General features: G+C 47.1%; 1 protein-coding gene and 1 long non-coding RNA gene across 9 annotated transcripts; one reads left to right on the top strand and one right to left on the bottom strand.

Annotated features, from left to right (window-relative positions):
• Positions 1-30733: 30733 nt before the first annotated feature.
• Positions 30734-37853, top strand: LOC123188933 (uncharacterized). Of its 8 annotated transcripts, none has more exons than XR_006495418.1 (8): positions 30736-31102; positions 31427-31519; positions 31695-33443; positions 35050-35263; positions 35415-35607; positions 36209-36309; positions 37174-37288; positions 37375-37853. It is a non-coding gene; the product is annotated as an uncharacterized lncRNA (long non-coding RNA). The 8 variants fall into 8 exon arrangements; XR_006495416.1 differs by having other exon boundaries at positions 30737-31102; positions 36259-36309; XR_006495419.1 differs by adding an exon at positions 34100-34203 and having other exon boundaries at positions 30734-31102; positions 35415-37288.
• LOC123188932 (protein root UVB sensitive 1, chloroplastic) lies at positions 37845-60030 on the bottom strand. The gene is made up of 7 exons (XM_044601218.1): positions 59168-60030; positions 58796-59071; positions 57779-57835; positions 40656-40854; positions 38815-38921; positions 38383-38556; positions 37845-38306 (listed from the first exon to the last, which is right to left on the bottom strand). Exons 1-7 carry the CDS (start codon positions 59885-59887, stop codon positions 38037-38039), a joined length of 1803 nt encoding a protein of 600 aa, XP_044457153.1. The 5' UTR covers positions 59888-60030; the 3' UTR covers positions 37845-38036.
• Positions 60031-72089: the final 12059 nt, after the last annotated feature.

The following is a 72089-nucleotide window of genomic DNA, read 5'->3' as shown; positions in this document are numbered from 1 at the left end:
CCTTCGGGAACGTGATTTTCTCAACAAACGTGATCCAGGAGACTTGGAGTGGGCGTCAAGAAACAATCAAGAAGGCCACGAGGTAGGGGGAGCGCCCTCCACCCTTGTGGGCCCCTCGTTGCTCCACCGACCTACTTCTTCCTCCTATATAAGTCCACGTACCCCGCAAACATCTAGGAGCACCACAAAAACCTAATTCCACCGCCGCAACCTTCTGTACCCGAGAGATCCCATCTTGGGGCCTTTTCCGGAGCTCCGCCGGAGGGGGCATTGATCATGGAGGGCCTCTACATCAAATCCATGGGCTCTCCGATGATGTGTGAGTAGTTTACCTCAGACCTTCGGGTCTATAGTTATTAGCTAGATTGCTTCTTCTCTCTCTTTGGATCTCAATACAAAGTTCTCCTCGACCTTCTTGGAGATCTATTCGATGTAATCTTCTTTTGCCGTGTGTTTGTCGAGATCTGATGAATTGTGGGTTTATGATCAAGTTTATCTATGAACAATATTTGAATCTCATCTGAATTCTTTTATGTATGATTGGTTTATCTTTGCAAGTCTCTTCGAATTATCAGTTTGGTTTGGCCTACTAGATTGATCTTTCTTGCAATGGGAGAAGTGCTTAGCTTTGGGTTCGATCTTGCGGTGTCCTTTCCCAGTGACAGCAGGGGCAGCAAGGCACATATTGTATTGTTGCCATCGAGGACAAAAAGATGGGGTTTATATCATATTGCATGAGTTTATCCCTCTACATCATGTCGTCTTACTTAAAGCATTACTCTGTTCTTATAAACTTAATACTCTAGATGCATGCTGGATAGCGGTCGATGTGTAGAGTAATAGTAGTAGATGCAGAATCATTTCGGTCTACTTGTCACGGATGTGATGCCTATATACATGATCATACCTAGATATTCTCATAACTATGCTCAGTTCTATCAATTGCTCGACAGTAATTCGTTTGCCCACTGTAATACTTATGCTCTTGAGAGAAGCCACTAGTGAAATCTATGGCCCCGGGTCTATCTTCCATCATATTAATCTTCCAACACTTAGCTATTTCTATTGCCGTTTATTTTACTTTGCATCTTTATTTCTCTTTATCATAAAAAACCAAAAATATTATCTTATCATATCTATCAGATCTCACTCTCGTAAGTGACCGTGAAGGGATTGACAACCCCTTTATCGCGTTGGTTGCAAGGTTCTTATTTGTTTGTGTAGGTGCGTGGGACTCGAGCGTGATCTCCTACTGGATTGATACCTTGGTTCTCAAAAACTGAGGGAAATACTTACGCTACTTTACTGCATCACCCTTTCCTCTTCAAGGGAAAATCAACGCAGTGCTCAAGAGGTAGCAAGAAGAATTTCTGGCGCCGTTGTCGGGGAGATTCGCGCCAAGTCAATTGAAGATTTGACTCCCGACAATGAGCCATTTCTGGCGCCGTTGCAGGGGAGTCTATGCACAAGTCAAGACATACCAAGTACCCATCACAAACTCTTATCCCTCGCATTACATTATTTGCCATTTGCCTCTCATTTTCCTCTCCCCCACTTCACCCTTGCCGTTTTATTCGCCTCTTTCCCGTTTGTTTTCTTGTACCATGGCTGATTCAAAAAGGGTTAGGGGTTCTCTCTCAGGTTTTAACCTTGGATAGTCCCTCTGTCCTCTCTTTTGTGCTTTTACCAAAATGAAATTATCAAAGAAATGAGGGCTAGCTTAGATGCCAATTTCCGTAACGTGCTTAATCTTTCTTCCACCATTAATGGCCACGTGCTATCTCAAAATAGAAAGATAAATGCTATAGAAAAGAAATTTTCTCTTTTCTTTCCTAATACCAAAGATGGCAATACCTAGATTTATCTTCGCTTTTATGCCTAGCTAGGGGCGTTAAACGATAGCGCTTGTTGGGAGGCAACCAAATTTTATTTTTATTCCTTGCTTTTTGCTCCTGTTTAGTAATAAATAATTTATCTAGCCTCTGTTTTGGTTGAGTTTTTTGCGTTTAATTAGTGTTTGTGCTAACTAGAACCGTTGGGAAGACTTGGGGAAAGTCTTTTTGATCTTGCTGTAAAAAACACAAACTTTAGCGCTCACGAGAATTGCTGCCATTTTTATTTGGAAAGTGCTACTTAGTTAATTATTTTTGCAGAGGATTAATAGATAAATGCCTCACGTCCAGAAATTTATTTTAGAATTTTTGGGGTTCCAGAAGTTTTCGTTAGCTACAGATTACTACAAACTGTTCTGTTTTTGACAGATTCTGTTTTTCGTTTGTTGTTTGCTTATTTTGATGAATCTATGGCAAGTAAAAGAGTTTATAAACCATAGAGAAGTTGAAATACAGTAGGTTTAACACCAATATAAATAAAGAATGAGTTCAATACAGTACCTTGAAGTGGTGTTTTGTTTTCTTTCGCTAACCGAGATCATGAGATTTTCTATTTTGAGTTTTGTGTTGTCAAGTTTTCAAGTTTTGGGTAAAGATTTGATGGATTATGGAACAAGGAGTGGCAAGAGCCTAAGCTTGGGGATGCCCAGGGCACCCCAAGGTAAAATTCAAGGACACCAAAAAGCGTAAGTGAAAGTGCGTTATATCGGCTAGAGGGGTGAATAGGTGATTTTTATGAATTATTCACTGAGGAATTTCAGGGTGAGGAAATTCCTGAGTGAAGAACTACTTGCAGCGGAATAAGTACTCAGAAGTAAACATAACAGAGCATGAGCATGGTCTTCATGAAGAACTTAAAACAAGCACAGAGTACAGAAAGCGTAAACACAGGATAACACAGGATAAGACAAACAGACTAAAGAAAATGAACTGAGGAAATAGAGAAAGTCTTCAGTCAAAGTCTTCAAATAGATATGAACAAGCACACAACACAGAAATGCGGAAATGGAAGGGTTGAGGAAATGGAACCAGTTAGCTCGGTGAATACAATGATTTGGTAGACCAATTCCAACTGTTGTGACAGTTGTACGTCTGGTTAGGGCGGCTAGGTATTTAAACCTGAGGACACACAGTCCCGGACACCCGGTCCTGAACACGCAGCTCAGGACACTTAGTCCTCACCGTATTCCCCTTGAGCTAAGGTCACACAGAACTCACCCAATCACTCATGGTAAGTCTCCAGGTGACTTCAAAACCTTCACAAACTCGGTCACTCGGCGATCCACAATTTCCTCTTGGATGCTCTAGACCATGATGCCTAACCATCTGGAAGATGCACAGCCTTCAAAGGTAACAAGCGTCAGATCCATGCAGGATCAATCTCTTCAGTGATGCTCAATCACTTGGGGTTTGTAGGTGTTTGGGTTTGGGTTTTCCTCACTTGATGATTTTCACTCAAAGTCCTCGGAGGATGGGATGCTCTCAAATGACAAGTGTCAGTTTCTCTCGGAGCAGCCAACCAGCTAGTGGTTGTAGGGGGCGGCTACTTATAGCCTAGGGAGAAGCCCGACATGATAAGACATAAATGCCCTTCAATGATATGACCGTTAGGTGGGTAGATATTTTGGGATAGCTGGCGCATAGCACAGCAACGGTCGGAATTTTGGTTATCAAATTCCTCAGGGCTATCATGTTCCTCACTGCGTAGGCAATCCGCACTGGCGAATTCCTAACTCCTCAGTCAGAACAAATTCCTCATAGACCAGAAGAACTTCGTCTCTGTCACTAAAGAAATTGACTGAATTGTATGAGATTTTCAATGGCTTCACTCGAAGGGATTGGTAGGTGTAGGATTTTGAGTTGAGCATCACTTGGAAATTTTTCCTTAGTATTTCCTCGACCCCCTTTAACAGTACGGTATTTCCTATGACTCAAGAAAGAGAAAAAAAACTACGAAAACAAAAGTCTTCACGCTTCATGTTCCTCAAATGAATACCAAGTCTTCAGGATTACACCAATTTCTTCACTTTCAAAGTCTTCAGAAATCCAAAGTCTTCAGTTGAAGAACTTCATTTTTAGGGGTCGACTTTTTCTGTAATATCAAACTCCTCATAGACTTATAGACTTGTGTACACTCACAAATGCATCAGTCCCTTAACCTATAAGTCTTCAATACACCAAAATCACTAAGGGGCACTAGATGCACTTACACTAAGCGTGGGGATGCCCCGGAAGGCATCCCCTCTTTCGTCTTCGTCCATCGGTAACTTTACTTGGAGCTATATTTTTATTCACCACATGATATGTGTTTTGCTTGGCGTGTCTTGTATGATTTGAGTTTTTGCTTTTTAATTTACCACAATCATCCTTGTTGTACACACCTTTTGAGAGAGACACACATGATTCGGAATTTATTAGAATACTCTATGTGCTTCACTTATATCTTTTGAGCTATATAGTTTTTGCTCTAGTGCTTCACTTATATCTTTTAGAGCACGGTAGTGGAATTGTTGTATAGAAACTATTGTTCTCTCATGCTTCACTTATATTATTTTGAGAATCCTACAAAACAGCATGGTAATTTTCTTTAATCATAAAATTAGTCCTAAAGTGATAGGCATCCGAGATTAGTAAAAAAATCTTATGAGTGTGTTGAATACTATGAGAAATCTGATGCTTGATAATTGTTTTGAGATATGAAGATGGTGATATTAGAGTCATCCTAGTTGAGTGGTTATGAATTTGAGAAATATGTGTGTTAAAGTTTGTGATTCCCGTAGCATGCACGTATGGTGAACCGTTATGTGATGAAGTCAGAGCATGATTTATTTATTGATTGTCTTCCTTATGAGTGGCGGTCGGGGATGAGCGATGGCCTTTTCCTATCAATCTATCCCCCTAGGAGCATGCGTGTAATACTTTGCTTTGATAACTTGTAGATTTTTACAACAAGTATATGAGTTCTTTATGACTAATGTTGAGTCCATGAATTATACGCACCCTCATCCTTCCACCATTGCTAGCCTCTCTAATACCACGCACTTTTTGCCGATATCATACACCCACCATATACCTTCCTCAAAACAGCCGCCTACCTACCTATCATCGCATTTCCATAGCCATTCCGAGATATATTGCCATGCAACTTACCACCGTTTCGTTTACTATGACACGTTTCATCATTGTCATAATTGCTTTGCGTGATCATGTAGTTGACATCGTATTTGTGGCAAAGACACCATTCATAATTCTTCATACATGTCACTCATGCATCATTGCATATCCCGGTACACCGCCGGAGGCATTCACATAGAGTCATATTTTGTTCTAAGTATTGAGTTGTAATTCTTGAGTTGTAAGTAAATTAAAGTGTGATGATCATCATTATTAGAGCATTGTCCCAGTGAGGAAAGGATGATGGAGACTATGATTCCCCCACAAGTCGGGATGAGACTCCGGATGAAAAAAAGGCCATAAAAAGGAGAAGGCCCAAAAAATGAGAGAAAAAGAGAGAAGGGACAATGCTACTATCCTTTTTCCACACTTGTACTTCAAAGTAGCACCATGATCTTCATGATAGAGAGGCTCCTATGATATCACTTTCATATACTAGTGGGAATTTTTCATTATAGAACTTGGCTTGCATATTCCAATGATGGGCTTCCTCAAAATGCCCTAGGTCTTCATGAGCAAGCGAGTTGGATGCACACCCACTTAGTTTCTTTTGTTGTGCTTTCATATACTTATAGCTCTAGTGCATCCGTTGCATGGCAATCTCTACTCACTCACATTGATATCTATTGATGGGCATCTCCATAGCCCGTTGATACACCTAGTTGATGTGAGACTATCTTCTCCTTTTTTGCCTTCTCCACAACCACCATTCTATTACACATATAGTGCTATGTCCATGGCTCATGCTCATGTATTGCGTGAAGATTGAAAAAGTTTGAGAACATCAAAAGTATGAAACAATTGCTTGGCTTGTCATCGGGGTTGTGCATGATATAAATATTTTGTGTGATGAAGATAGAGCATAGCCAGACTATATGATTTTGTAGGGATAACTTTCTTTGGCCATGTTATTTTGAGAAGACATAATTGCTTAGTTAGTATGCTTGAAGTATTATTATTTTATGTCAATATTAAACTTTTGTCTTGAATCTTTCGGATTTGAATATTCATACCACAAATCAGAGAATTACATTGAAAATTATGCTAAGTAGCATTCCACATCAAAAATTCTGTTTTTATCATTTACCTACTCGAGGACGAGAAGGAATTAAGATAGGGGGATGCTTCATGCGTCTCCAACGTATCTATAATTTTTTATTGTTCCATGCTATATTATATTCTATTTTGGATGTTTAATGGGCTTTATTATACACTTTTATATTATTTTTGGGACTAACCTATTAACCGGAGGCCCAGCCCAAATTGCTGTTTTATCCTATTTATGTGTTTCGCAGAAAAGGAATATCAAACAAAGTCCAAAAGGAATGAAACCTTCGGGAACGTGATTTTCTCAACAAACGTGATCCAGGAGACTTGGAGTGGGCGTCAAGAAACAATCAAGGAGGCTACAAGGCAGGGGGCGCGCCCTCCACCCTTGTGGGCCCCTCGTTGCTCCACCGACCTACTTCTTCCTCCTATATAAGTCCACGTACCCCGCAAACATCCAGGAGCACCACGAAAACCTAATTCCACCGCTGCAACCTTCTGTACCCGAGAGATCCCATCTTGGGGCCTTTTCCGAAGCTCCGCCGGAGGGGGCATTGATCACGGAGGGCCTCTACATCAACTCCATGGGCTCTCCGATGATGTGTGAGTAGTTTACCTCAGACCTTCGGGTCCATAGTTATTAGCTAGATTGCTTCTTCTCTCTCTTTGGATCTCAATACAAAGTTGTCCTCGACCTTCTTGGAGATCTATTCGATGTAATCTTCTTTTGCTGTGTGTTTGTCGAGATCTGATGAATTGTGGGTTTATGATCAAGTTTATCTATGAACAATATTTGAATCTCATCTGAATTCTTTTATGTATGATTGGTTTATCTTTGCAAGTCTCTTCGAATTATCAGTTTGGTTTGGCCTACTAGATTGATCTTTCTTGCAATGGGAGAAGTGCTTAGCTTTGGGTTCGATCTTGTGGTGTCCTTTCCCAATGACAGCAGGGGCAGCAAGGCACGTATTGTATTGTTGCCATCGAGGACAAAAAGATGGGGTTTATATCATATTGCATGAGTTTATCCCTCTACATCATGTCGTCTTACTTAAAGCATTACTCTGTTCTTATGAACTTAATACTCTAGATGCATGCTGGATAGCGGTCGATGTGTAGAGTAATAGTAGTAGATGCAGAATCATTTCGGTCTACTTGTCACGGATGTGATGCCTATATACATGATCATACCTAGATATTCTCATAACTATGCTCAGTTCTATCAATTGCTCGACAGTAATTCGTTTGCCCACTGTAATACTTATGCTCTTGAGAGAAGCCACTAGTGAAATCTATGGCCCCCGGGTCTATCTTCCATCATATTAATCTTCCAACACTTAGCTATTTCTATTGCCGTTTATTTTACTTTGCATCTTTATTTCTCTTTATCACAAAAAACCAAAAATATTATCTTATCATATCTATCAGATCTCACTCTCGTAAGTGACCGTGAAGGGATTGACAACCCCTTTATCGTGTTGGTTGCGAGGTTCTTATTTGTTTGTGTAGGTGTGTGGGACTCGAGCGTGATCTCCTACTGGATTGATACCTTGGTTCTCAAAAACTGAGGGAAATACTTACGCTACTTTACTGCATCACCCTTTCCTCTTCAAGGGAAAACCAACGCAGTGCTCAATAGGTAGCAAGAACAATTTCTGGCGCCGTTGTCGGGGAGATTCGCGCCAAGTCAATTGAAGATTTGACTCCCGACAATGAGCCATTTCTGGCGCCGTTGCAGGGGAGTCTACGCACAAGTCAAGACATACCAAGTACCCATCACAAACTCTTATCCCTCGCATTACATTATTTGCCATTTGCCTCTCGTTTTCCTCTCCCCCACTTCACCCTTGCTGTTTTATTCGCCTCTTTCCCGTTTGTTTTCTTGTACCATGGCTGATTCAAAAAGGGTTAGGGGTTCTCTCTCGGGTTTTAACCTTGGATAGTCCCCCTGTCCTCTCTAAGCTTGTAAATAATGATGCTATAGAAAGGCCTACCGGGGTTATCAATGAGAGTTTGAATAATCTCGATGAAGATGATCCCGGAATTTTTCGTTATTTACTTGATGAATCTTTGAAAGACGCTTGGGATAGGCTATTAAGGATCCGAGCTAGCTATGTGCCGAAATATCAAATTGAGGTTTACCTGGAAAGCTTTTATATCGGTTTACCCTCTTCATTCAAGCAAGTTCTAGATTCTATCTTTGAAGATGGTTTTCTTGAGGGGGATCCCATTGATACGTATGAAAAGATGAAAACTATATTTGGGCACCCCATGAGTAATAAGGTTGAATCCACCTCTCTTTTGTGCTTTTACCAAAATGAAATTATCAAAGAAATGAGGGCTAGCTTAGATGCCAATTTCCGTAACGTGCTTAATCTTTCTTCCACCATTAATGGCCACTTGCTATCTCAAAATAGAAAGATAAATGCTATAGAAAAGAAATTTTCTCTTTTCTTTCCTAATACCAAAGATGGCAATACCTAGATTTATCTTCGCTTTTATGCCTAGCTAGGGGCGTTAAACGATAGCGCTTGTTGGGAGGCAACCCAATTTTATTTTTATTCCTTGCTTTTTGCTCCTGTTTAGTAATAAATAATTTATCTAGCCTCTGTTTTGGTTGAGTTTTTTGCGTTTAATTAGTGTTTGTGCTAACTAGAACCGTTGGGAAGACTTGGGGAAAGTCTTTTTGATCTTGCTGTAAAAAACACAAACTTTAGCGCTCACGAGAATTGCTGCCATTTTTATTTGGGAAGTGCTACTTAGTTAATTATTTTTTCAGATGATTAATAGATAAATTTCTCACGTCCAGCAATTTATTTTAGAATTTTTGGGGTTCCAGAAGTTTTCGTTAGCTACAGATTACTACAAACTGTTCTGTTTTTGACAGATTCTGTTTTTCGTATGTTGTTTGCTTATTTTGATGAATCTATGGCAAGTAAAAGAGTTTATAAACCATAGAGAAGTTGAAATACAGTAGGTTTAACACCAATATAAATAAATAATGAGTTCAATACAGTACCTTGAAGTGGTGTTTTGTTTTCTTTCGCTAACCGAGCTCATGAGATTTTCTATTTTGAGTTTTGTGTTGTGAAGTTTTCAAGTTTTGGGTAAAGATTTGATGGATTATGGAACAAGGAGTGGCAAGAGCCTAAGCTTGGGGATGCCCAGGGCACCCCAAGGTAAAATTCAAGGACACCAAAAAGCCTAAGTGAAAGTGCGTTATATCGGCTAGAGGGGTGAATAGGTGATTTTTATGAATTATTCACTGAGGAATTTCAGGGTGAGGAAATTCCTGAGTGAAGAACTACTTGCAGCGGAATAATTACTCAGAAGTAAACATAACAGAGCATGAGCATGGTCTTCATGAAGAACTGAAAACAAGCAAAGAGTACAGAAAGCGTAAACACAGGATAAGACAAACAGACTGAAGAAAATGAACTGAGGAAATAGAGAAAGTCTTCAGTCAAAGTCTTCAAATAGATATGAACAAGCACACAACACAGAAATGAGTAAATGGAAGGGTTGAAGAAATGGAACCAGTTAGCTTGGTGAATACAATGATTTGGTAGACCAGTTCCAACTGCTGTGACAGTTGTACGTCTAGTTAGGGCGGCTAGGTATTTAAAACTGAGGACACACAGTCCCGGACACCCAGTCCTGAACACGCAGCTCAAGACACTTAGTCCTCACTGTATTCCCCTTGAGCTAAGGTCACACAGACCTCGCCCAATCACTCGTGGTAAGTCTCCAGGTGACTTCAAAACTTCACAAACTCGGTCACTCGGCGATCCACAATTTCCTCTTGGATGCTCTAGACCATGACGCCTAACCATCTGGAAGATGCATAGCCTTCAAAGGTAACAAGTGTCAAATCCATGCAGGATCAATCTCTTCAGTGATGCTCAATCACTTGGGGTTTGTAGGTGTTTGGGTTTGGGTTTTCCTCACTTGATGATTTTCACTCAAAGTCCTCGGAGGATGGGATGCTCTCAAATGACAAGCGTCGGTTTCTCTCGGAGCAGCCAACCAGCTAGTGGTTGTAGGGGGGCAGCTATTTATAGCCTAGGGAGCAGCCCGACATGATAAGACATAAATGCCCTTCAATGATATGACCATTAGGTGGGTAGATATTTTGGGATAGCTGGCGCATAGCACAGCAACGGTCGGAATTTTGGTTATCAAATTCCTCAGGGCTATCATGTTCCTCACTGCGTAGGCAATCCGCACTGGCGAATTCCTAACTCCTCAGTCAGAACAAATTCCTCATAGACCAGAAGAACTTCGTCTCTGTCACTAAAGAAATTGACTGAATTGTATGAGATTTCCAATGGCTTCACTCGAAGGGATTGGTAGGTGTAGGATTTTGAGTTGAGCATCACTTGGAAATTTTTCCTTAGTATTTCCTCGACCCCCTTTAACAGTACGGTATTTCCTATGACTCAAGAAAGAGAAAAAAACTACAAAACAAAAGTATTCACGCTTCATGTTCCTCAAATGAATACCAAGTCTTCAGGATTACACCAATTTCTTCACTTTCAAAGTCTTCAGAAATCCAAAGTCTTCAGTTGAAGAACTTCATTTTTAGGGGTCGACTTTTTCTGTAATATCAAACTCCTCATAGACTTATAGACCTGTGTACACTCACAAATGCATCAGTCCCTTAACCTATAAGTCTTCAATACACCAAAATCACTAAGGGGCACTAGATGCACTTACACTAAGTGTGGGGATGCCCCGGAAGGCATCCCCTCTTTTGTCTTTGTCCATCGGTAACTTTACTTGGAGCTATATTTTTATTCACCACATGATATGTGTTTTGCTTGGCGTGTCTTGTATGATTTGAGTTTTTGCTTTTTAGTTTACCACAATCATCCTTGTTGTACACACCTTTTGAGAGAGACACACATGATTCGGAATTTATTAGAATACTCTATGTGCTTCACTTATATCTTTTGAGCTATATAGTTTTTGCTCTAGTGCTTCACTTATATCTTTTAGAGCACGGTAGTGGAATTGTTTTATAGAAACTATTGTTCTCTCATGCTTCACTTATATTATTTTGAGAATCCTACAAAACAGCATGGTAATTTTCTTTAATCATAAAAATTAGTCCTAAAGTGATAGGCATCCGAGATTAGTAAAAAAATCTTATGAGTGTGTTGAATACTATGAGAAATCTGATGCTTGATAATTGTTTTGAGATATGAAGATGGTGATATTAGAGTCATCCTAGTTGAGTGGTTATGAATTTGAGAAATATGTGTGTTAAAGTTTGTGATTCCCGTAGCATGCACGTATGGTGAACCGTTATGTGATGAAGTCAGAGCATGATTTATTTATTGATTGTCTTCCTTATGAGTGGCCGTCGGGGATGAGCGATGGCCTTTTCCTATCAATCTATCCCCCTAGGAGCATGCGTGTAATACTTTGCTTTGATAACTTGTAGATTTTTGAAACAAGTATATGAGTTCTTTATGACTAATGTTGAGTCCATGAATTATACGCACTCTCATCCTTCCACCATTGCTAGCCTCTCTAATACCGTGCACTTTTCGCCGGTATCATACACCCACCATATACCTTCCTCAAAACAGCCGCCTACCTACCTATCATGGCATTTCCATAGCCATTCCGAGATATATTGCCATGCAACTTACCACCGTTTCGTTTACTATGACACGTTTCATCATTGTCATAATTGCTTTGTGTGATCATGTAGTTGACATCGTATTTGTGGCAAAGACACCGTTCATAATTCTTCATACTTGTCACTCATGCATCATTGCATATCCCGGTACACCGCCGGAGGCATTCACATAGAGTCATATTTTGTTCTAAGTATTGAGTTGTAATTCTTGAGTTGTAAGTAAATTAAAGTGTGATGATCATCATTATTAGAGCATTGTCCCAGTGAGGAAAGGATGATGGAGACTATGATTCCCCCACAAGTCGGGATGAGACTCCGGATGAAAAAACGGCCATAAAAAGGAGAAGGCCCAAAAAATGAGAGAAAAAGAGAGAAGGGACAATGCTACTATCCTTTTCCCACACTTGTGCTTCAAAGTAGCACCATGATCTTCATGATAGAGTGTCTCCTATGATATCACTTTCATATACTAGTGGGAATTTTTCATTATAGAACTTGGCTTGCATATTCCAATGATGAGCTTCCTCAAAATGCCCTAGGTCTTCATGAGCAAGCGAGTTGGATGCACACCCACTTAGTTTCTTTTGTTGAGCTTTGATATACTTATAGCTCTAGTGCATCCGTTGCATGGCAATCTCTACTCACTCACATTGATATCTATTGATGGGCATCTCCATAGCCCGTTGATACACCTAGTTGATGTGAGACTATCTTCTCCTTTTTTGTCTTCTCCACAACCACCATTCTATTACACATATAGTGCTATGTCCATGGCTCATGCTCATGTATTGCGTGAAGATTGAAAAAGTTTGAGAACATCAAAAGTATGAAACAATTGCTTGGCTTGTCATCGGGGTTGTGCATGATATAAATACTTTGTGTGATGAAGATAGAGCATAGCCAGACTATATGATTTTGTAGGGATAACTTTCTTTGGCCATGTTATTTTGAGAAGACATAATTGCTTAGTTAGTATGCTTGAAGTATTATTATTTTTATGTCAATATTAAACTTTTGTCTTGAATCTTTCGGATTTGAATATTCATACCACAAATCAGAGAATTACATTGAAAATTATGCTAAGTAGCATTCCACATCAAAAATTCTGTTTTTATCATTTACCTACTCGAGGACGAGCAGGAATTAAGCTAGTGGGATGCTTGATACGTCTCCAACGTATCTATAATTTTTTATTGTTCCATGCTATATTATATTCTATTTTGGATGTTTAATGGGCTTTATTATACACTTTTATATTATTTTTGGGACTAACCTATTAACCGGAGGCCCAGCCCAAATTGCTGTTTTTTCCTATTTATGTGTTTCGCAGAAAAGGAATATCAAACAAAGTCCAAATGGAATGAAACCTTCGGGAACGTGATTTTCTCAACAAACGTGATCCAGGAGACTTGGAGTGGGCGTCAAGAAACAATCAAGGAGGCTACAAGGCAGGGGGCGCGCCCTCCACCCTTGTGGGCCCCTCGTTGCTCCACCGACCTACTTCTTCCTCCTATATAAGTCCACGTACCCCGCAAACATCCAGGAGCACCACGAAAACCTAATTCCACCGCTGCAACCTTCTGTACCCGAGAGATCCCATCTTGGGGCCTTTTTCGAAGCTCCGCCGGAGGGGGCATTGATCACGGAGGGCCTCTACATAACCTCCATGGGCTCTCCGATGATGTGTGAGTAGTTTACCTCAGACCTTCGGGTCCATAGTTATTAGCTAGATTGCTTCTTCTCTCTCTTTGGATCTCAATACAAAGTTGTCCTCGACCTTCTTGGAGATCTATTCGATGTAATCTTCTTTTGCCGTGTGTTTGTCGAGATCTGATGAATTGTGGGTTTATGATCAAGTTTATCTATGAACAATATTTGAATCTCATCTGAATTCTTTTATGTATGATTGGTTTATCTCTGCAAGTCTCTTCGAATTATCAGTTTGGTTTGGCCTACTAGATTGATCTTTCTTGCAATGGGAGAAGTGCTTAGCTTTGGGTTCGATCTTGTGGTGTCCTTTCCCAGTGACAGCAGGGGCAGCAAGGCACGTATTGTATTGTTGCCATCGAGGACAAAAATATGGGGTTTATATCATATTGCATGAGTTTATCCCTCTACATCATGTCATCTTACTTAAAGCATTACTCTGTTCTTATGAACTTAATACTCTAGATGCATGCTGGATAGCGGTTGATGTGTAGAGTAATAGTAGTAGATGCAGAATCATTTCAGTCTACTTGTCACGGATGTGATGCCTATATACATGATCATACCTAGATATTCTCATAACTATGCTCAGTTCTATCAATTGCTCGACAGTAATTCGTTTGCCCACCGTAATACTTATGCTCTTGAGAGAAGACACTAGTGAAATCTATGGCCCCCGGGTCTATCTTCCATCATATTAATCTTCCGACACTTAGCTATTTCTATTGTCGTTTATTTTACTTTGCATCTTTATTTCTCTTTATCATAAAAAACCAAAAATATTATCTTATCAGATCTCACTCTCGTAAGTGACCGTGAAGGGATTGACAACCCCTTTATCGTGTTGGTTGCGAGGTTCTTATTTGTTTGTGTAGGTGTATGGGACTCGAGCGTGATTTCCTACTGGATTGATACCTTGGTTCTCAAAAACTGAGGGAAATACTTATGCTACTTTACTGCATCACCCTTTCCTCTTCAAGGGAAAACCAACGCAATGATCAAGAGGTAGCATGCCCCCAGCCGGAGCTGGGAGCAGCTGGTGCCGTCGGAAGCAAGAATAGGGGGTTGTGCACGCCGACGTCCATGAACACACACCGCCTCTGGAACCCGCTCACAAACGGCAAAAGCTCGAAGTCAATCCCCGCACTGTCCGTCGCAGCCACAGCCTGGAAGCTCAAGCATCTAGAGCGCTGCCGGGGGTCAGTCAGATGCAACGCGAAGAAGTGGTGGAGTAAGGCCACGGAGGGAGCAATGCGCACCATGGCCTTGCAGACAAAGGCGAAGACGGCGAGAAGGATGATGGACTGGGGATCCAGATGCAACATATTGATTTGGTAGTGGGAGAGCACGACGTTGAAGAAGGCGGAAAAAGGGGGAGTCAGGCCAGCCCAAAGGGCGTGAAGATGAATGGGGGTCTCGATGGCTGTCCTGTCGACTGCGGCGCGAGATGCAGGCCATGTCGGATCACGGGTTCCAGCAAAACCCTTATGGTTTGAACACTGGGGTGCACGCGAAGATTTCCCCCTACCGATATACGTCCTAACTCAGCTAAGATCTTACGAACTAACTCGACGAACTCGCAACACAAAGGACACAAGATTTATACTGGTTCGGGCCACCGTTGTGGTGTAATGCCCTACTCCAGTGTGGTGGTGGTGGATTGCCTCTCAGGCTGAGGATGAACAGTACAAAGGGAAGAACAGCCTCCTGAGGTTGAGGTGTTCTTGTGCTTGGTGAACTTGTGTGTGTTCTGGTCTCTCTCCATTTGACCCCCCTAGCTATGGTGGTGGCTAGTCCTATATATAGAGGCCCTGGTTCTCTCCCCAAATATTGAGCGGGAAGGGAGCCAACAACGGCATTCAAAGGGGGATAGCTAGTACAGCTTATCCTGACGAAAGTGGTCTTCGCCTGCCAAAGGTTCTGGTGGTGACGCCGTCTTGGGCTCCACGGTGACCTCCGTCTTGCCGTACTTCTGGTCTTGGTCTTGTTGCACTGATATGGAAACCTTTGCTTGACGCCTCGGTACTCCGCGCCTGCGCCTGCTTCCTTAGCACCAAAGAGGAAACAAGGACACTACGCGCGCTGGGGCCTGCCTGGCCTTGGTCGTCATGGCTCACATCACTAGAACCTCGCGAGGTTTGCTTGGCCTTGAACTCTCCGCCCCTCGCGAGCCATCCTGGTGAGGCCGCTCCTGAGGAGGTCTTGCGTCGTCCGCCTCGTGAGGCTTGGCCCCTCGTCAGGGTCTTGAATGCCTTGTTGATGAAGATGGGCCGTACAGGCCTGCTAGTGAAGCCACGCCGTGGGCTGCAGGCAGGCAAGTCTGGGGACCCCCGTTCCCAGAACACCGACGGTAGCCCCCGGGCCCAAGGCACGCTCGGGCTTGGCTTCAAAGCGAAGCCAAGGGTCAAGTGCGGAGCGCCACAGGCCCCAATAGCATGCGGCCTTGGTCAACGCGTGGCGGTTGATTGGACGTGGGCATCTCCGCTTACCCATGCTACCTCGGCAACTGCCCGACTTGACAAGTCCCTGCGACATGCAAGGAAAATCATCATTACATGTGATCGTGGGGGCGCTGGTTGGCCTTCTCCTGGTATAAATGGGAGGGGGCGGAGCCCCCGTCGCCCATATTTCCTCTACCTCTCCCGCTTCCTATCCTTCCTAGCTCCACTCCTTGCTTGTGCAGACATGGCGCCAATCCGGAGGTTCTCGGCCGCCGAGAAGGGCAAGGCTCCCCTCACTGAGCCCGAGCTGCTCCCGCCGAAGAAGAGGAGGTCCCATCGCCGCGAGATGGTAGTGAGGCCGGTGGTGTCGCGGCCTTGGTACGAAAGGCCGCCGCCTGGGTACACACTGCCCTTGTATACTTGCGCCGATGGTTCCGGAGGGAGGAGCGGTGAGCGGCGCCACCTGCGCCAGGGCCGTGGTCACCGTGCCGCGGAGGCGCACGCCGTCGCCCCAGGGGTCCACGTGAAGGACTCCTCGCGCGAATTCATGATATGGGCGGCGATGCCCTCGAGCACCTAGATTCGCCTGCTGCAGTTCTTCGCAGCCGAGATGCCGCCGAGGGGCCTTCGCGAGCTTTGGCTGCAACATGCCGACTGCGACGCCCCAGCGACTGGAGCAGAGATTAGAGCTGTTGCCTCTGGGAAGATCTTCATGACCCGAGGCTGGGGCGAGATTGCCCGAGTTTGCCATGCGGAGGGCGCCCTCGCGATCCACTTAGAGTACGACGGCACCTCCGTGCTGTTCTTCAAGGTATTCGACGAGGAAGGCCGCCGCCTGGAGTGCTACCCTGAAGGAGGTCACCAGGACGACGCTGCGGTGGGCGCTGGGCCTGTCGTAGGGCTCGCCTAGCGACAGCGGCGACTCCTGGTGGTCCAGCGACTCTCCCGAGCTCGCGGAGTCTCCGGAGATGAGCGACGACAGCTACATGCCCCCGAGCTCCCGCCGAGCCCGGAGCAGGGCTACGGCATCCAACCGCCGTCGTCGCTGATCTGGATGGGGTTGGCGCCGCCCTCACGTGGCCCACTATTGATGATGGCGCCGGCAACATCTGGTGCGTGTAGATATAACTCCTAGGAATTCCTTCCCTTTTGTTCCCTGCGAGGAATCAAGAAATGAACCCCGTGGGGGCGTGTAAAGCGTGTGTAATGCCTTTTGTCAACATAGCCCTTATTATGAAAATTTGCGTGCGCATATCTTGTCGAGGCTCGGCTTCCCCTTTCCAATCCTGAGGCAGCTTGGTGCTCTACGCTGACAGGTCCCGGTCCCCAGACAGGCTGCAGCGTCGCTGGTACGCCAGGTCGTGTGCCGTGGTCAAGGCCAGGAGGTGAGTGGCTCGAGGTCCAGTAAGAGCTCCTGAGGCGCGATGCTCAAGAGGTCCCCTTTAGCGCGCAAGCAGTTGTCTTAGGATGGGAAAGGAAGAAAACGTCGCCACAACAAGGCAGCGAAGGGAGTGAGCGAAGGTCTCGTGCCGTAGCGACTGGTGGATCCAGAGCGAGAACTTATCTTGGCTGTCCGGTGTCGGCTGCTTGAGTCATGCCGGACTCGTGTGTCAGCCACTGTAGTGTAGCTTGGTCAGGCCCATGCGGGCCTCCCCCTCCCCTCCATGTTCTTCTTGGTGATCTGCGTCCTTAGGTCCCGACCCTCGAGCGAGCTCAGCCGCCGCTGGTATGCCAGGTCGCGTGCCATGGTCAAGGCTAGGGGGTGAGGGCTGGAGAGCCAGTAAGAGCTCCTGAGGCGCGATGCTCAGGAGCCCCCCTTTTAACATGCAAGTGAATCGCATGAGAGAAGAGGGAAAATCCGCGGTACCGCCTGCTGTGGCCCTCAGGAAGTTCCTGCAAGTTAGTGCGAGGAAGGGCACCGGTCGCCGTGGTGATTGCTGATTTGCTTCTGGTGAGTGAGAGGGGACTCCCTACCACGAAGAGCCCCCAGGGCGTGTACAGCCCCGCCCTGACACGTGGCTTGCACGGCAGGGCTAGACGAGGTGTGTCTGGGCACTCGTGAGCCAGCGCGGGACTCACGAGGCCCTACCTCAAGGCAGGTTGCGCCTGGTCTTGGTTCTTGTTCGCTGTCTTGGTCCTGCGAGGTGGTTAGACAACCTGCGCCGAACGAATCTGATGCGGTTATCGCGTGAGAAAGATAAGCACCAACGGCCCCAGGAGGTGACTTGAACGGGGCTGGCCTGCCAGACAGAGCTCAGCCGCTGGATTTATCGATGCTGCAAGGACGGGCCCGACCATAGACGTCGTGCTTAACTTATTCATGCGAAGGGTCCTGAAGAAAGACGGCCGGCGCGCGGACCCCACGGTGGGCGACAATCGAGCAGGTTGCGCTGATAGGCGGTCGCCATGCTCGGCAGGCCGAAAGGCATGCGAACGTAGCTGTGAGGTGGGCCCTCGCAGCATCCCACGCGCGAAGGCCAGAAAAGTTCCTGAGAGGCGGCCCGGTTGAGCCCTGGGACATCGATGCAGACACGCAGCCCGACATCCTCGCCTGGATGGGGAGCTGCGCCTGGTGAGCGGCGGCCACCGCGCATGGCCCTTGCGTCTTGCAATTCCTGAGTGGTCTTGGAGATGAACTCCTGAATGGTGGGCACTCCTTGCCCTGTGTTCTCCTGAGGGAAACATGTCGCGAAGCACGTCTCCAAGTGGTGCCCAAGCGCCTCCCTCATGATGTTGGCAAAGTCTGAGGCCCTGCAGAAGAGAGCCCCCGAGTCCTGCCCGAGAGGGGCACTGGGAACACTTTCCTATGCGATGGAGGGAGGCACCCCAGGCGTGGGCGCCGATCTTGACGAGGCGCCACTTGCCTGAGGCCCTGTGCGGCGCAACTACTTCTTCTTCTTGGGGGTGGCCTCAGGAGGGCGCTCGCCCTGGCAGTCGGGGTCGTCGATTGCTGCAGCTTGGAAGGCACGCTCGAGGGAGCACACCGCATCTCTTTCCTCTCACGGGATTGTGATGATTCCGCCGCTTCCCGACATCTTGAGGACATTGTAGCTATGATGGGTCACCGCCATGAACTTGGCCAGGGCTGGATACCCGAGGACGGCGTTGTACGGGAGGCCAATGCGGGCGATGTCGAAGTCGATGAGCTCGGTGCGGTAGTTGTCGCACGTGCCGAAGGTCACGGGGAGGCGGATCTGCCCCAGGGAGCGGGCGGAGCCTCCGCCAACCCCCGAGAAGGGCTTGCTGGGGCGGAGCCGCTCGAACGGTACGTGAAGGAGGCTGAAGGCTTCGACGGAGAGCACATTGAGGCCGGCGCCGCCGTCGACGAGCGTGTTGGTGATGGATACGTGGCAGATGGTGGGAACGCACAGTATCAGGAGCGCACCCGAGCCGACGGTGGAGGCGGGATGATCCTCTGAGTCGAAGGTGAGGTCGGCCTCAGGCGCGGCCCAGCTAGGCGGAGCCCCGGGCGCTTGGAAGCGGCACCGATCTGGCGAAAGTATGGCTTGACATGCCGATCTGAGGGTGGTGCTTGCAAACCACCAAGAAGAGTTGCGACGATGGGGGGCGTCGGTTCCCCGAAGCGAGTGATGAAGAGGTTGCGCAACTCCTCCCAGGTGGCAACAGAAGACTCCGGCAAATGGAGGAGCCAGGCGCGCGGCGCGCCTACAAGGGCCATTGGGAACTAGTTGGCCATGATCTTGCCGTCGCCCCCGGCTTCCAGAACGGCCTCCTCGTATGCCAGCAGGAAAGCCGACGGGTCCACCGCACCGTCGTAGCACGGAGGCATCTCCGGCTTGAACTTGAGTGGCCACTGCACCTGCCGCAAGGCGGGGGCAAGGGCTCGGAGCCCCCGAGCGCCGCTGTGGGCACCGGTAGATCCAACTGGAGGGGCGCCCATCATGGGGGAGCGGGCGTGGAGATGGTGGAGCGCGAATCGATGGAAGAAAGACTCCGGCGCACCCCTACCTGGCGCACCAAATGTCGGATCACGGGTTTCGGCAAAACCCTTAAGGTTCGAACACTAGGGTGCGCGCGAAGATTTCCCCCCTACCGATCCATGTCCTAACTCAGCTAAGATCTTAAGAACTAACTTGACGAACTCGCAACACAAAGGACACAAGATTTATACTGGTTCGGGCCACCGTTGTGGTGTAATACCCTACTCCAGTGTGGTGGTGGTGGATTGCCTCTCGGGCTGAGGATGAACAGTACAAAGGGAAGAACAGCCTCCTGAGGTTGAGGTGTTCTTGTGCTTGGCGAACTTGTGTGTGTTCTGGTCTCTCTCCATCTGACCCCCTAGCTATGGTGGTGGCTAGTCCTATATATAGAGGCCCTGGTCCTCTCCCCAAATATTGAGCGGGAAGGGAGCCAACAACGGCCAATTCGAAGCGGGACAGCTAGTACATCTTATCCTGACAAAAGTGGTCTTCGCCTGCCAAAGGCTCTGGTGGTGACGCCGTCTTGGGCTCCACAGTGACCTCCGTCTTGCCGTTCTTCTGGTCTTGGTCTTGTTGCACTGATATGGAAACCTTTGCTTGATGCCTCGATACTCTGCGCCTGCGCCTGCTTCCTTAGCACCAAAGAGGAAACAAGGACACTGCACACGCTGGCGCCCGCCTGGCCTTGGTCGTCATGGCTCACGTCACTAGAACCTCGCGAGGTTTGCTTGGCCTTGAACTCTCCGCCCCTCACGAGCCAGCCTGGTGAGGCCGCTCCTAAGGAGTTCTTGCGTCGTCCGCCTCACGAGGCTTGGCCCCTCGCGAGGATCTTGAATGCCTTGTTGATGAAGATGGGTCGTACAGGCCTGCTAGCGAAGCCACGCCGTGGGCCGCAGGCAGGCAAGACTGGGGACCCCCATTCCCAGAACATCGACAGGCCAAGCCATTGTCTTCCCCCATTCGTTGAAGTCGGCGACGATTGTTGGGAAGGCCTTGTCCATCGCCTCCTGATTGAGCACCACCGACTGCTCGACAGCAGGCTTGAAGGCCGGCGGTGCTTCGGCTGAAGCCTGGGGCTTCTTCTTTCCCTTCTTCTTCCGGCTCGGCGCCATGGCGATGGAGAGGGTTGGATCCTGGCCGGGTTGGAGGAGGAGACCGTTGCTATTGGGAAGACAAAGGAGTTGGGGAGTGCGCTGTCAGCAATGAAGGTGGGGTTGTGTAGGCAACGGTGGCTGCCTAGCCAGGCGGATATCAAGGCAGCATGGGGAAGTGGAGACGCCAACGTCCTGTCAGTCGCCACGTGCCAAGGCCACAGGCGTTTGGGGCATGCGGCGCTCCATACTTGCCCTTTGGCTTCGCCCCGAAGCCAAGTCCGAGCGTGCCTTGGGCCCGGGGGCTACTATCGGCGTCCTGGGAATGGGGGTACCCAGACTTGCCTGCCTGCGGCCTAGGGCGTGGCTCCACCAATGGCCTGGTACGGCCCATCTTCATCAGCAACCACTCAAGACTCTCGCGAGGCGGACGACACCAAGACCTCCTCTATGGCGGCCTCGCTAGGCTGGCTCCCGAGGAGCGGAGATATCTATGCAAGGGGCACCTCGCGAGGTCGGCGTGATGTAAGCCATGACGACCAAAGCCAGGCGGGCGCCAGCGGACACATAGTGCCAGTTTCCTCTTTGGTGCTAAGGAAGTAGGCGCAGGCGAGGAGTACCGAGGCATCAGGCAAAGGTTGCCATATTGGTGCAACAAGACCAAGACCAGCAGGACGGCAGGACGGAGGTCACCACAGAGCCCACGGCGGCGTCACCACCAGAGCCTTTGGCAAGCGAAGATCACCTTTCGTCAGGATAACTTGTACTAGTTGTCCCCCTTCGAAATTGGCCGTTGTGGGATCCCTTCCCGCCTAAACATTTGGGAAGAGGACCAGGGCCTCTATAAATAGGACTAGCCACCACCGTAGTCAGGGATCGGCTCATCTTGGATCGGATCCACTCCACCAAAGCCATCTCACTGGCTCATCGAGCTCAAGAACACCTCTCCTCAGGAGGTTGTTCATCCACTGTACTAGTTCATCCTTAGCCCATGAGGCAATCCACCACACCACACTAGAGTAGGGTATTACACCACAACGGTGGCCTGAACCAGTATAAACTCCCGTGTCTCTTGTTCCTTGGGTTCGGAGAGCTAGGCCTTGAGATCATTGCGAGAGCGAGCTAAGGAGAGATCTTCATGCGCACCCCAGTGTTCGAACCTCAAGGGTTTGCCGGAGCCCACAATCTAACACCTACACCAACCGATGCTCTACATGTCACAAAGCTAAGTCTAAAGCTCAAACCGATGGTATATATATGCCACTTCCTATTCCATATCACCCATGGGAAGACATTAGTACGGACTTTGTGCTTGGTTTGGCTAGAACTAGAAATAGCAAAGATTCGGTATTTGTTGTTGTGGATCGTTTCTCTAAGATGGCACACTTTATTCCATGTAACAAGATGGATGATGCTTCACATGTTGTAAATCTCTTTTGTAGGGAAATCTTGAATCTACATGGAGTGCCCAAGACTATTGTGTCGGACCGCGACGTCAAGTTCCTTAGCTACTTTTGGAAGACCTATGTGCCAAGCTCGGAATCAAGCTACTCTTCTCTTCGGCATACCATCCCCAAACTGACCGCCAAACGGAGGTCACCAGCCAGACGCTATCTACACTTCTTCAAGTCTTGATCAAGAAGAACATCAAGGAGTGGGAGGAATGCTTACCCATCACCAAGTACTCCTAAAATCGAGCAAGACATTCAACTACCGGCAATTCCCCCTTCCAAGTCGTCTATGGATTCAATCCATTGTCCCCACTAGACATTCTACTTCTACATCTACAAGAGCGCATCAACATGGATGCGAGTGCACGAGAGAGCTATCTCAAGAAGGTGCATGAAGATACAAGACAAGCAATCGAGCGCCAAGTCCACCGCCTCACGAACAAGCTCAACATCAACAAGCAACCCATGATATTCAACATTGGAGATCTTGTGTGGCTACAATTTTGAAAGGACTGCTTCCCCAACGAACGCAAGTCCAAGCTACTACCTCGAGTCGATGGACCCTTCAAGGTGATTGCATGCTACAACAACAATGCATACAATATCGACATACCACATGACAAGTACAACATCAGGGACATCTTCAACGTCAACGATTTCTCTCCCTACCAAGGAGATGAGGTTTTTGATCTGAGGTCAGATCTTTCCCAAGGGGGCGAGATGATGTGGAGCATCCTACGGTCATCCCCATGGACCTAGCTTCGTCTCCTACGACACCACATGGACCAATGACTAGAGATCGAGCAAGGGCCGTCGAAGCTAAGGTGAACTCGCTCCTTCCCAAACTAAGACATTCCACATGTGAGACATGGATACTACCTCAAGCGGAGACCTTGTGTGTGATCAGGTACTTGGAGGGAAGCCACGGAGCCACTACACCCAATGGCAAGATGGCGAGGACACCAAGTGCGAGGACTAAGAGGAAGAGCTGCCAGGAAACTATAGCCACCAGACGACTGGTACTCATCGGACGTCTGACGCTTGGGAGCTCCACCAGCCAGAAGGCCTAACCAGCGAACGTTACGCGGTTAGACGACCGACAAGTACTAGACGCCCGACACTCACCAGCGACCGAACATCCGTCCGGCACCAGATATCCGACACCACCCGACCAGAGCCAAACCATCAAAAAATCGTGCCTTCTAGACAATTGACGCATCGGACGTCTGACATCGACGGAAATCCGAAATCAACTACACCGAGCCGAAACATCGGAAGTCCGAGCTCTACCGGACGACCGGTCCCTCGCGAGACACCGGACGACCGGTAACTCTCGGACGTCTGACACCTGTCTGTGCACAATGTCACGGGCCGAGGCCCGTGTACCCCTTCGCCCCCTAGACTATATATACTCCTTCTCCTCCAATGTTTTAGGGTTAGCATTGTCATAGGTCATCTTGGAGATAGAGATTTGCTCGTCCACTTACCCTCTATTCCTTAGGAAACCAAGGCCTCCTCAAGGAGAAGATCCCCCGAGTGGATTCAAGACCTCCTCATGGATAAGATCCCCATAGTGGATTCAAGACCTCTTTCTCATGGATTGGGATGAACTAGCTACTGTGTATCCTTCCTTGTTGACCTTTGTGTATGTGGATTTAGCATGTGTGTGATTGGATCTCATTGATTTGAGTGTTTTCCTCTCGTGTGTTCCTCGGGAATTCCCCTCCAAATCGTGAAAGATCGACCATTAGGGTTCCAACCTACATCATAGGTTCTTAGAGCATCTACACCTGGGCATCCCAAACCCTCCTCAAATGCCCGGGCGGCCCGCCTGGTCACTGACCGGTCACGAAAATCTAACTCAGACGGGCGCCTCGAAGGGTCTCAAACGCCCAGGCTAACCGGCACCCCTCATATGTAGCCTAAATATGGGGCGGATATGGGGCGCCCGGGCACGCCGTCACGTCGGACCCGCACCATGTTGGCTCACCCGACCCCACATATATTCCTCCCAATCCGCTCGCTAGACCAAACCTAGCCACTTCAATCCTCTCCCATTCACTCCCCTCCTCCAACCAAGCTCGTCCCCGGTGTCGTCCGGCTGTCTTGGGCATGGAGGGCAGCGTCCGAGTCCTTCACCTCCAGATCCGTCGACCCTGAACTCATCCCACACGACCCCGAAGAAGAGATGACTGTCCGGCTTGTGCTCCACCGCTCTCGGGAGGAGGCCCATGCACGGCAGCACTCGAACTCCTTTCGTCAAAAATTCATTGCGTCCGCCCAAATGGCGCATGGATCCGGCGCTAGGGCAGTCGTCGCTGCCTCACCGGAGGTGGCACGGCCCGTTCGGTGTCCGAACACGGTGGCGAACGCGCAACCCCCTCCCCCCCCTCGCGTTGGCGCGCCGAGGCCATGGACGCACTGTGGGCGTCTTCCGACGCAAACATGGCCTGGCGTGCCCGCCATGCGCGGCAGCGGGCATGGGAGGCGGCGGCAACGCTCGCGGCGGTGGACGTCGGCGAGGCGGAGTCGCATGGCGCCTCGTGTGGTGCACTAGTCCGAACGCCGCAACCGCATTATGGTGGATGTCGCGGGCTCGTCCCATGGCGGATCCATCATCGATCTGACGTCCACCGGCACCCAATGTGTTTCGAGCTCAGACGAGGAAGAGTAGGGCATGGGAGACAGCGACGTCTTGAGTCCTGTGAGCCGGCTTATGTCCCATGCCATACTCTACCTTGCCGGCGACCAGACCAACACTCTGGGGAGCACAGCTGGCCGCCGGACATGGCCACAGCGACTGGACGAGCTCCGCTTAAAGATCTCTACGTTGCATGTAATAATATGGATTTGAGGTTTCTAATTTGAGGTATCCGAATGTGGATTGCATTATTTAAGGCATGACTAGTCAGTGTCCGCGCGCGTCCGCATGCGTTTTGGGGCCGGATTTGTCCATTGTGACTGTAGATGCTCTTAATCCCCTTAGCATTTTATATTAGTGGATCGAGGACCCACCGAAATGAATATGACTTGAGCATGGTGAAAACAAGATAACAAGCGTAGCTTTTCAAGTTAATTCTTGAGTTATAGAGATCTCACACTATCAAGAGGGGTTCATAGAGGTTCGTGGAAGATTTGGTCAAGTTAATATTTCAAACATCATTCCACTCACATCTCTACAAATAGGTCATAGGTCAATCTATCCATTAAATTCATATTTCCTAAATAGCCACTCACTCTCTCTATCGGATTGTCTCATTTGCCACCTGGATGTTCGGTCTATGGTCGGATCATTCGGAATTCGTCCCGGACGTCCGGCTAGCCTACCGCAAAACATCAATAGTTTTTCCTTAGAGCCTGACTGTTCGGGATCAATCGGGCTGTGGCCCAGAAGTGTTGCTCAGACATCCGATCGATGACTCCCCTTCGGCGTTTTGGTTCTGTGTTCATATAACACAAGGCCCGGACATCCAGATTGCTACCCGAACATCCGGGCACTTACAGAATATAGCCAAACGGCTCTATTTCTTGAACACTATATATATATATATATATATATATATATATATATATATATATATATATATATATATATATATATATATATATATCCCTCTACCACTCCGGTAAAGGGTTGACCACTTCATTACAAAACACCCTAAGAACACCAAGTGCCCTCTCTCACTCTCTTTCATACTAAATCGTAGTTTCCAGAGAGATTTCACCAAGTGATGCGAACGTTTGATGGGTAGAGTTGGATGGCTGGCTTCCGTATCCACATCCACAGACGGATAGTGAGTCCAATTTGAAAGACGCTGTTGGAGACGCCCTTAGACTTAATTTCCACATTATAATCTATAGCTGTACAGAGAACAGAAACAAATCTAACTTACCCGTGAATCACAAATGATACAAAAGCACGCGCTAATGCCCCCCCCCACACATTTCTACAGTGTGACGCCATCTTCCTTGTTGAAATGTCACTACCAATAGCTCAAAAACCTGACAGTGAAGAAAAGTAAGCTGCATGGTAGAAAAGTCCGCAACAGTTGTCTTGAAGCCCAAGCATCGGCCTATTTGGATAATTGGTCAACTAAAACAAGTCCAGCTCGTTCCAACGTGTTGTGTGCTAGTCATAATCAACGGTGAGTCACCAAACACAATGCGCTTACATTTCATTAAGTGATTCTCTGACTTTAGTGCCCGGCAGAAACTACTCAACACGTAATGCATGCATCTTTATGTGGCTGGCACTTTAGTACAAGTTATGGACTTCGGATAATAGATCTCGACATGATCTTCAAGAAACAACATCGCCATGCTTTCTATGCGATCAAGAGGAAGACACTGTGGACCACATGCTGTCTCAGTGCGTGTTCGCTAGGCAGGTGTGGTTCCTTTGCTTCGCTAGGACGGGGATTGATCTTGCCCTGCTTCCGAATGGCAATGCCCCCTTGCAAATTTGGTGGATGAGAGCCAGGAAGACAGTGCAGAAGACCATGCGGAAGGACTTTGATTCATTCGTGATGCTCATTTTCTGGTGTTTGTGGAAACAGAGGAACGGCAGAGTTTTTGGTAGGGATGGCATCACAAATGAGCTAGGCACTGTGGAGTGCATCTTTAGAGAACGAAAGCTCTGGGGATTAGCAAGTAGGAGTGGAGTGTTACATTTTTGTGAGTAGTCACTCAGGTTCCATATCAGAGTTCGGGAGGGCGGACGCTTGTGTGAAGTGGATGTCGCTTTGTAACCTCTTGTACATATTTTTCTTTCTTCTATAAAGCCAAGGTACGCCTTTAGCGTACTCTCGAAAAAATCATTTCCCTAAAAGTATAAAGAAAAGAGCGGTGGACGGTGGGAATAAAGAAGGAGATGGCATTGACACGACAATAAGACATGGAAAACGGGACGTACGCGTGTAGAATCTTTAACTTTATCTTTACCTAATATTAAAAGATGGATTGTTTCTCCATTTTTCTTGGTCAAAATTCTTTTTCGTAGTCGAGCGTAATAGCGATTTTTTTAATCGAGCTAGCGACTAAGCACGACTAAGATGGAGCACTAAATCTAAAGTCTAATGACAACTTGCCAACCAGTTCGGATCGCAACGACTAAGATGGTTAGGTCTTTTCATACACAACTTTGATAAGATATAATATATTTTAGGAGTACCATTAGGATGATTGAGTACGTCAATCAAATCCCCCATTCAATAAACGATTAAAGTAGCACATTACTTCCGGCTTGAAAAATACGGTGGCTAAGTGGTCACCCCACCTAATAATACTGGACTTATGAAGTATACATAAGCACTGATAATATATGTGAAACCGGGATCAAATTGTTGTTCCTTTAGGAAAGGTGCTAAGGCTTGTTTGGTGTTTAATACATAACTGATATAAACTTATCTTGGACTACGATAATATTTCCCGTTGTAACGCACGGACATATGTGCTAGCGGCTAAGTGGTCAGCCCACCTAATAATACTGGACTTATGGAGTAAGCACTGATAATATATGCGAAACCGGGATCAAATTGGTGTTCCTTTACCAAAGGTGCTAAGGCTTGTTTGGTGTTTAATACATGACTGATATGAACTTATCTTGGACTACGATAATATTTTCCGTTGCAACGCACGGGCATATGTGCTAGTATGATTAAACTTAGCAAACATTAATCAACATTTCAAAATATAACAATTGTACAAGATCACAAGTACAAGTACTCCGTACTCCGTAGTTAACTCCCACGGCAACTAAAAACGTCACCGAAATTACATGATATCACAAAAGAAGAGACGGACACCGACCATGAAGAGTTCAACACGCTCAAAAGTCGTGGCAAGTGCAAGGGTAGCCGCAGCCGGCGGCAAGGCGCAAAGGGATATGCGCTGCCGCTGATAGGATAGGATAGGTCTTGGTATCGTACCGGTGGAGTGTGTGCTTTTCCTATAAGTAAGCAAATGCCGCCTCCTCGGCTATGGACACAAATCAGCACCAATACAACTACTAATACAGCACAAACAGCAGCAGCAGCAGCCCGAGTCTCGTTGCCAAACTGAAGCAGAACAAGCTTTCCGTTGTCAAAATAGCTGGTTTGATCCAGTGCTGCTTCATTTTCTCGGTTGATTCTTGTGGCCATGAGACAAAGCACTGATACTTGCTCCGATCACCGTAACATATCGCTTCTCCGTGTTTTCGGTCAGCTTCCTCTCCCCCTCGTGGCTTGTCAGTTCCCGTCTTTCCATAGTATGGCACTACTCTTGTGCACTTGTAGTAGCCAATCTCTCCATACCCTGATTCTACTCTTGTTTCTTGTTTATATACAGGTCAAGGGAAAATGGTCCTCAAAAGGGTCTTGCACCCATAATTGAAGCTTGCTATTTTCTCCTCTTCACTATTTCTGCATCGCATATCTCGCTTCATTTTTACCACCATCTTATACGCGTGTCGTGTCCGTGTTCAGATAATAAGATCTCCGCTGCAATACTCACGCACCATCCATCCAAGATCCTACCCATAAACACCTCTCATCCGTTGTGTTGCTTACTTATTTGTTGAATCAAGAAAGTAGAGAAGGAGAAAGAGAAAAAGAAGAAGGAAAGTGAAAAATGTCAACCGGAGGACATTGCCAGCGTGCATCTGGGGTAAAAAACCAGATCATGCTTTCTCTCTGCCTAATTGTTGTCTGCCTTGAAACCGTAATCCTGTCCCCAAGGAAGCAACCTGTAATCCAAATCCTTCTCCCCTTCAATCTGGCCGCTGGGCACGCGCTGGCCATGGCGTCCATTTTTGCGCCCGGCACCAAGATGAAGAGCCTGGCTGCCAGGCTGAGTGTTATCTCTGCTTCGGTTTCTTTCATATTCGTGATGATCAGAGAGCTCGCCTGCGAAGTTCAAACATGCCACTATGCAAACGCAACCTAGCTCTTCACACGGTTTGGCTGCAGGAATCCTTATATTTGATCATATCAGAGACAAGACATCTGATCCAGTTTCTTACATTGTGCAAAAGTGCAAGTGTGGTATTTTAAAGTGTTGTTGTGTTGTTATATCTTCTTGTCCAGTATCTGTAGCTGTGAGGATTTAATAATACTATTTTACGAAAAATTTGTGACATTCTTCTCTGCTCTACAACACTCCCTCGTCTCAAAATAAGTGTCCCAACTTTGTACTAACTTTAGTACAAAGTTGTACCAAGGTTAAAACACTTATTTTGATACGGAGGGAGTATTTAATAATACTAAGTTACATGCTTTCGCAATAAGTTTTCACTAACAGGATCCTGCTTCTACTCTGGAAAGTATGGAAGAGCGTAAATACAATTAAAACAGTTGTAAATGTGAATAGAATGAACCAAAATTCATACAACCAACAGGGCAAACCAGAAAAGCAATATTCAGCATATACATTATACTCGGAAAAAGGGAGTACAACAGGTCTGAGCAAAATTGAATAGATTCTCGCCTCAGATTCTGTATTTGTATATACTCCCTCTGTTTCAAATTACTTGTCTTGGATTTGTCTAGATACGGGCGTATCTAGACTCATTTTAGTGCTAGATACCTCCGTATCTAGACAAATCTAAGACAAGTAATTCGGAACGGAGGGAGTATAAACTAAGGCAGCCTCCGGCATACTTTGAAATCCCAGAGTAAGCTTTGCATCAAGGAGTGACAACCAATGCCAAGAGAAAATAACAACAATGATGTGATGCATGCTTTATTATTCACAACTAGCTAACTACCACTAAGATATGTCTCAAGCACAGCCCTCTATTAACAGTCTTAATCTCTATAATTGCCAGAGAAGTGCACTTATTTTTCTGACCAGCCACTACAAGCTTCAAAAGTCAACAAATAACAAAAGGAGAGAAAAAAAATCTGGGAAGAAATAAGACCAAAGATATACCAGCTACAGCCTTATGATAACAACCAGATAATGAACTTTGCAGCTTATTCTGGCCACTCAGACTGACGACTGCTAGTTCATGAACTTGCCCCATACAATGAAAGAACCAATCAGCTTTGAGAAAACCTTGTGTCCCTAAATCTATCTAACATATGAAGCCTCCTAGACTACCCGCGTAACTGGAGGCATCAAGCGCTCAAGACGTTTTTAACCGCACGATCGAATTACTGCAGTAGCGACAGTGCTTTTTTTGGCCGCTGGCGTTTGCCCAGCCGTCGTTTTTTTTTCACATCCGTGACCGCTTCAGCAGAGGATGACAGGTGGGGTCTGAGACCATGGGGCCCAGCGACCAGAGGCTGGGTTCTCTAGACACTGTGTAGGTTCACAGCGCGAGGATTGGCCAGCCCTCTCTCTCATGAAAATATCTCCTCCCTTTCCCTCATCCCGCTACTCTCTTCTCCGGGCCGCCGCCGCCTCCGCTCCCCCTCCCTCTCGGCCGCAGCCTCGTCTCCGCCTCCTCCACCGCCTCCTCCTCCCCTGCCTCTCCTCCTCCCGCGTCTCCTCGTCCCCTCCCTCTGCCTCCGTGCTCAACAGGAGGAGCCGAGGTCGCTGCCGCACCGCACGATGGTGGGCGAGGGCGAGCTCCGTGCTTCCCGCCGCTCCCAGCCACCGGGCGCCGTCCTGCCGACGCGGCCCATTACACGCTGCCACCAGCGTCTTCTTCGGATGAACCCCTCGAGCCCCCACCATGGCGGCTGCCTACAGAGGAGTGGAGCCCCCACCTAGAGGAAAGACTGGCACAGGTGATCTCTTTCTTCCTCCTTTTCTCATCTTTCCATGGCAATTTGCGGTCCTCCCTCTAATTCATGATGCCGGCCCTCGTCTATGGTCTTGTCATCTTAATTCTCCCAGTTCTCTGATTATCTTATTTTGATTTTTTTGATTTATGTTTGTTTCTAAACACATGTGCAGATCTGAGAAAAAAGAGAAGTATCTCTCTCTCTCTCTCTCTGTGTAACACATTGACATTGTCAGTTCTCCAGGAGTAGTTATAGTTACAAGATTACATCTGTCTTACATATGTTTTGTTCATTATACAATTTTCTTTAACTTCTGGATTGGTGCAGGTTCGAGGATGTAAATCCATCTGATAAATTGTTGATGGGGATTAAGTATTGTACTGACATACCTGAGAACTTCAAGGATCTATCTGCTACCAGGTAGCTGTACTCACCTCAAATATTATTTTTGTATATTTCATGGTGCACTGGAGAATGCATCCATACTGTGTGTGTAATTTAGAATATTGTTGCTTTTGGATGATGATATACCATGCTATGAATTATTTATCCCAATCTGTATTTTAATACTTTCTTCTTTTTGCCTTATTGTTAGAACAACTTTTGCTGAGTGGGCTAGCTCCGTATGGTAATATATTGATGGAAGTTAGACAAGTGGAGTTGTACTATTTGGTCAGAGTTGATATTTTTCGGTGGAGTTGGGAACTGAACTGATGGAGTTATACTCAGTGTTAGCTACACCTGTTTTTGGTCGCATGGATACTTTTTATGGTCGGTGTAAGCGCACAAGCTGGTGGTTCCTGAGTTTTTATAAAGTAGGGAGTAAGGTTTTCATTCTGATGCTTTATTGTTTTAGGATTTAGATATTTTTCTAACCGGTTTACAGGGCTAAGGTGTTTATGTTTTCCCCTTGTTACAGTTCATGCAATGCAACCTCCTTTCTCTAAGGTTTATGCTTAAGGGTATAATTTTTATATTTGATTTGGTACTCCATATAGGTGGATACAATGATTATATCAGCAGCCCCGGAACAATGGCATTGAAACTGATTGTCCTCTTCTTAGCCTTTGATTTCTTTCATTATAATCCGATAAGATCCTGTTTCTAGATGCTTGCAATTTTGAAGGAACCAGGTTATGTATGATTGCAAAGATCACTGAGAGGTTTGTTATTAGATACATGAGGCAGGAGCTGGGTATTTGTCTGTGGTGGCAACAAAGCTGTCGTTTAGGAGTTGGTGTACAGTGTAAAGAAAGGCATGCTTTTTTATTTTTAATGGCGTCCAGATAGTTGGAGAACCTATATTTTCTTCAGATCTATAGGTTCAAGAGATGCAGTTTCTATTTTCTAATTATACTAGCTTGATCCAATAATGACAGAAGTTCCACAAGCTCTTAATTATTTCAGTTACTTGTGCAGTATGGAATTTGATAATTTAACATGTGCACTGCAATTGGCAACACTTTAAACAAAACCTTGAGTTTCTTTTCTCAGGAATGCGAAAATGAATCTGTACTTTGAGGTACTCATATGCTGAGGACACAAGATTCCGTCGAGTGTTCATGTATACATAGTGGTAGTTGTGTTTGGTAGCTAGGAGGAAACAATACTAGGAACGTTTACTCAGACTCAGCCGAACTAAGGCAAGCACCCATGCTACTTCTCATGGACTTCCATGTGTAGATGGCGAGAATGGTTCGACAATATAGTGCTTCCATATGCACCCATGCTACTTTAGTTTAGGATCGTCGCATATTATCTTTAATAACGCTATGCACTGAATGGACAGACTGTACACCCTTCTTTTGTTTATTCAGAACAGATCAGCTATAGAGAAGGCTAATGTGGTTGGAGAAGGAATTAATACACTGGAGTGCTCCCTAAGAGGGCACAAACTTCTCCAACCACATAATTGTAGTTTCAAGTCTGCTTTCTCTGTTTGTCAATTTTTTGGGGAACATATAAATGAACTATATTTTTGGTGCAATTGCTCTATCACAATCGGATTGACCCATCCGATGCTTCACTGTATCTTAGCATGCTTATCGAGTACATTCCTTATATCATTTTTATAGCTAAATTGATTTGTGTCAGGTATGGCTATAATGGCAGGTTGTCCTAACAGAAGCTTCAATTTTCCTGTACAGTTTATAGGGGCTATAATGGGTGCTGGGGATCTGAATATTCAAACAGAAGATGGAAATATTGGCATGCCAAGTAATGTCTGTTGTGTCATTGTGGAGTACCTTTCTGGAGGTGCATTGAAAATAATTCTGATAAAGAACAGGAGAAGGAAGTTATCTTGTAAAGTTGTGGTCCAGATATCTGTTGACCTTGCCAGAGGGTAAGTAGTTCACCGCATTCTCATCAGTCTTGCTATTCTCTCTGTGCGCGCGCGCGCGCGCGCGTGTGTGTGTGCGGGGGGGGGGGGGGGGCGTGTTTAGTACTTCTGTAATTTCCATGGGCGTGTTTCGTATTTTCTATGTACATTTTAAGAGAATTGGTATCATCTTTGTCATTCTTTTAAATGTTTAATGTATTTTTTTTCAATTTTTGTTATTTAGTTCCAGTCATGTTTCCTTTGTCTTAGATCTACACCTATTAGGAAGAGCATAGTTTCATCTAGATCATGTTTCTTTTAGTTGTTCAGTGTTTGTTTTTTAGTGTAGCAGAGTAAGCAGTGCATTTTGTCCATCAGTTAAATCATGTCACATTTCAGTTGATTAGGTTCAGTTTTTATTCCTTTCTTCTTCATTCCTTCAGTTTTTTGTTCCTCTATTTAAAGTATAAATAGACTGAGAAATTTCAAGAGGTGTAAAAACAAGACTTGCGGCATTGTCAGTTATTTCTTTTGCGCGTTTGCCTGAATTTCTGTGCTGAAATAGCAACTCAATGTTAGTGCATTTACGATGATGAGGCATAGCAACTTACTGTTCAATCTATTCAAGTTACATGTCATGCATGTTCCAGTCATAATCATATCTCATGAACAATATATAGATGATTACAAGGACATAAAACAGTTGGAACCATCGTACATCATGTCACAATTTATAGAGCGGATAATATATTGTGGCCGCCTGCACCTTTGTGACAAGAATGAGGTACTGTTATTGTTGTCGTGCGCTCTTCGGACAAGTGGTACAAAGTAAAAGTATATATTATTGCAAATTTTATTTTTCAGGTATGTACGCCGTTGTGTGAGCACAGGATGTTATTCTTATTTAGAGAAGCCAATGCTTAAGTGCTAATTGGTATACCCCAGATACATTAGTGGGAGTGATACAAGACACTTTCTAAGTCCAGGTTCAACAAAACGTCAGCCTACCCGGCCATACGAGGGCATTGAGCTCGCACTGTGATTTTAGGCTGCCGGATGTTTTTACTGTACATGTTTTAGGCTGCCGTTGTGTGAGCTTGGTTGTTTGGGTCTACATTGCAGTGTATTGGGTAGACGGGCTGGACGGCTGAGCCGGAACCAATTCTCCTGAAAACCTAGCCCATGAGAGACCAGTCCTCTTCCGTCCTCGAGCCCCACACTCCTCTTCTTCTTGCTCCACGGCGTCCCTGCTCCTTGACACTCCGCCGCACGGCTTCTTGCACCGTCCTCTTCTCTCCACCCGCCTCATCATTGACTACCCTCTTGGCGCATTCTCCTGGGCCTCTTCCCCGGTGCCTGAGGTGGAGCAGCGGCGGCGCCGCTCCTTCTCACGGGCATGTGAAAGCACAAGAGCTTCCTGGGTGATTTTGATAATTAATGTCAACATATCTTTTGTTGGACTAATAGTTTGTTACTAGCTCCTAATTTGGGTGATGAACAAATTGTTTAGATTTTGTGTGCAAATCTGAGACGCTACATTGGTTTGGAAGTGAATTTGTAACCTGTTGTTTAATTTAATGTCATGCTAAAGTTGATGCAGATGTCCTGTATTTGCTAATATTGTCCATAGGAATGGCCCTCCTATGCCCTGCTCCTCTCGCATTGGCGCAAAGTCGCCTCCTCCCCCACCTCCGTCTCCATGTGTGCAACAACGACCCCGGGAGGAGCTCGAGCCGCAGCGATGGTCCATGGTGCCGTCACCGTCATCTTTGGCAAGAGAAGCGTGGGCTGCAGAGACGGCCGGATTCGTCCGACCCTCGCGCTGCCGTCCGTCCACCCTCGAGGTACGTCCCCGCATCCTCGCGTCCATCCTCTCTCACTGTCATGTACGTCCTCATGGCCGTATGAGGCGATGTGGAAGCTGCGGTGGCGCAACGACATCTTTGCTTGTTTCTGTACTTGTTGAAACAATCGATGACCTCTTTTTTCCTGCAGGATAATGTGTTTGTTCAGCTGATCTGTACAGTTTCAATGCCGGGTTGTTAAGGAGAATGCAGATGATGCATATTCTACGAGTTGCGGACCCCCCAACAGCAAATTCAGTCCTACGTCTTTGATGGCTAAGCATGGTTTCAGTTCTTAGATGTTCGATCCATCAAGAACTTGTACAAGCAGAGCTGTCCTAGAGGTATATTTTTCTATTCTAGATCCAGATGTAACTCTGTTTTTAATTCTTGGCAAAGAAAACATGTTTGGATGCTCCCAGCCTGCTTTAGAATATACTCCCTCCGTTCCAAAATAGATGACCCAACTTTGTACTAAGTTTAGTACAAAGTTGGGTCATCTATTTTGGAACGGAGGGAGTACTTTATGTGCTGTCGTATAACTATAGGCACTGTATTTGCAGAGGCCCTGTAAGATGTATAGTTTAGTGGCTCTAATTCATTCTGAGATATTCAGCGTGCCCCTTGGTCACTTGTTTCTCACTATTCTAACAACGTGCGCAGTTTTCTTGCTAAACTCATTCCGTTATCTAGCTCTGTTCATGCCTACATGTTATTGTAGCTTCATTTTACCATGAGATTTCTAAAGATTTACTACATTCTTACTGTGTATCCATCCTAAGGCTTTCCTGCTCGTTATTCTTAAGGCAGACTGCATTTATACGTAAGCAAAGAGAACACATAATCTATTTATACTACCAGGTTGCTATACTGACCACAAATTAAAATTTTCTTGTGCTTCTGCTCATTTAAATGCATAATTTGGTCACACACCTCTTGCTGCAGCTACAAAGTTCATTGTACGATGCCTACAAATTATTGATCTCATTTTTCAGAATAAAGCTGCAGGCTGAGTTTAGATTGTTCTTTTGCCGGAAATGGAACAGGTAATGATACAGCCTAAGCATTGCATAGTATAAATTTCATAAAAAGGTCATGTAATATTTTGCTTAGGTTCATGCAAATATCTGGAATTGACATGCATATGTTTCTTGTATGTGCACACATTGTTAGTTGTATCTTCAGCTAGCTCTACAATTTGTTTGGAAATTTCAGGTAGACAACATATCTTTGGTGTTTCCCTGTGAGTTGTTGTTGACGACCTCGTTGTCATATTTGGTTCTAGAGGTCCACCTTTGCATCTGTTACCCCCCAAATCTCAAAGCTTATTGTTGACCTCTTACACATGCATTTGTCATTCCGTGGCGTATTGTTCTTCATATTCATGCTATCATTGGCATAAAAGTAGTATGAGTGAAAAGTATCCATGTTTTCTTTGAGATTTGACTTTTTGTATTCTCTTATAGTCAACACAAATATATTGGAAGTTACAATTTTTGTGATCAAATTGAAGTTTGAGCAAGTGCCTGGAAGCGACCAGAAATAGTTTCTGGTAAACTTTGGTCAATGTGTCCTGACCAGCATGCTTCAGTGGTTACTAAAACAGCCGCCTTTTGTTTCATATCGATCAGACCAGGATCTTTCCCATTTTGGGGTACTCCGAGCAAGATATGTATAGCCTTTAGTCTTCACTTGCTGCCCCTATGGTGAAAAGTAGTGTATGATGTAGTCTATGGTCTTTAGATTTTGTTGTTGTCTCTGTAGTCAGAAGCGGTTTATCATCGCTTACTGTATATATGTGAAGGCCTCCTCTTCTACTGTTCTTTCCAGAACACTATGACTCAAGAAACAACCTTTTATTTTATGCATGCTTTCGCTTCAATGCTTTCATCAAAACTTCCTCTGTCCAGTTTCTACAACCATAATGTCCGTGCACTGCGAAAGATCATCCGTAGCACCACGACGCCTGATAACTACTATGTGTGCCACATGACATAAACATTTGCAACAAAAGGCAAAAGAATGGTAACCCTTTGCAATTACTTTGTCCAGTTTCATATAATAGCATGGTATAAAATGATACAGTGACTAACCTTTACTGTTATTTTCAGCACTTTAGCATTCCCTTTTTTATGGGTTCGCTTTTCCCACACATGGATGCTGACCATGGTGAACTGGCAATCACTACTAGAGACGGAACTACCGCTGTGACGACCCGCTTTATTAAAGGTGTTGACAAAGGGGCCACCATCACTAAAGGCTGGAGCGGCTTCTTCCGTCAGGCACACATGAACGAAGGACAACCATATGCTTTCGCCTTCAAATGCACTTACAAGGGACTGCATCTAATCGACTACTCAATATAAACAAGTTGCAACAACCCCTTGTTATATGACTTCTGTGTTTATCATCCCTTAAGACCATCCTGTGCATTTAGTTATCGGTTATTTGCTGCTTAGACTGCTATGTAGTATGCTTTTGAAATAGCTATGATAAAAGAGATATATGCTTAAGCCTTCAAGTGCACACCCAAAGCCCTCTGTATGACTATCTATCCAGTCTAAACAGATCACAAGAGTCCTTTCCTACATGACTTAATGCATTGCTATTCTTTTCGAACAACAATATGTTAATGCACACTCTTACAATAATTAACTCTCACTCGGCCTTTGCGCCATTGGCGGGCGCAACGGGTCATCTAGTTTATCAAAGAATAAGAGGCTGTACAATTCTAATAAGCGCAGCTGTGGGCAAAATGAGTCGAGGATTCCTATCAAGGAACATCGCCAACACGTATTCTTACAGGCAAGGGTCTAGCAATCAGACCATCCATCACCCAGCCACCATTTGAACCATCATGCTTGACATGTATAAACTCCCTCTGAACATAATCCAGTGATGCTTCAAGCCTTCCACCTGGTCTACACTCGGAGGCAACATTGAATGGTTTGAAACCCATATATTTCTCTAACCAGTACAGATAGTTAACATGGAATACAGATTTGAGCATGTCTTCTGGAGAAGATCCCTCTTTAAGAACAACCTACAAATGACAGGTAATATGTTAATTATAATAACAGAATCAAAGTTAGGAAATAGCTGCATCAAGATGAACTCACACAAAATTTCCCCTTGTAATCAGTAAGAAGGTATTGCTCATTTTTGTACAAATCAAACAGTGCATATGCATCTTCCTTGTTCTCAATTATTTCACTAAGCTTAGAACCCAATTGTAACCGTCGATAGATTGTATCTGCAGCATCTTTTGCTTCTGCTGACAAAATCTCACTTTGCTGGCAAACAAATCAAAGAAACCAAAGATAGTGAGAAATGAAATTAAATAAAGCAGGAAAACATTCTTCGAATCAAACGCCTACAATTAAACTACTTTACTATTCTCAATAAAAAGAACTAGTTAAGTAATTATAACTAACTCCAACAAGAAAAGCCACGATACTTGGACATGACCGAGCACATGTAGAACATGCCTCCTAACTTTATTTTCTAAAAAAAAGGTCAGCGATGAATAGTAAGAAGTATTCTTGACTTACTTTAACTTGAGTACCCATGGATAAATTCGGAAAAAGTGGCTCCTCATCGTTAACCTCTTTGACTGAAGGAACTTGTCCACTTAATAAATATTCACTAAATATCAAACCTACAGAAAATAATAATTGAGCAAATGCTTAAAGACATCCTTGAACACTGTTGAATGCCAAAGAAAAACATTACACAGGCACGTGCTTGAGCTAATATGTATAAATGTATGCTAGCATGCTTGTTAGACATGTAAAAAGTAGGAGAAAATGCAATGTGCCATTAAATCTAAACCCAAAATATCAGAGTAACAGAAAATAATGTTATCTATGGAACGCATCATAAGAAGCCATATTTAATTTTCTAATGCTAAAATTTATAGTAAATTCATCAAGAGGGCGAAATTTATACCTTAAAAAATCTACATTTTCCTCCAACACTGGGTGTACACAAACCAAACACATTAACATTCTTCGTGAAAGATTCTCACCATACAATGGAGACAAGAGTGTACTTCGTGTGTTATTTTCAAATTCAACCATCAATTGGACAGTCTCTGTTAAGCTGTTACCTCATTCTGATCTGAACATTTTATATTCCATAATTCAGAGAAGAGGTGATAAACTCAGCAGAGTAATTGCAAGCAATTCTACAAGACTAAATAGTGGATTTCCCAGCTCTTTGCATATCTTATAGACAAAAAATTCCAGAAAAAATATTTTATTGGGTTTTTATCATTTATGCCACTAGTTGTGTCCCACTACTCAGTTTTGCCACCAGGAGTTTCAACTGCTCAAAAATGCCATCGCTCCATTAGGCGCATGCTCAAAAGTGCCACTAGACACCATTACTGTCGGCTCAAATCCCGTTTACCATGTTATATGACCAAAATATCCATGGACTAACATGTCAGCTCTCCCTCTATCTCAGTACAATAAAGTGTGGGTCCCACTCGATCCCAACAGCGTTCTTATTTTCCTCTAAAATTATCCGCTTGCTTACTCCTGACAAGTGGGGCCCACACTTATCATTGTGAGATAGAGAGAGTTGACATGTGGGTCTAGGGGTATTCTGGTCATATAACATGGTTAACAGGTTTGACCTGACAATAACAATGTTTAATGGCATTTTTGAGCAAACATATAATGGAACAATGGCATTTTTTAGGTGTCTAATGGCATTTCCGAAGAAGCATCTCATGGAGCGATGGCATTTTTTAGCAGTTGTAACTTCTAATGGCAAAACTGAGTAGTGGGACACAACTGGTGGCAGTAAGGTTTTTATCATTTACTGGGTCAGTTCCTCCTGGCTATGATCTTTGAACTTGTACGAAAGATCTATCCTGCTACAAATTTGCATGCAGCTCTCCTGGATGTTCTTGAAATATAAATATATATTCTTGTATTTTTAGAAGTATTTTATATTTTAAAATAACTTCTCTTTTAAAATGCACTTAAGTCACATTGATGAAACAACATGTCTAAAAGGAGCAACATCACGGTATATATCAGGCAGTCATATTCCTATCATTTATCAACTTGTCAAGATTGGCCAGTTTATGCTGCCACTGCCGGCCCGAATTTTGGTTTTGTCTTCCTCTTCCATCAGAATCACTTACCTTGAAATTGACAAATTTGCATGAAATACGATGTTGCAAACTAAATTTCAATATTTGCCAAAAATATGGACATTAAACTAACTGCGGATCTTTGCCTAGTTCAATTTAGTCCTGACATTTTTATCCATCACAAATATACTGATTTATCTACCTAACCATTTTAAGTTTTAGTCACAGAAAGATGTGCCATAGGAGGATTCAGGGCTATGACGGCAGCAGAGGAGAAAGCAAACTTACTTGCACGGTAAGGATTCAGCGTCCTCAGCTGAATTGATTGATAAGACTTAAGGTTGCAATACATGTGAACTACAGTAACACCAGCAAATGAAATAAGAGCCAGTGGTACTGATGAGCCAATTTGGTTAGCTAACGCTATGCCAAGCATTATGCCAACAAACTTGCTAACCATTCCCTGCGCTTCACCCTTTGCAATGACCTGAAACATAACTCAATTGATTTCAGTCACTCAGGTGAAAATATGAAGTGAGTCACAGATATCGCATTAAGTATTGACTACATTCTAGTATCTTAAGAGGTAAAGGTCACACAGGTAGTTCCTTTATAATATAAAAATGGCAGAAGTGCATCCAAGAAAGAAAATAGTACTACCCAGTTGTACTGATGCCACTCCAAGGTGGGGTTGACAACTCTTTGCCATCCAAACAATATCAAAAATTCATACAATGTTGGATGTGAGCCCATGTTCCATCCGGCCCATAAGGCCCAGGCACGGACCTAGAAGAGGAGCCAGACCATGTCTGGTCAGATGCGCTGCTCCACACCAGAAACAACAGCACGAGGTGTATTCCTCTCTCTCGCAACATGGTATCAGCCAAGGCTGCAGAGACGGCGGCGGCGCCGGTGGTGTAGTCCGGCGAGAAGACAGGGTGAGCGGCTGGAGGCGGAGTGCAGTGAGGCGGCGCGGTCAGCTCAGGCAAGAAGAAGCTGCGGGAGCTTGCAGCAAGGAGGCGGCGGGTCTGGGCGCAGAGCTGATGCTGTGTGGTGCGTGCTACTCTGCTGCTTGCTCGAGTTGCTGCTGCGTGCGTGCATGTGCGCTGATTGTAGATGAAAAATAGTGGAGAAGTGTTGCTGTTTGAGGAGAAGGAGGCTGCCACTGCTTGCTGCTGCTGCTGAGCTGCTGGAGTTGGTGCTAGTTGAGAAGAAGATGGAGTGTGACTGGAGCTGCTGCTGCTGGGCTGCTGGAGTTGGTGGCTAGCTTCATGGTGCTTACGCGCGTAGAAAGGTTCTCACAGCTGAGTGGCTGCTGATTGCAGAGGAAGGAGACACAGCATTGGAGGTGGCACAGCTAGGAGAAGAAGAGGTGGAGGCGTCATGGGGACTGAACTTACCGCTGCTATAGAGAAACTTGCGCAAGTCATGGCTGTGAAGGCTGCCGAGGGGTCAACTCCTCCAGGTAGCAGAATTGTTGTGCCTCAAGCAGATCAGGGATTCAAGCTTGAGCTCATGCAAAATGATGTCAAGCTGAACGGTGTGAGCAGCTACCTGTCGAGGCAGGCCTTGTTGATCACAAAGACAAGGGGCCTGACAGGGTATGTTCTTGGAACAGCTGAATAACTGGCTGACAAGGAGAGCTCAGAATGAAAGAAGTGGAGTGTTACTGACTCCCTGATATTGACTTGAATGTAACTCCCTGATTCCAGCGATTACAGTGTCTGTTGAGGCATTGCCGAATGCTTCTGCTGTGTGGAGCCTGCTGTCCATGAGGTATTCATTCCGGTAAGGGCAATTTGATGCTCATGTCTCAAATTGAAGACAAGATCCATGCTGTCCGTCGAGGTGACAGAAGCATGATAGTGTATGTGAACGAGCTGCAACATTTTTAAGCGGATCTGGATCAGTGCGATCCCCTTGAGCTTCCACATGCAGAGTCCATAGAAATTGCCAGGAATTGGGTTGAGCGTAGGCGTGTGATGCAATTTCTCAAAGGTCTAGATCAAGGATTTGAGAGCAAACCTGTGCTACTACAACAGCCAACACTTGTGTCCCTTGATGAGGCCACTGCTGCGATATCCCAAGAATGGGTACGCCTGCAGTTGAGAAGAGGAGATGTCAATGAATCTGGGAAGTGTTATAATTGTGGTCAAACAGGGCATATCAGCCGTTTCTGCACTGGCCAAAAGAGGCAGAGGACGAGGATACAGTGGTGGCAGTAGCAGCGAGGTGGTCGGAATGGAAGTCGTGGTTGAAATGGGAGTGGCGATTCTTGGAATGCTCCCAAGGCAAATGTAGCTGCTTCAGCTGAAGGGAAGCAGCATGCAGGAGGACTGCTACCAACTATGCCAACTTTGTCGATACAAATGAAGGTAACATTGAACACGCATCAATAGCAGCCCATAAAATAAACTCGGAATGGGTGCTTGATTCTGGAGCATCATATCATGTTTTTTTTTTGAAAGATCCGCATCACATCATGTTGCTGGAGACTTTAATGAGTTCAAATCTTATGTTCCACACTCTCACACATCAGAAAAACATTCACACAGCAGATGGCACAGCCCAGCCCATTGCAGGGTGTTGCACGTGCCAGCTTTTCTCATGAACTTAGTGTCCTTGAGTGCTTTGGTTGACCAAATTGATTGCCGAATAATAGTTGACAACTTTGTGTTCTTGATCCCTGACAGGTAAGCTTCGTGAGCTAGTTGATACAACAGTAGGAGAGGTGTTGATATCCTTTGCATCCAAGAAACCAAATGGAGGGGACAGAAGGCGAAGGAGGTGGAGGATACCGGCTTCAAGCTGTGGTACACGGGGACGACTGTAAACGGAAATGGACTAGGCATCTTGATCAACAAGAGCCACAAGTATGTAGTGGTAGACGTCAAGAGTCGGATTATCTTGGTCAAGCTGGTAGTTGGGGACTTAGTTTTCAATGTTATCAGCGCGTATGCCCTCAAGTATGGAGTGGTAGACGTCAAGAGTCGGATTATCTTGGTCAAGCTGGTAACTAAGGACTTGGTTATCAATGTTATCAGCGCGTACGCCCCACAAGTAGGCCACAATGAGAACACCAAGAGGGAGCTCTAGGAAGGCCTAGAGGACGAGGGTTCATAGGAAGTTTGAGCTATGGAGACAAACCTTGGAATCAAAAGGTTTTAGTCTTAGTAGAACTAAAACCGAGTACGTGTGGTGTGGTTTCAGTACTACTAGGAATGAGGACGAGGTTAGCCTTGATGGGCAGGTGGTGCCTCAGAAGGACACCTTGAGATATTTGAGGTCAATGCTGCAGAGGGATAGGGGTATCGATGAAGATGTGAACCACTGAATCAAAGCCGGATGGATGAAGTGGCGCCAAACTTCTGGCGTTCTCTGTGACAATAGAGTGCCATAAAAGCTAAAATACAAGTTCTATAGGACGGCTATTTAACCCACAATGTTGTATGGCATTTAGTGATGGCTGACTAAAAGGTGACATGTTCAACGGTTAGGTGTACGGGGATGCGTATGTTGAGATGGATGTTGTCGGCGTTCTGGGAACGGGGGTCCCCATACTTGTCTGCCTGCGACCTGCGGCGTGGGTCAAAGGGGAACCAGCACGGCCCATCTTCACCAACACAAATCCAAGACCCTCGCGAGGGGCCAAGCCTCGCGGGGCGGACGACGCGGAGCTTCCTCAGGCACGGCCTCATTAGGCTGGCTCGCGAGAAGGCGAAGAGATCAAGGCGGAGTACCTCACGAGGTGCTCGTGACGCAAGCCATGACGACCAAGGGCGTCAGGCGGGTGCCAGCCCGCGCAGTGTCCTCCTTTCCCCTTTGGTGCAAAAAGGGCAAGCGCAGCCGCGGAGTACCGAAACATCAGGCAGAGGTTGTCATTTCGGTGCAACAAGATCAAGACCAGGAGGACTGCGAGACGGAGGTCATCGTGGAGCCCAAGACGGCATCACCACCAGAGCTTTGTGCAGGCGAAGACTACTTTTGTCAGGATAGCCGGTACTAGCTGTCCCCTATCAAATTAGCCCGCCATTGTTGGCTCCCTTCCCGCTCGATATTTGAAAAGAGGATCAGGGCCTCTATAAATAGGACCAGCCACCCGCGAGATCGAGGGATGAAGAAAGGGGGGAAGGATCGAAGGATCAAGAGGCTGAGAGGTTAGGGTTTAGAGAGGGGACAATCGAGAAGAGAGAGAGAAGGGTAACTGAACTCCTCCCAGCAGTTCATCCCCCCAGCCAAGAACAGACCCTCGCGAGGCTGTTCTTCCTTATATTGTTCATCATCATCAGCCCAAAAGGCAATCCACCACACCACACACTGGAGTAGGGTATTACACCACAACGGTGGCCTGAACCAATATAAACCCTGTGTCTCTTGTGTTGTTTTTTCCATAGCTCAGATCTTAGCGAGGCGGAGGGACGCAAATAGATAGGAGGCGAAATCTCCGCGCGCACCCCAGTGTTCGAACCTCAAGGGTCTGCCGGAACCCGAAATCCGACATTTGGCGCGCCAGGTAGGGGTGCGCCGGAATTCGTCTTCCACCACCCCGTTCTCCTCCGACCATCACGCCCATGTTTGACGCTCGTCGGGCCCGCGTCGAGCGCCGGGCCGCTCTCGGTTCCCGCGTCGCCCAGACAGCCCCTGTCGGCGGGCGTCCACGCCGCTCCCCGTCACCTGCCGTCAACGCCGCTACCGGCCCAGCGGGGGACGAGCAGCAAGCATCGTCTCAGCATCCGTCTGTGCGGCAAGGCGGCCGCACTGCAACTCCCTCGCTCACTCCAGCTGGTTCTTCGTCCCACGCGCTCCGCGCGCCCATGGAGGCTCGAGCTGCGCTCATCGCGGCAAACGAGCTCCTGCGCTACCGTCCCGTCGACGACGTCTACGAAGAATGGCTCGACCGCGTCGCCGAGCTCGTCCGCGCCGCAAGGGGCTCTCCTGCGCCGTCCGTTCCGCTGCACCGCAACCCGCCCCGCGCGAGCAATGAAGCTCCGGCGGCGCCCCGGCCGCCTCCTCCTCAGGAAGGCGCCATGGCTTCAAGGCGCGTGGCCCCTGGGCGGAACCCGCTCCGCCAGGTGCCAGCACGACAAAAGCAGAGCTGCCAAGAAGTCCTTCACCCGCAAGGCAACGCAGGCCTCCCTCCGCTGCCGCCGCAGCCAAGGAGAAACAAGGACCGCCACCAGGACGAGGGGGCTGGGGGCTTCCAGGAGCCGCGCGCGATCGCCTGCATCCTGGGCGGGGCTCAAGCCCCAGCCTCCCAACGCATCTTCAAGCAGTTCGCCCGCGAAGTGAATGCAGTCCTTCCCAGGCTCGAAGCCACGCGCCCTCTCAGGTGGTCGACGTGCGCCATCACGTTCAGCTCAGCAGATCAGCTCAAGTGTGCGGCTACAGCCGGAGTCCTCCCGATGCTTTGTTCCCCAATCATCAGCAACGTGGTGGTCACCAAGACCCTCATCGATGGCGGGGCAGGGCTCAACGCCTGTCCGTGAAAACATTCAACAATCTCCAAGTGCCCTACAGCCAGCTTCAGCCAACCAAGCTTTTCTCCGGAATCACCGACGGCTCCACGGTCCCGATTGGGCAGGTCCGCCTCCCTGTCACCTTCGGGGCACGCGACAACAATGAAGCTCCCTGTCACATTCGCCTGCCGTACAACGCCATCTTCGGGTACCCAGCGTTAGCCAAGTTCATGGCCGTATGCCAGGAAGTGGCGGAGTCATCACGGTGCCCTGTGAAGAGAAGGATGCTATGTGTTCCCTGGAACGAGCCTTTCAGGCCGCGTCACTGGAAGACCCGAATCGCGGAAGCAGGAGGCTTCCCGAGACCGCCCCCAAGAAGAGGAAGACATCGTCCGGCCCGACCCCTCAGGAGACAGACCCCTCTGGGCCCGTGCCTGCCCAGGGGGAACCTCCTTCCATCGCATAGGAAAGCGCGCACGGCGCCCTCCTCAGGCAGGGCTCGGGGGCTCTCCACTGGAGGGCCACCGACCTAGCTAGGATCGCGAGGGAGGCGCTTGGGCACCACATGGAGGCGTGTTTCGAAGCACGTTTCCCTCAAGAAGGAGCAATGCAAGGAGAGCCAGACCCTCAGGAGTTTGTCAGCAAGGCCATTCAGGAGCTACAGGAGTCAAGAGTCATGAAAGGCGGCCGCCGCCTACCAGCAGTGGCTCCCCATCCAGGCGAGGATGGTAGGCTGCGCGTCTGCATCGACATATCAGGGCTCAATCAAGTCGCCTCTCTGGAGCGCCTCTGGCCCTCGCGAGCGGGGCGCTGCGGAGGTCCACCCCACAGCTACGTTCGCATGCCTTACGGCTTGCCGAACGCGGCTGCCACGTACCAGCGCCTCATGAGGGGCATCACGGAGGCACAAGAGGCCAGGCGTTCCGCAGCCCTGGCGGAGATGGAGATGGTCCGCGAGGAGCCGCCAGCGCCTCCGGAGCCTCCCGAGGCCCCTGGGCCTGGGGGCTCGTGAGGATCGGCTTCCGCGGCCCACCGAGTCTGCTACACCAACGCTCCTTCGTCCACAACATCATCAGATGACATCTTTCAAGTTTCATTTCCAGCTGAGAGCGCCTCTGGCCCTCGCGAGCGGGGCGCTGCGGAGGTCCACCCCACAGCTACGTTCGCATGCCTTACGGCTTGCCGAACGCGGCTGCCACGTACCAGCGCCTCATGAGGGGCATCACGGAGGCACAAGAGGCCAGGCGTTCCGCAGCCCTGGCGGAGATGGAGATGGTCCGCGAGGAGCCGCCAGCGCCTCCGGAGCCTCCCGAGGCCCCTGGGCCTGGGGGCTCGTGAGGATCGGCTTCCGCGGCCCACCGAGTCTGCTACACCAACGCTCCTTCGTCCACAACATCATCAGATGACATCTTTCAAGTTTCATTTCCAGCTGAGAGCGCCCCCCCAGGGCTGCATTATTCCCAGGCCGCGTGGGTCCGTCCCTGCGGCGTGTATCCCTTTTATTTCATGTTGTTAGCTTATCTTGTTGGGGGCGCCCCTCGGGCTGCATGATCCCCAAGTCGCTCGGGCTAGGCCCAGCGATGTCCGCCTTCCCATCATCTATTTAAATGAATCCACTTCTTCGCGGCTAATGTGCTTGACCTAATTGCCCGCTCAACTGACGGAACTGCTCTCAAAACGGCACGACGCTTGCGCATGGGTCCGTCCCTGCAACACCGACAAACCTGAATGACTGAGCTCTGGCCGCGGCAGCCCCGCATGGCGCCACCTCGTCAAGCATTCGATGCCTCATTACCCCTCGGAAGCAACCAACGGCTGACTGTCAATTGTCATGGCAACCCCCTCATTTTTTCTATGATGGACCTACAGGATCTCCTGAAGGAGCTGCGTCAGGCGAGGCCCTTGCGGTGTCTCCTTCACTCTCGTCCGCGCGAACCGCTTGCACGTTAAAGGGGGGGTGCCTGAGCATCGCGACTCAGGGCTCCTACTAGCTCTCCAGCCCTCACCCTCTGGCCTTGTCCACGGCATCGCGACCTGGCATACCAGCGATGGCTGAGACTCGCTCGAGGGCCGGGACCCGAAGACGTAGAGCACAAAGGGGAGCAAAGGCGAGAGGGGAGGGACACGCGAGGACCTCACCAAGCAACCTCATGCCTGCCGATGCATGGACCCGGCGACACCCCAGAGAGCGGCCCCTGATTCTAGAGATAAGTCACCACCCGGAAGCGCCAGCTACCGTGGCATCATCCCCGCACCTAATGCAATCCCGTGTTAGCGACGCCGCTCTCCTTTCTCACCGAACGACGGCTGCTTGAGCGCCAAAGGGGACCTTCTGAGCATCGCGATTCAGGGGCTCTTACCGGACTTCGGGTCGCTCACCTCCTGGCCTTGACCACGTCATCGCGACCTGGCATACCAGCGACGGCTGAAGCCGCCTTGGGACTGGGACCTGTCGGCGCAGAGCACCAAGCCCTCGTGAGGTTCGAAAGGGAGGACTGAGCTAAAATGGAATGAGCAACTCGCACAATTCTACGACAAGGGTTATATCAACAAAACAGAATCACAGGCACCTTACAAACCCCCACGGGACGCGTCTTTGATTCCTCGCAGGGAACAGATCCTAAAGGGACACTAACTACGCGCGCCCCTACAAGAGACGCCATCATCAACAGTGGGCCGACAAGCACCGGCACCAACCCCATCCAAATCAGAGTCGGCGGCGGCCTGACGAGCCCGCCCTGCTCCAAGAGCGGCGCCGGCTTGGGGGCTCGTAGCTGTGTCGCTCGTCTCCGGAGTCGCGAAGAGCTCGCCGGAGTCGCTGGAACCTCCGACGCCTCCATCGCCTGAGGAGCCGCCAAGGGAGCGGTTGGCGGGCCCAGTCCTCGCCGCAGCAGGGTCCTGGCCACCTCTCCCGAGGCAGCACTCCAGCCGGCGCCCGCTTGCATCGAAGACCTTGAAGAACATCAACGAGGCACCGTCGTACTTCAAGTGGATCGCGAGGGTGCCTCTTGTCCTGCAAACCCGGACGATCTCGCTCCAGCCCCGAGTCATGAAGACCTCGCCCGGGGCAACGACCGCGACCTCTGCCTTGGTCGCGAGGGTGCTGCAGCTGGCGTGCTGCAGCCAAAGCTCCAAGAGTTCTCCCTGCGGGATGATGGAGGCGCCATGGGGAAGTGGAGGCGCCCGCGTCCAATCAACCGCCACGCGGCGCCCAAGGCCGCAGGCTGTTAGGGCCCGCGGCGCTTCGCTCTTGCCCTTCCACCTCCCTGCACGGCCAAGTCCAGGCGCGCCTTGGGCCCGGGGGCTACTGTCGGCGTTCTGGGAACGGGGGTCCCCATACTTGCCTGCCTGCGGCCTGCGGCGTGGCTCAAAGAGGGGCTCAGCACAGCCCATCTTCACCAACACAAACCCAAGACCCTCGCGAGGGGCCAAGCCTCGCGGGGCGGACGACGCGGAGCTTCCTCAGGCACGGCCTCATCAGGCTGGCTCGCGAGAAGGCGGAGAGATCAAGGCGGGGTACCTCACGAGGTGCCCGTGACGCAAGCCATGACGATCAAGGGCGCCAGGCGGGTGCCAGCCCGCGCAGTGTCCTCCTTTCCCCTTTGGTGCAAAGGGGGCAAGCGCAACCGCGGAGTACCGAGGCATCAGGCAAAGGTTGCCATTTCGGTGCAACAAGACCAAGACCAGGAGGACTGCGAGACGGAGGTCATCGTGGAGCCCAAGACGGCGTCACCACCAAAGCTTTGTGCAGGTGAAGACTACTTTTGTCAGGATAGCCGGTACTAGCTGTCCCCTTTCAAATTAGCCCGCCATTGTTGGCTCCCTTCCCACTCGATATTTGGAAAGAGGACCAGGGCCTCTATAAATAGGACCAGCCACCCGCGAGATCGAGGGATGGAGAAAGGGGGAAAGGATCGAAGGATCAAGAGGCTGAGAGGTTAGGGTTTAGAGAGGGAACAATCGAGAAGAGAGAGAGAGAGAAGGGTGACTAAACTCCCAACAGTTCATCCCCCCAGCCAAGAACAGACCCTCGCGAGGCTGTTCTTCCCTATATTGTTTATCATCATCAGTCCAAGAGGCAATCCACCACACCACACACTGGAGTAGGGTATTACACCACAACGGTGGCCCGAACCAGTATAAACCCTGTGTCTCTTGTGTTGTTCTTTCCATAGCTCAGATCTTAGCGAGGCGGAGGGACGCAAATAGGTAGGAGGCGAAATCTCCGTGCGCACCCCAATGTTCGAACCTCAAGGGTCTGCCGGAACCCGAAATCCGACAGATGTGTGGCCACACAAGGAAGGACATGGTCCGAAATGATGATATACATGATAGAGTTGGGGTAGCACCGATTGAAAAGAAGCTTGTCCAACATTCTCTAAGACGTTTGAGCATATTCAGCGCCGGCCTCCAGAAGCTCCAGTGCATAGCGAACGGCTAAAGCGTGTTGATGATGTCAAGAGAGGTCGGGGTAGACCGAACTTGGCATGGGAGGAGTCCATAAAGAGATATCTGAAGGACTAGAGTATCACCAAAGAACTAGCCAAGGACAAGGGTGCATGGAAGCTTGATGTCCATGTGGTAGAACCATGAGTTGGTTGCGAGATCTTATGGGTTTCAACTCTAGCCTACCCCAACTTGTTTGGGACTAATTATTGGGTTCATATGCTTGGCTTTATGGAATGCGTATCTACTTCCTTGTCTGCACCCATAGGAAATGGTTCTGGTTCTGCTTCGGCAATTATCTTCAAGAAGTTTAAACGGTTAAGGTATGATCTGAAGAGGTGGCGCATTAACTTGTCATCCATCAAGAAAGTTATCCATCAATGATCTATGGTAATCCTCGGTTTTGATTCTCTTGAGGAATTGCGTCCTCTAACAATACCTGAATTCAACTTCAAAAAAATTGTCAAGCTACACTATGACGATCTGTTGAATTACAGTACATTTATTGGAAGCAACGATGCACAATCAGATATATCAAAGTTGGAGAAGAAAACTCAAAATTCTTTCATGCCATGGCAACTAACGCATGAGGAAGAATTCCATGGCCAGCCTTCGATCGATGATGATGTTGTGGTTACTGATCATGAGCAGATGGCGGGAATGCTCTGGAATTCTTTTAAATCCAAGATGGGCCAAGCCCAGGGAGTGCAAATGGGTTCAATTTGGAGGAGCTTTTGCATAAAGTGGATGGGCTAGATGACCTAACTAGGCCTTTCTCCCAAGAGGAGATCTCTGCTGTGCTTAAGGACCTGCCAACAGATCGAGCACCAGGACCAGATTTCAATGGTCTCTTTGTTGAAGTGTTGGAGCATAATTGAAAAGGACTTCATGCAATTAATTGAACAGTTTGCTCAGGGCCGTCTTAGTTTGCAAGGAATTAATGGCTCCTTTATTACCTTGATTCCCAAAATGATTAGTCCTGAAGGCCCAAATGACTACAGGCCCATATCCTTGATCAACACATGTTTGAAGTTTCTCACCAAATTATTAGCAAACCGGCTACAGCATGTAAATTCATAAAAACCAATTTGGTTTCCTTCGGTCTAGAGCCATCCATGACTGTCTAGTCTAGGCATTTGAGTATATCCATCAGTGCAAGCAGTCCCACAGACCAATTTTGATCCTAAAACTTGATTTTGCCAAAGCTTTTGACACCATTGAGCATGATGTCATCTTGCAAATTCTGAAACATAAAGGGTTCAACGATCACTGGATTGGCTGGGTGAGAGAGATTTTATCTTTTGGATCATCTTCTATGCTGAATGGGGTACCGGGTAAACAGTTTCATTGCAAGAGGGGAGTTGGACAGGGAGATCCTTTCTCCCCACTTCTCATTGTGCTTGCTGCTGACCTGCTTCAATCTGTTGTTAACAAAATGTTGCTTGATGGTGTCCTTTTCTTGCCAATATCCTCAAATGATCCAAATTTCCCAATAATTCAGTATGCTGATGACACCATTATGTTAGTACCTGTTGTGGACACACAACTGATTGCAATCGAGATGTTACATGTTTTCCATGCCTCCACTGGCCTTAAGGTGAGTTTTCATAAATCTATGATGGTGCCACTTAATGTATCTGATGAGGAGGCTGCCAGGCTTGCATCTGTCTTTGGTGTACCATTGGTACTTTACCTTTCACTTACTTGGGGTTGCCAATGGGAACAACAAAACCAAGGATACAGGATCTCATGCCTCTTGTGGACAGGGTTGAAAGAAGGCTGACTGCTAGTTCCTCCATGCTGAATCAGGGTTCTAGGCTGCAACTTTTAACCTCTGTTTTATCTTCTATGCCAATTTATTTCCTGTGCTCATTAGATATCCCTATTGGTATTATCAAGCAGCTTGAAAGTATTGAGAGGCAATGCCTTTGGCATGGTAATTCTGATACACCAAGACAATCCCTAGCAGCTTGGGATTTGGTATGTAGGCCAAAAGCGAATGAAGGACTGGGAGTGATTAATCTGCAAATACAGAACCAAGCCCTTCTGGTAAAGCATTTGCACAAGTTTTATAACAAGGCTGACATACCATGGGTATCTCTTATTTGGGATTCATACTATCATGGAGTAGTTCCACAGGCCACTGTCTTATGTGGCGCCTTTTGGTGGAAGCATGTTTTTAAACTGGCTGATAATTACACAGCGGTGGCTACTGTTATAGTCAATTCTAGGGATTCAGTACTGCTTTGGTCTGATGGCTGGCATCTTGATGGATCAACGAGGCCTCTCCGAGATAGATTACCACACCTGTGACAAGATTTCTGTCTCTGATTTCTTATCCACCCCTGATGTTGCTTCATTGTTCAATCTGCCAATATCTCAAGTGGCTGCAACAGAGTTGTTATGCTTACAGGACCGGATATAGCTAACTTACAGAGGAACCCCATCGAAAGTGATGTTTGGTGCTGGCTGGATAAAGGAGATTATTCTGCTAAAAGTTACTATACTCTAATGCACACACTCCTGTTATCCAGCCCTGTAGATGGCTTTGGAAGAGCAAATGCACAATGAAAATTAAATGTTTTGCTTGGTTGCTGCTCTTTGACAGACTAAACACCAAGGATTTACTGGTCAGAAGGAAATGGAGGTCCACTGATAAGATAATCTCTGTGAGGGAGCCCTGGATTAGGGGGTCTCCGGACAGCCGGACTATCTTCTTTGGCCGGACTGTTAGACTATGAAGATACAAGATTGAAAACTTCGTCTCGTGTCCGGATGGGACTCTACTTGGCGTGAAAGGCAAGCTAGGCAATACGTATATGGATATCTCCTTCTTTGTAACCGACCTTGTGTAACCCTAACCCTCTCCGGTGTCTATATAAACCGAAGGGTTTTAATCCGTAGGACAACAATCATAACATACAATCATACCATAGGCTAGCTTCTAGGGTTTAGCCTCTCTGATCTCGTGGTAGATCTACTCTTGTACTACCCATATCATCAATATTAATCAAGCAGGACGTAGGGTTTTACCTCCATCAAGAGGGCCCGAACCTGGGTAAAACTTCGTGTCCCCTGCCTCCTGTTACCATCCGGCCTAGACGCACAGTTCGGAACCCCCTACCCGAGATCCGCCGGTTTTGCCACCGACATTGGTGCTTTCATTGAGAGTTCTTCTGTGTCGTCGCCGTTAGGCTTGATGGCTCCTACTATCATCGATGGCGATGCAGTCCAGGATGAGACTTTTCTCCCTGGACAGATCTTCGTATTCGGCGGCTTTGCACTGCGGGCTAATTCGCTTAGCCATCTGGAGTAGATTGAAAGCTACGCCCCTGGCCATCAAGTCAGATTTGGAAGTTTGAACTATACGGCCGACATCCGCGGAGACTTGATCTTCGACGGATTCAAGCCACAGCCGGGCGCGCCGCACTGTCGCGATGGGTATGACCTAGCCCTGCCGCCGAACAGTACCCCAGAGGCCGCGCCCGCATCAGCTCCGACCCTTAGTTCGGAGCCAACTGCGCCAATCGAGGACGGGTGGTTAGACACCGCCTCAAGGGCCGCAGTCTCAACGGCGATCAAGCCGAACACCTGCCTAACCCTCTACGCAGCCCGTGACTCCAAGGTGCCGGACTCTTTTCCGGACTCCGAACCATCCGCGCCCCTGCCAATCGAATCCGATTGGGCGCCGATCATGGAATTCACCGCCGCGGATATCTTTCAGCACTCGCCCTTCGGCGACATTCTGAATTCACTAAAGTCTCTCTCTTTGTCAGAAGAGCCCTGGCTGGATTATGGCCAACAGGATTGGGATACGGACGACGAAGAAATTCGACGCCCACCCACCACCCACTTAATAGCCACTGTTGATGACTCAACCGACATGCTCGACTTCAACTCCGAAGACATCAACGGTATGGACGACGATGCGGGAGGCGAAGAGGAACCACCGCCCACAGGGCGCTGGACGTCCACCTCATCATATGGTGTATACATGATGGACACACCAAAAGAAGACGACGACGAGGAACGGAAGGATGCACCGAAGGCTTGTTCCCTCGAGAAGCAGTCAAAGCGGCGGCGCAAGCGCCGCCCCAAACCTCATCATATGGCGTATACATGATGGACACACCAAAGTGGTATGAAGTATCGTTACGTTCGTTGGTTGCCATTCTCGGATGACTTGGGTCTATCTTCTGAAACATAAAGATGAAGTGTTTCAGTGTTTCAAAGTTTTTTATGCACTTGTTCCAACTCAATTTAATGTGAAAATTCAAGCACTCAGATCTGACAATGGCACTGGGTATGTTAACAAGGCCATTGGTGCCTTGATGCCAGAAAGGGCATCCTGCATCAAACATCTTGTCCGGACACACTTCAGAATGAGGTGGCAGAGAGGAAAATTGCCACCTGTTGGAGGTGGCCCGAGCATTGATGTTCACCATGAATGTGCTCAAGTTCCTGTGGAGCGAAGTTGTCATGATGGCCACCTTCTTGATCAACCGCACACCATCCCGCGTGATAGGTATGAAATCACCGTGTGAGTTGATTTTCACCGAAAATAAATTCCCTATTCCTCCCAAGGTGTGTCTGGTTGCACTTGCTTTGTTCATGATCATAGGCCATCAGTCAACAAATTGGCAATCAAGTGTATCTTTATTGGGTATTCTTCAAAACAAAGAGGGTGCAAATGTTGGAGTCCGTCTGAGAGGTGAACCTTTGTGAGCAAGGATGTTACGTTTCATGAATTGAATCCTTTTATGATGAGAAAAATGATCTCAGCGTCATGTTTGAAAAACTTGACCAATGTCTCCCTCCGGAGATTGGTGAAGAGGAGGAGTGTAGAACACAGATGCAGTTGCAACAGTCACCTTTAGTAACTCATGTGGCTCCTGCGATACAAGCATCGACTTCCATCAGCGATGTGCAGGTTGGCACAACGGCAAGAATGGTAGTGTGCCAAGGTGGACAGTGAAGCAAGAGGAACAGCTAAAGGTGTATTCACGAAAGCGTGCACCAGCTCAGATTGGTAGTGTGCCAAGGTGGACACCAAAGCAACAGGAGCAGCTAAAGGTGTATTCACGGAAGCGAGGTGATGGTGTTGCACATCAAGGGGAGCAACTAGATCAGCCACTAACGGAACAACAGGGTAGTACTGATGTTCCTCTGACGGAGATCAGGCTGAAAAGTCAACTAAAGGGAAAATTGCTTTGAGGAGAACTACTCGAGCAACAGCAAGGATACCATAGAAACGGTATGGGTTCGATGACAATGATATTGGAAATTATGTTTCCTATGAAGCATTATCTCCAGCCCACAAGGCATTTGTTGCTTCTTTCCAAACTGTGTCAATTCCGACCGACTGGAAGAAAGTAAAGGAGGACTCAAAGTCAGGGGTGGCCATGATGGAAGAGCTGGAGGCTGTGTGTAAGAACAAGACATGGGTACTAACACCCCTTCCAACAGGAAAGAAGGCAGTCAGCTGCAAGTGGGTATACACTGTGAAGCGGAATGCAAAAGGAAAGGTTGAAAGGTACAAAGCAAGGCTTGTGGCGAGGGGGTACAGGCAGGCATACGGCATTGACTACGATGAGACCGCTCCAGTAGCAAAGATGAACATTGTGGGGGTTCTGATCTCTTGTGCAGCAAATTTCTGGTGACCTTTACACAAACTTGATGTGAATAATGCGTTCTTACATGGAGATTCCAGCTAGGTTCTCGACTTCTGAGACTGTTGGCAAGGTATGCAGGCCGAAGAAAGCCCTTTATGGACTGAAGCAGCCTCCAAGAGCTTGGTTTGACAAGTTTAGACGGGCGGTGTGTGATAGTATGGGCAGTGCAATGGTGACCATACACTGTTTTATAGACACTCTAAAGGGAAAATAACCATCCTTACAGTTTATGTTGATGATATCATTATCACCGGTGATGATTACGTAGAGATAGCAAGGTTAAAGGGGTGTCTGAGCAAGGAAGTTAAAGATGGTCGGCTCAAGTACTTACTTGGTATAGAAGTGTCCAGGTCTGGAAAAGGAATAGCTCTTTCTCAAAGAAAGTATACCCTAGAACTCCTCTGTGATGTTGGCATGTTGGGTTGTCGAGCTGCGTCAACCCCAATTAATCAAAACCATAACGTGACTGCCCAATCAGGTGATCTGCTGGATAAAGAAAAATATCAACGATTGGTGGGAAGATTGTTGTACTTGTGTCATACACAACCAGACATTGCATTGGCAATAAGTGTTGTAAGTAGATATATGCATGAGCGTAGAAGTGAACATCTTGAGGCAGTACATAGAATCTTGAGATACTTGAAGGGTTTTCGTAGGAAAGGACTGATATACAAGAGTCATGGACACCTTGTCATGGATGGTTATTGTGATGCTGATTGGGCTAGCTGCCTGGATGGCAAGAGATCAACTTCAAGCCATTGTGTTTTTGTGGGAGGAAATCTAGCATCTTGGAGGAGCAAGAAACAACTTATTATCTCCAAATCAACTACAGAGGCTGAATACAGAGCCATGCCTTGTTATGGATAAGGAATCTATTTGAAGAGCTAAAGATTTTGAGGACCAGTTGTATGAATGTATGGTGCGACAAGAAGTCGGCAATTAACATAGCAAACAACCCAGTTCAACATGATAGAACCAAACATGCAGAAATTGACAGATTCTTTATCAAGGAAAAACTGGATGCTGGGATTATCAGCATAGAGTATGTGAGCTCAGGGCAACAGATTGCAGATTACTTGACTGAAGGAGCGGGAAGCAGAGAATGCAGCTTAGCGTGTGACAAGATGGAATAATTGATACTTATCACCCCTCTTGACTCCCTCCCTCCCTCCCTCTCTCTCTCAGACAAAACAATAAAATGGTAAGCTAGATCTGAGATAGGTTCAGATACATATTGCTTATAGGATTTGGAATAGCATCATATTCTATAACATCACATGCACAAAGTGAACAATTAGATAGGTATCATCGTGAGTGTTAGTTGAGACAGTAATTAGTAAATGCTAAGTAACATATATCAGTGCTTGCACCCTTTAAAGGAGTTTGAGATACTAGATTTAGGGAAATAGGCTATAGATGAAGGAGAAGACTTCTGGGGAGAGAAAACTGATTATATTTTCATTTCATAAGTTAAAGTGTGTAGGTTTCCCTAGGCGTGGCTTCACTTATCCCGTATGATTCAAACTCTTTGTCTCACAATCCAATATGGACAAAGTAAGAAACCAAGTTGAGATGAGATCCTGAACCTAACTCAAATCCTAAAAGATGCTTTTCTAAGCAACAAAATATATCAAATGTGAAATGAACCAAGAGATAACAGGCATCCTGTGCTATGTAACTCTTTTGCGGGCCAATTGCTATGGCACTGTGAGGCATCAGCTTACATACGATAATCTAATGGTCTGAGGACTGGTACATTAAAAGAAACATTTACATAGACAAGTCAAAACAAGTGTTCGGTGAAAATTGTTCAGAAAAAAAAAGATATGGACTTCACCTCAGCAAAGTTTCTCTGGACAGCAAAGCCAGCAAAGAAACAACTTCTTGTGGCAGCCTACACACAAAAATGGTAGAAGCTGTTTATCAAAAGAGGGTTTCTAGAACTAAATTAATAACATCGGCTTATTAGGAAATAACACATAGTATGTTATATACTACTCCATTCCATAATATAAGACGTTTTTGCAATCTAACTTTAGCTTGAAAAAACATCTTATATTATGGGACGGAGGGAGTAGTATATAGCACTGCACAATAATTATTTGCTTCACTTAATTTGACCACACAGATAAATGGCTAGTAAATACTCCAATCATATAATTTGATATGCAATTCAGCACTATTATAAACGGAAGTAACTTGTTCAGGATGCCAAGTTTGAGACATATGAATAGGAACAGTAGTAGTAATATTATGTAATGCTGGGTATGCTTATTTTCTATACCACGTCCTTTGACTACCTCCAGTGCCACTTATGACTCTGGGAGGTAGAGCAACACACACCATTCAAGAGTAACAAGTGCGCTAATGAACAGGGATAATGCAGTCTCTTCTACACGTGTCCTGGTCCGAATGCAAATCACGAATAGAGGGAATATTACTTTTTTTTAAATGTGAATATCGCATTTCAGTATAGCAGAAGGCTAGATTGATCCGCATACTGTTGTAAAAATTAGACTGTTCATGTAGTATGGGAAATATGAAATATAATGTATAAGTTGCCAGAGGGAATGCTTGTTCAAAGCATGTGAAATCAGTTGTTTATTTACATGTGCATACTGGATCTAGAGAGAATAGTTGCGTAGTCTTAGTTTGTGATAAAAGTTAATAGCATGTTCTAGACTGTAAAATTTATTCAGTCACCACTTTTATAAGCAGTTGTGTTCACGGATCCAGGTTGAATTGGATGGAGAAAATAGGGTGATGGTTTACCTAGTGCAATGCACAGGTTAGGAACATTGTAACTCTGATAATCTGATAACCCATACCAGAAGTAACAGTCCTGAGTCCTGACCTGTATTAGAGCAGCTGCCGATCGGCCAGCTCCAGCGGCTGCACCAATGGGAACAAACAGGTGAGGAAATACCGGAGTCAAAATCTCCAGCCCATAAGCTGTGTTCTCCAGAAGATCTGCAAACAGCCGCCATCCCTTCGGGTTCACATCAAAATGTCGCCCAAATTTCGACAAGAGTATCTTGCTCAAGTAACCAAGCCCATCTTTCAGCACCCAATTCACTGCGGCGGCCGTCGGGATCGCTCCTTTACCCAAACCAACTGCGTACAGCAACGCCTGCGGAGTACAGTTCACCCGATAGAAATGCTAAATTTTACCTGGCGGACTGAGAATTGCACATACATAATTAACACACGCGTTTACAAACGATACCTGCGTAGAGAGCACGCCGCTGATCTGGCTAGCAACACCTTGCACGCCCCGCCACAGCGAGTAGTGCAGATAGTCGCTGCTCACGCTGTGCGGGTATCCATCAGGCAGCAGCAACTGAAGAGCAACATCAGTGCACCGCCGCCATGACCGTTCGAGTTGCCTCCGCAGTGCGGCCAAATTAGCAGGGCCAGCCCCCGTCTTTTCCATCCCCTCTTCTTGCTTCCGCTTATCGTCTCCCGCAACGAGGTATGAGGTTCCGTTCGGGTTGGGCACGAGCAGCGTACGCGCACTGCCCCTCATCTCCCAAACGCTACCGCCGTCGCCGCCGGTTGCTCCTAGGGCATCGGCGAGGGCGGATGGGATGGAAGCGAAGGCGTCCGACTGGAGGAGCAAGAACAGGAGGAAGAGCTCGGGGTGGAGGGACTGAAGCCACCGTCGCCACCCGTCTCCCGGCTTGTCGGGAGGGTCTCCTCTCCCGCCTTGCCACCAACCCCCTCCTCCTCCGCCACCCCCATCCCCACCGGGGAAATTGCCATCTCCGAATCCGCCGGAAGCGGAGGTCGCGGATGGCGGAAGGCAGAGATTGGCGGTGAGGCGCGGGAGGTGGCGGAAGCGGCTAGCGGTGGTGGGGCGCGAGGATGGTGGGATGGCGGCGACGACACGAGGAGGCGGGGGGAGAGGGGAGGTCAGGAGGAGGATGAGAGATTGAGACGAGGACATCAAGGAGGAATGGCTTGGTGAGAGGCGGGGTTGGGACGACGGGACGGAGGTGTCTAGGAGGGACCAGAGAGGCGGCCGGCGCCGGCGGCTTGGAGTTTTCAAGCATGGGGAGGGTATCAGGTTCAGCTGTGGAAATTGGGCTGCACTATGCACAAGGGCCAAACAGGCCTACGGGGAAACATGCCTAAGAGAAAAAAGTTAGAGTTGCCTTTTCTCTCTCAAAAAAAGTTAGGGCATCTCCAATGCAATGCTGACCCGCAAATTGGCTCCGGCAACCGTCCGCGGGTAGGGGACCAGACCGCGGATACTAATAAAGGAGCTGACCATCCAACATTGTCTGCATACATTTGGCCCTAATTTTTTAACGTCTGCACGCTCAAAAAGCCGCATATATAGTCTAGAATATTTTAAATGTTCAAATTTAGCAGTAGTTCTAATTTAAATAAGTTCAAATATTACACTCCAACATTGATGTCCCCTTTAACCGCCACCCACAGATGCTCAATCAGATATTTTTTCAATTGCTCGTGAGTTGCTCGATGTTGAATTTATTGATGCATTTGAACAAACTCTTCAAATGTGGCTGGATTTTGGTTATGAAGTTCGATGGGATTACTCATGTTCTCAAATCCGAGATCTGCGGCGGCATCCTCATCCTCATCCTCCATGATCATGTTGTGCATGATCACACAACACACCATCACCTCCCACACGATCTTTGGATCATATTGTTTAGCATGTCCACGAACAATTGCAAAACGTGCCTCCGAAACTACAAAAGCACTCTCAACATCCTTTCTAGCTGCTTCTTGTCTTTGGGCAAAGTGAGACTTTTTCTAGCCAACTGGGTTAAAGATGGTGGTTCATAAAGGTAGCCCACGGAGGATAAATGCCGTCAACCATATAGTTGCTCATGTTGTACTCATGCCCATTGACAGTTAGTGGCAAGGAGGAGTTTTTCCTTCAGTCAGACCCGGGCATGCCAAAGAAAGTGTGTCAAATCCAAATATCATGTGATGCAACTGCTTCAAGAATGATAGTGGGCTTCTTAATATGACCCCGATATTGTTGGAAATAGGCCCTAGAGGCAATAATATTGTATTATTTTATTTTTCATGTTCATAATTAAAAATTTATATTACATGCTATAACTGATATGATCCTGGAATGTGTGATTCAGTGAAAAACTCATATAGTCATATGCACATGTGGAATGATAAATGATATAATAAAATTTCTAGTCTCGGCTCTAAAACTAGCTCAAATGCTATTGGTGGTCATGTTTTCTCGATCTTAGGATATCTTTAAGTGTAACGATAGTCCTAAAACAACATTGAGAGTATGACGTTAGAAGAATGATCATATTGAATCCACCCAAACTTGTTTGTTATATTTGAGATAATATCGTGTGAAATCAATTGTTATAACACAGAGTGTTAACATGTGATTTAGTTTCTTAGACCTGAGAGTATCATAGTCACTTTTTATCGGACGATGGACCATGGGGTTAGTCAAACGTCATTTGTAACACATTGATCATAACGACAACTTACAGGTTCACCGGAAAGTATGTGTAACACCCACGATGCGGCTATATCTCCCACGTGTCGGAGCACGACTTAGAGGCATAACCGCATAGTAGGCATGCTGCAAGAGGGGTAATCTTTACACATCCCATGTACTGAATAAGAAAGGGATAAAGAGTTGGCTTACAATCGCCACTTCACACAATACATGAATATAGCATTACATCATCCAGAATACAATCAAGGTCCGACTACGGAACCAAATAAAGAAAGATCATCCCTAATGCATAGATCCCCGATCGCCTCGACTGGGCCCACTACTGATCAACTAGAAACGAAACAAGACTACGAACACGATCTTCATCGAGCTCCCACTTGAACTCAGCGGTGTCATCTGCACGGGCATCGTCGGCACCTGCAACTGTTTTGGAAGTATATGTGAGTCACGGGGACTCAGCAATCTCACACCCTCGCGATCAAGACTATTTAAGCTTATGGGGTAGGAAAGGGTAGTGAGGTGGAGCTGCAGCAAGCACTAGCATATATGTGGCTAACTTATGCAAATGAGAGCGAGAAGAGAAGCAATGCAACGGTTGTGAACTAGAAGTGATCAAGAAGTGATCCTGAAACTACTTACGTTCAAACATAACTCCAAAGCCGTGTTCACTTCCCGGACTCCGCCGAGAAGAGACCATCACGGCTACACACGCGGTTGATTCATTTTAATTAAGTTAAGTGTCAAGTTCTCTACAACCGGACATTAACAAATTCCCATCTGCCCATAACCGCGGGCACGGCTTTCGAAAGTTCAAAACCCTGCAGGGGTGTCCCAACTTAGCCCATCACAAGCTCTCATGGTCAACAAAGGATATTCCTTCTCCTAGGAAGACCCGATCAGACTCGGAATCCCGGTTACAAGACATTTCGACAATGGTAAAACAAGACCAGCAAAGCCGCCTGAATGTGCCGACAAATCCCGATAGGAGCTACACATATCTCGTTCTCAGGGCACATGGATGAGCAAGACGTCGGGTTGGCATAGACCCTGGTTGCCCAGGGGGCGCCGGACATCGCTCAGGTCAGACCAACACTTAAAGAAGCACTGGCCCGGGGGGGTTAAAATAAAGATGACCCTTGAGTCTGCAAAACCCAAGGGAAGGTGATAGGTTGTTAGTGCAAATGTAAAACCAAGGTTGGGCCTTGCTGGAGGAGTTTTATTCAAGGCGAACTGTTAAGGGGTTCCCATTATAACCCAACCGCGTAAGGAATGCAAAATCAAGGAACATAACACCGGTATGACGGAAACTAGGGCGGCAAGAGTGGAACAAAACACCAGGCATAAGGCCGAGCCTTCCACCCTTTACCAAGTATATAGGTGCGTTAATTAAATAAGAGATATTGTGATATCCCAACAATAATCATGTTCCAACAAGGAACAAACTCCATCTTCACCTGCAACTAACAACGCTATAAGAGGGGCTGAGCAAAGCGGTAACATAGCCAAAACAACAGTTTGCTAGGACAAGGTGGGTTAGAGGTTTGACATGGCAATATGGGAGGCATGATATAGCAAGTGGTAGGTATCACGGCATAGCAATAGAGCAAGCAACTAGCAAGCAAAGATAGAAGTGATTTCGAGGGTATGGCTATCTTGCCTGCAAAGTTCTCCGAGTTGACGTAAGCTTGATCCTCGTAAGCGTACTCCACGGGTTCCTCGATCACGAACTCGTCTCCCGGCTCTACCCAAGGCAAGAATACAAGCAAAGGAAACAACAATCAACCATGGTGCAATGCGCAAGCAACATGATGCAAAACATGGCATGATATGCGGGATGTGATATGCAATGCATATGCATGCTTCGGAAGGAAGAGATTAAACCAGGCCTCAACTTGGCAAACCAAGAGTGTTGCTGAAAAGATGAGTTGATTTCGGTTGGAATCGATATAAAGATCACCGGAATCGGATGCACGGTTTACAAATGGCAAGCAAAACAAGAATGGCACAATCTGCGATTAACAGCATGATGCCATCTAGAATGCAACAAGAAACTAAACTACTGCACTCTAACATAGCAACAAAACACATGGCAGTGATCTACTCAAGATGCTTGACAAAAGATGGACACTGAGCTACGGCTAAATCACACAAAGCAGGTTCAAACAAGCATGGCAAAAGTGCAAAAGATAACAGCATCAAAGACTTAGTGAAAATAACAACATGTCAGGAATTAACATCAGGAGGCAATGTTTAGAGCAAGATAACAACATTCTACAAGATCATAACATAGAAAACAAAGGCATGGCATGAATCTACTCAAAGCATATAACAAAAGTCCCTTACTGACCATAAGCCAAAAAGGATCAGAAGATATGATGGCACCCATGTAAACATAGCAAGTTTCGTTAACAGATTCAGACTTAGCAGAAAACTGGACATGGCAAAAACAGAGTTACGTAGGCATGTTTGCGAGCTCGATGCACTCAACACAAGGCATTTCATGACAAACTAAGCATACTAACAGCAAGAAGGCATGATCAAGAAGCTAAACATGGAAAGAACAATCTCATAGCATGCATGGATCAACTACAAAAACCTGGCAAAATTAATTAACACGTAACCAATCTGCTAGGAACTTTTTATAGCAAAAGTAGAGCAAGATTGAGTCATGCTAGGGTACTCCATAAATTCAAACAGGGACGTGGATGCATAGAGCACAACCATATGCTCAAATCGTCATTACTGAACATACTCAAAAGAAGCATGGATCTCTCTGTAGCAACATGAATACATGGCATAAAAATAACAGCAGAGCAAAGACTTAGTGAAATTCTAAGTCTCTGAAATCAACAATATCACGAGAGCTACTTTGCATGCTTGTGCTAGTTACCACATTGATCACAAAAATACATGGCATACATCCCTGTAAAGATGGCATGGCATAGCCCAAAACACATGTAGAGCTCATGCTCATATGCAGCACACAATAATCATGGCAAAAATGACAAATGCTTAAGATCTGTTAAGAAACAGGAACTAACATTTTATAGCACTCTTGCAACAGTCATTAGGGCATCAAGATGGACTCAAACAAGCATGGTGCAATGGAACAAAAAGAAGAGGACATCCTGATGAACATTTTGATATATGGCACGCCCAAAACGGAGCTAGGGATGCGGAGTTATGGCATGATGAAGGATGCATAAAAATATGAGGGGAAAAGACTTGGTGGAATCTCACCCTCCGAAAATAGATCTAGGGTTCGCACGGATATCGAGGTTCACCGGGATTCTCTCGCCGGAGATGCTGCAGGCGTCGGAGAGGAGGAAGGAGAAGGCCGGCGACGGAGGAGGGACTCGTCGGGGATCTCCTGGCGACGAGGACGACGAGGAGGAGCGGGATCGGGCGCGGTACGGCGGGGCGGCGAACGCGCGGCGGCGTGGAGCTCGTCGGTGGCGGGGCGCCGGTAGGGCGCCGGAGACGGCGAGCGGAGCCGACACGGCGGCGGAGATGGCGGCGCGGAGCAGCGACCGTGTGACGCCCCAAGACCGGAACTTCAGATACCTTCCTTGGGTTCCGAGTTTCGTTGGTGTTTTGTTTGGTCCGTTGCATTTCAGCTTTGCATCATGTGCATTGCATCATGTCATCATGCCATCATGTCATTTCTTTTTTTTTAACTCAACTAAATAAATGGCATGGATCTTTGATCCATTTAAACCGAGGGAATTCACGTGGTGATTTCTCTATATAACATATCCTCCAAATATTTTAGGGAGATATATTAAATATTCCTTTATTTTGGAATTCACCTCAACACACTTGCAAAATAATTCCCATGCCTTTGTCCCATGCATCATCTCCTTCTCCTTTCCTTCTAGTTCTTTCTTCTGCAAGTGCCACTTTCCCCTTCTCAATTAATGTTCATTATTTTCCTATAAATTCTCGACCATGCCTTCAACCTCTCTGTCAAATTTCATCTCGTTTGAAATTGTTTTGGTTAGGGTTAAAATGGTTCAAGTTTGAATTTAATTCAAACTTGAATTATTTTTACTTCCTTTAAAAATCTCCAAACCAATTTTGTTAAATAGGGCATGAATTCATGGTCATGAGGATATTTTTATATTTCTCATACACCTCTCATTTTCCCCTGTGCTTTTCTCTTTATTTTCTCCTTGTAGAAAATTAGAGAAAAGATAGCTGTAACTTTAGGCCAGCCGCAGCCCACTTGGGCCTCCCTCCAAACCGGCCCACCTAGGCCATCCTCTCCCACAAGCTGAGCTGCCAGGCCTCTCACCACCCCCTCTCTTCTGGGCCGGCCTCTAAGGCCCAGCCGCCCCACTTAACCTAACCCTAGGCCCGAGCGAGGCTACATCTCGTTCGATCCCTCTCCCTTCCCTCATTCCCTCGCGCCGCCACAGAGGGTCGAGTAGCCCCGATCCCATCCTCATCCTCCCTTCGACTCTCCTCGGGCCGATCCCATCTTTCCCTCGATCTCTCTTCTCGATCGCAGCAGCCCACTGCCGTCGCCTCCCTCTGCTCTACCCCGCGCCGCGCCTCCTGCCATGGCCTTCCTTCCTTGCCTCAATGGACGCGAGGGCCGAGCTCGCCGCCCTGCCGCGTCGCCGGGGACGCCGGGCACCACAGCCTGCTGGGCCTCCCCTGCATCATTCTCGCCGGAGCGCTCCACCACCATGCGCCGCACGCCCAACCTCCCGCTCGCGCCTGCGTCCCTCCATCATCGACGAGGACCACCTCTGGCCTCCACGTCCTCTGTTTCGCCTCCTCACAACCCTGCCGCCCCAGCGACCTCGCCGCCGGCGACTGAACCGCATGCATCAGAGGCCATGGACGTCGCCGCCCCTTGGGAGGCCGCTGCCGTCGCTACGGAACCTCCCCAACGCCTAGCTCTTCCTTGCTGCCGCCCCATGGAGTTCCATCGGCCCAGATCTGGCCGGGAACCAGACGAGCCCCGTGCCTGTTGATGTTGCTGTTTTCACTCTGTCAAACGAACGCAACACCTTCACCGGAGACCGCCAGGACCGTCAAGGATTCGCCAAGTACAACGCCGTCGGAGCCCCTCCAAGTTTGATGTTGGAACGTGTACGACCATGCGGATTCGCCAAGTACCACGACGTCGACGACCGTCAAGTTCAACTACTTTGACTATGAACGGTGACGATCCCGAACATCTACGGACGTGTACGACTATCGTTGCCGTAGAACCGTGGGTCACAAGCGCAGTGAACAACTACCGTCGCCGAAGACCTATGAACCTAAAACTTCAAGTTCGACTACCGTCAAAAGGACGAGATTGACAAGTCCGAAGACCCCAAGTACCTCCACAATGACCCGAACATCTACAGAAAAACGTGTACCTCTACCGTTGCCATGTACCCCTACTTCCACTACGAACGTCCCGAGAACGTCTACTTCCCCTACACCGCGTCGAACTTGGTCCGTTCCGACAACACACGCTTCGAAGGTATAACCCCGAGACGACGCCCGTGAACGAATGTTGCGTGTTGTATGAAATGCTCGCGTTTGCACCGTGCCCGACGTGTTTCTTGCATGCTACCCCTTGCCATATCATCGTCTCGTGGGACACCCGGTAACCGGGATCACCCCACCATCTTTTGCACGCTCCCGCCACACTTTCTTTTGCACCGACGTTCTCAATGAGTTGTCGAAACCGGAACGTTGCAGTGGCACCGTTTCGTTATCGTCGCCGTGGCACCCCTTTCTTTCTACTATGGTGAAAATGCTTCATAATGCTCTTGTCAACTTTTAATAAAAAATTGCATAAACTTGTTCATGTCATCTGCATCATGATAACAACTTCAAGAATGTTTAAATTGTTGTTTGCATTAATTTACTAATGCATATGGGGATTTACCGGATTTGTTGTTTGTTATATCCGGCCCTATTTAAAATTGTTTAGATAGATAATTCCTTTATGTTTCACCTCTTGCCATGTTAATCAACATTTAATTTTGTTAGGTAATCAAACGAGATCGAACTAAATAACTTGTTGTGGTGTTCCATCAATATGCATCCCGTTGCATATTGAGCTCCACTTAATTTGTAGGATTGTTTGTGCATTTTGCCATGCCATGCTTCATTAAACCGGACATGCATCATACTTGTTTGTGCATCATGCCATGCTTATGTGATGGTTGTTTACTATGATGTTTGCTTCTTTCCGGTGTTGCTTCTTCGGGTTGTTTCTGGTAATGTCGTGTTGTAAGGATTCGTTCGACTGCGTCCGTTTGTCTTCTTCATGGACTCGTTCTTCTTCCTTGCGGGATCTCGGGCAAGATGACCATACCCTCGAAATCACTTCTATCTTTGCTTGCTAGTTGCTCGCTCTTTTGCTATGCCTATGCTACGATGCCTACCACTTGCTTGCAAGCCTCCCAAATTGCCATGTCAAACCTCTAACCCACCATGTCCTAGCAAACCATTGATTGGCTATGTTACCGCTTTGCTCAGCCCCTCTTATAGTGTTGCTAGTTGCAGGTGAAGTTTGGAGACCGTTCCTTGTTGGAACATTATTTACTTGTTGGGATATCATTATATTGCCATGTTATATTAATGCATCTATATACTTGGCCTTATGCCTGGTGTTTTGTTCCACTCTTGCCGCCCTAGTTTTCGTCATATCGGTGTTATGTTCCCGGATTTTGCGTTCCTCACGCGGTTGGGTTATAATGAGAACCCCTTGACAGTTTGCTTTGAATAAAACTCCTCCAGCAAGGCCCAACCTTGGTTTTACCATTCGCCACCTAGGCTTTTCCCTTGGGATTCGCGCATCCCGAGGGTCATCTTATTTTAACCCCCCCCCGGGCCAGTGCTTGTCTAAGTGTTGGTCCGAAATGGGCAGCCTGCGGGGCCACCTCGGGGAAACTTGAGGGCTGGTTTTACTCGTAGCTTGACCTATCCGGTGTTGCCCTGAGAACGACATATGTGCAGCTCCCATCAGGATGTCGGCGCATCGGGCGGCTTTGCTGACTTGTTTTACCATTGTCGAGGATGTCTTGTAGAACCGGGATACCGAGTCTGATCGGAATGTCTCGGGAGGAGGTCTATTCCTTCGTTGACCGTGAGAGCTTGTCATGGGCTAAGTTGGGACACCCCTGCAGGGATTTGAACTTTCAAAAGTCGTGCCCGCGATTATGGGCAGATGGGAATTTGTTAATGTCCGGTTGTAGATAACCTGAACCTTAACTTAATTAAAATGAAGCAACAGTGTGTGTAACCGTGATGGTCTCTTTCCGGCGGAGTCCGGGAAGTGAACATGGTTGTTGGAGTTATGCTTGACGTAGGTTGTTTTAGGATCACTTCTTGATCATACTTTCACGACCGCGCTTTGCCTTCTCTTCTCGTTCTTAATTGTGTATGTTAGCCACCATATATGCTAGTCGCTTGTTGCAGCTCCACCTCATACTTTTACCTTACCCATAAGCTTAAATAGTCTTGATTGCGAGGGTGTGAGATTGCTGAGTCCCTGTGGCTCACAGATACTTCCAAAACCAGCTTGCAGGTGCCATTGAACCGTGCTGATGACGCAACCAAGCTTAGGAGGAGCTCGATGAAGATCTTGTCCTTTGTGTTGTCCCGTTTTCCAGTTGATCAGTAGTGGAGCCCAGTTGGGGTCGATCGGGGACCTTGTTACATTTGGGGTTCTTCTTTTATTTTGGCTTCGTAGTCGGGCCCTGATTGTACTTGGATGTTGTAATGCTTTATTCATGTAATTGTGTGAAGTGGCGATTGTAAGCCAACTATGTATCTCTGTCCCTTATGTATTACATGGGTTGTGTGAAGATTTCCTCACTTGCGATATTGCTTTCAATGCGGTTATGCCTCTAAGTCGTGCTTCGACACGTGGGAGATATAGCCGCATCGAGGGCGTTACAGACCGGGCGGCGGTGATGCGGGGCTCCGTCGGGCCCGGTTCGGCCCGGCGCGGGCTGGATCTGGGCATGGCGGGCCTGCGCGGTGGTGGACGTTGACAGGCGGCGGGGTTGATGGCGTGGCATGCCGTGGTTGGCTGCGGAAGTGGAGGCGGACATGTCCGGCGAGGGAAGGACTCGTCTGGCGCGCAGAGGAGGAAGATCTAGGGTTCATCCGCGAAATTCGGAGGTGGGGGCTTATATAGCTAGAGGGAACTACGAGAGTCCAAATGAGGTGCGGTTTTCGGCCACGCGGTCGTGATCGAACGACCGAGAGGATGGAGGGGGTTTGGATGGGTCATTGGGCCACTTTGGAGGGGTGTTGGGCTGCAACACACACGAGGCATTTACGGTTCCCCGGTTAACCGTTGGAGTATCAAACGAACTCCAAATGGCACGAAACTTGACAGGCGGTCTACCGGTGGTGTACCAAGGCCGCTTGGAAAATCTCGGTCCAATCTGAAAAAGTTTGACACCCGCACACGAAAAGAGGCAAAAGCGGGCACCGGAGGACATAGGAGTGTCGGATCGAGAAACGGACAACGGGGAAAATGCTCGGATGCATGAGACGAACATGTATGCAAATGCGATGCACATGATGACATGATATGAAATGCATGACATGCAAACAAATGACAAGGAAACAACAGCGAATAACTGGAAGACACCTGGCGCAACGGTCTTGGGGCATTACAATATGACAAGGGACTAGATAGCTCAAGAGTGGAATTTGCTTCTTCGATGATGGAGAGATATTTTTAGGGCCCTCTCGATGTGATGGCATCCATCATCGTCTGGCGAGACACAAGTGACTATGCCACGGGGATGCCGGAACATGTCAACGAGAAATAAGAACAAAAGCGATAATGAGGAGACCCATAGATTGAGCATGTGTATGACTCAAGAGGATACCGATATGTCTCACCTCGGTTTTGTAAAGTATCGTGAAACAAAGGGAATAGCACATGATAACCAAAGGTTCACCCGAATGCCATTCATGTACTCATAGGGATCGATATGGACGTCCACGGTTCCGCTATCGGTCATTCAACAAAGGGGTTTTTGTTCATGTCTATTTTTACCGAACCTACAGGGTCACAAGCTTAAGGTAATCATGATATGTTGAGTGTTAGTACGATGGGAGTAACGATAATATATTTATGAAATTATTTCATTAATATTCAAAATAGTTTTCAAGAGGAACTGGAAGCGTTTTGGGTTCACCGGAAGGGTTTCAGAGTTTATCGGGCAAGGGTATTACCGGTAAATAATATATAGGTGAAAATGTTTTCGGAGATGCTAAATTAATAATAAAGGCTCTAATAATAGTTAGAAGGTTTTTATATTTAATTTAATATCAACAGGCCTTAAAAGGCCAAGAGGTGGAGGAGAATTGGGCCACAAGGGCCCAATAGTGGTGGCGCCCCCTTCTTCTCGTGGAAAGGGGAGATGGGGGCCGAATTGGAGGGGGAGTCCCCCTCCTCTTGTCAGGCCAAGGGGGGACTTTCCCTTGTGGCACCCCCTCCTCCTCTAACCTATATATAGGTTTTGGCACTTTTTCTACTCACAAGTTTTGGAGCCTCCTCTAGTTCTCTAGTTCTAGTTCTAGTTGATCTAATTAGAGCTAGACCTATATCCTCTAATCCTCATAATTAGAAGCCCGGTGTGGTTCTAATATCCTCCCTCTAATTCTCTGGTGATGATTAGTTCTATATGGCAAAGCGTTGCCGGATCGTGAAGACCGTATGCTTGCAACTCATAGAGAGGTCGTGCTTCGATCTTCTGTTTGAGGGAACGTTCATGGGCAGTTCGCGGGGTCGTTCATCTATGGTTCAAGGGACTTCAAGTATGATCCACACCGACTCGTATTCTTTCGCTGCAACTCGGAGTCAGTAACAATATGATCCAAGCCGTTTATCACATCTTCATAGTGTTCCTCTGTGATCGTAGGGTGATTTTTTTTCTTTTCTACTATGTTTCCAATAGTGGCATCTTGAGAGGTTCTATGAGTAGATGCTCATTTCGATCTACATCACATGTGGATGTGAGGGAGCCGAGAATCCCGTAGTTGATAACTTGTCTAGGTTAGAAAATATTCTTGATGACCCACTACCTATTGATGATAGCTTCCGAGATGAACAACTAGCTGTCATAAATACTTCTCGTAATACTCCTTGGTATGCAGACTATGCTAATTATATTGTTGCTAAATTCATACCACCTAGTTTCACATACCAACAAAAGAAAAAAAATCTTCTTTAATTTAAGACATTACTTTTGGGATGACCCACATCTTTATAAATAAGGAGTATGGTATTATTACACGTTGTGTACCTGAGCATGAACAGGAATAAATCCTACGGAAATGTCACTCCGAAGCCTATGGAGGACATCATGTGGGGGATTGTAAGTACATCAAGTGCCCCCTTAGTGGTTTTGGAGTATTGACGACAAATAGGCTGAGGAACTAATGAGTTTGTGAGTATACACAGGAGACAGAGTCCTAGAAGATTTGGTTAAACACATGGAAGATGACCCCTAAAAATGTATTTCTTCAAGTGAAGAATTTGGTGATGAAATTGGTATGACCTTTGAAGAAATTGAAGTGAAGACTTTGTTTTCATAGTTTCTTTTCTTCTTATTTGAGTCGTAAGAAAAATCATACTATTAAAGGTGAATCATATTTCACATTTCCAAAGTGATGCTCAAACCTATACACAAAAGTCGCT

This window comes from Triticum aestivum, chromosome 2A (genome assembly GCF_018294505.1).
Source record: "Triticum aestivum cultivar Chinese Spring chromosome 2A, IWGSC CS RefSeq v2.1, whole genome shotgun sequence".
In the NCBI taxonomy this organism is placed as follows: Eukaryota; Viridiplantae; Streptophyta; class Magnoliopsida; order Poales; family Poaceae; genus Triticum; species Triticum aestivum.
Note: the sequence above shows the minus strand (reverse complement) of the source record. Positions and strands in the feature narration are given on the sequence as shown.

Excerpts from the sequence above, each read along its gene's own strand:
- LOC123188932 (XM_044601218.1), bottom strand. The coding sequence starts at position 59,887 with ATGTCCTCGTCTCAATCTCTCATCCTCCTCCTGACCTCCCCTCTCCCC. Across the intron at positions 57,836-58,795 it reads CGGCAGCTGCTCTAATACAG|GCTGCCACAAGAAGTTGTTT; the intron begins GTCAGGACTCAG and ends TTTTGTGTGTAG. Across the intron at positions 40,855-57,778 it reads TCCAGAGAAACTTTGCTGAG|GTCATTGCAAAGGGTGAAGC; the intron begins GTGAAGTCCATA and ends GTTATGTTTCAG.